The sequence below is a fragment of the Salvelinus alpinus genome, chromosome 20 (assembly GCF_045679555.1).
Source record: "Salvelinus alpinus chromosome 20, SLU_Salpinus.1, whole genome shotgun sequence".
NCBI lineage: Eukaryota > Metazoa > Chordata > Actinopteri > Salmoniformes > Salmonidae > Salvelinus > Salvelinus alpinus.
The window spans coordinates 20,663,292-20,735,380 of record NC_092105.1 but is presented as its reverse complement, the minus strand read 5'-3'; the positions used below and the strand labels follow the sequence as shown (position 1 = coordinate 20,735,380).

The 72,089-nt window shown below is 41.4% G+C and overlaps 1 protein-coding gene across 2 annotated transcripts; it reads left to right on the top strand.

Moving 5' to 3' along the window:
• The first annotated feature begins 45,256 nt into the window (after positions 1-45,256).
• Positions 45,257-69,965, top strand: LOC139546451 (nectin-3-like). 2 transcript variants are annotated; one of them, XR_011669236.1, is made up of 9 exons: positions 45,257-45,338; positions 49,180-49,527; positions 58,119-58,424; positions 64,493-64,595; positions 64,837-64,991; positions 65,444-65,646; positions 65,774-65,816; positions 66,216-66,284; positions 68,792-69,965. XR_011669236.1 is itself a non-coding variant. In XM_071354834.1 (9 exons), the coding sequence occupies exons 1-8, from the start codon at positions 45,284-45,286 to the stop codon at positions 66,249-66,251; spliced, it is 1,146 nt and encodes a 381-aa protein (XP_071210935.1). In that variant the 5' UTR covers positions 45,257-45,283; the 3' UTR covers positions 66,252-66,284; positions 68,792-69,965. The 2 variants fall into 2 exon arrangements, 1 of the variants encoding a protein (XP_071210935.1); XM_071354834.1 differs by having other exon boundaries at positions 65,547-65,646.
• The last annotated feature ends 2,124 nt before the right edge of the window (positions 69,966-72,089 follow it).

Here is a 72,089-nt window from a genome sequence, read left to right as displayed (position 1 = left end):
ATCTACACTTATTGAAGTTTATTTAAAACCTCTACAGGATCTGTGTGTCCCCCGCAGGACAGTGGAGCTGACGTACGCTAATGTGATTAGCATGAGGTTGTAAGTAACAAAAAAAGTTCCCTGGACATAGACATATCTGATATGGGCCGAAAGCTTAAATTCTTGTTAATCTAATTTAAATTCTTGTTAAAACTTCTTGCCACTATAGGGGGTGCTGTTTCGCATTAGCATAATTTGCTCAACAGATTAAACGGCTTCCTACTCAATTCTTGCTCGTACAATATGCATATTATTATTATTATTGGATAGAAAACACTCTCTAGTTTCTATAGCCGTTGGAATTTTGTCTCTGAGTGGTACAGAACTCAATCTACAGCACTTTTCATGATAGGGAGTCAGATTTCAGACATCTTGGCCCCTGATCTGGAGTCAGTTTAAAGGTCCCTGTAAATGCTATGGAGAAACAGACACTTCTTACGTCTTCCCCTGGATGTCAGTACGTGATGACGCTTTGAATGGAGTCGATTGCGCAATCAGGGGCTGCATAAAACAGCAAATACCGGAAGTAGCATCCCTTTGCTGCCTGCGCCTGGCGCACGAAGGACGTCGGACTCGCCTCCTTCCAAGCTTTTGTTTAGCCAGTAATATTTCTCTGGTCATGTTTTTACTCGTTAGAGGTGTTAAAAACATCATAAGGTAGTTAATTTAAACCGTTTTATAGCAATTTATATCCGTTTAGTGCGATTTTGAGGCATTTATTTCTGAGACACTTTGAACCGCTGGGCACGTTTCCAGTTCATGCCGAACGTTAGTGGGCATTTCCACATGGCAAGAGGACAGCTTTCGACCAAAAGACGATTAGACCCAAGAAAGGATTCTTTGCCCAAGATTCTGATGGAAGAACAGCTCACAGTAAGAACAATTTATGATGATAAATCGTGTTTCTGTCGAAAAATGTTAAACGCTTATGCCGCCATTTTGTTTTGTATAGCTTCGCTTGGCGCAACCTGTATTGAAAAGTAAGGATAATTAAAAAAATGTAAATCAGCGATTGCATTAAGAACTAATTTGTCTTTCGATTCCTGTCAACCCTGTATTTTTTAGTCAAGTATATGATTAGCTTTTGATTAAACTAGATCACTCAAATATGGCGACCGACATTTCCAGGCTTGTTTTGCTACTATTTTCATTGTATAACCACGTTTTTTTATGGCTAAATATGCACATTTTCGAACAAACTCTATATGTATGTTGTAAAATGATGTTACTGGAGTGTCATCGGAAGAATTCTGAGAAGGTTAGTGAAAAAATTAATATATTTTGGCGATGATAACGATATCGCTCTCTTTGGCTTGAATTCATGCTGGGGTAACGTTTGCATATGTGGTATGCTAATATAACGATTTATTGTGTTTTCGCCGTAAAACACTTAGAAAATCTGAAATGTTGTCTGAATTCACAAGATCTGTGTCTTTCCATTGCTATGTGCTGTGTATTTTTAAGAAATGTTTTATGATGAGTAAATTGGTAATACAAGTTGCTCTCTGTAGTAATTCTAGTCGCTTTGGTGAGATTTGTGATGGTGGCTGCAATGGCAAACTATGATTTATACCTGAAATATGCACATTTTTCTAACAAAACCTATCCTATACCATAAATATGTTATCAGACTGTCATCTGATGAGGTTTTTTCTTGGTTAGTGGCTATCAATATCTTAGTTTAGCCGAATTGGTGATAGCTACTGGTGGAGAGAAAAAATGGTGGACAAAGAAATTGTGTCTTTTGCTAACGTGTTTAGCTAATAGATTTACATATTGTGTCTTCCCTGTAAAACATTTTAAAAACCTGAAATGGTGGCTTTATTCACAAGATCTGTATCTTTCATTAGGTGTCTTGGACTTGTGATTTAATGATATTTAGATGCTACTATTTAATTGTGACGCTATGCTAGCGATGCTAATCAGTGTGGGGGGGGGGGGGTGGGGGGTGATCCCGGATCCGGGGTTGAGGCTCGTTAGAGGTTAATCTAACTGCGCTGTCCAATTTACAGTAGCTATTATAGTGAAAGAATACCATGCTATTGTTTGAGGAGAGTGCACAGTTATGAACTTGAAAATGTATTAATAAACCAATTAGGCACATTTGGGCAGTATTTGATAAAACATTTTGAACAGAAATGCAATGGTTCATTGGATCAGTCTAAAACTTTGCACATACACTGCTGCCATCTGGCAGCCAATATCGAAATTGCACCTAACCTGGAATAATGCATTGTGACCTTTCTCTTGCATATCAAAGATTATGAAAAATATATATATAAAATGCATGTTTTTTTCTTTGTATTATCTTTTACCAGATCTAATGTGTTATATTCTCCTACATGCATTTCACATTTCCACAACCTTCAAAGTGTTTCCTTACAAATGGTATCAAGAATATACATATCCTTGCTTCAGGTCCTGAGTTACAGGCAGTTAGATTTGGGTATGTCATTTTAAGGGAACATTTTTAAAAGGGCCCGATCCTTAGTGACATCAATAAGGGATCATATAGCTTTCACCTGGATTCAACTTGTCAGTCTATGTCATGGAAAGAGCAGGTGTTCCTGATTTTTGTACACTCAGCGTATGTCAAAAATGTAACTAGGCCACTCAGGAACATTACATTTCATCTTGGTAAGTAACTACGTTATATATTTTGCCTTGAGTTTTAGGTTACTCATGCTGAAAGGTGAATTTGTCTCCCAGTATCTGTTGGAATCAGATTTTACCAGGATTTCCTCAAGTATTGTGCCTGTGCTTAGCTCTATTCTGTTCATTTTTATCCCCCCCCAAAATACCCTTGTCCTTACCGATAACAAGCATACTCATAAAATGATGCATCCATCACTATGCTTGAAAATATGAATAGTGGTACTCAGTGATGTGCTGTGTTGGATGTGCCCCAAACATAACGCTGTGTATTCAGGACATAAAGTTAATTAATTTGCCTTTTTTTTTGCAGTTTTACTTAACTTTTTATGGCTGCAGGGGGAGTATTGAGTAACTTGGAAAAAGGTGCCCATTTCAAACGGCCTCGTACTCAATTCTTGCTCGTACAATATGCATATTATTATTACTATTGGATAGAAAACACTCTCTAGTTTCTAAAACCGTTTGAATTATTTCTCTGAGTGAAACAGAACTCATTCTGCAGCCCACTTCCTGACAGGAAGTGAGATTTCTGAAATCCGAGGTCTCTGTTCAAGGGCTTGCCTATAAATGGGCATGATACGTATTGGTATACATACACGTCATACACCTTCCCCTAGATGTCAAGAGGAAGTGAGAGAAGAAATGAATGGATTATCTTGGTCTGAAGTGGAATAAATCCTCTTGGAATGACGTGTCCGCCATTTCCTGTCTTTTCGAAAGCGCGAAGTTGAACCTGGAATCGACTTCTGGAAAGCTGTCGTTATAGGCGAATACTATCTCCGGCTTTGATTTTATTTGATACATGTTACAATATCATCGTAAAGTATGTTTTTTCAATATAGTTTTATTAGATTATTGAAATTTATTCGGGACGTTAGGCGTGTTGCGTTGTTTGACTTTGTTCACGAAGGAGAGCTTCGCTCCACTTGGCCAGTGCGCTTGCTAATTCAAGAGGAAAGAGGTCGTTCTAAATCCAAACAACGACTGTTCTGGACAAAGGACCCCTTGTACAACATTCTGATGGAAGACCACCAAAAGTAGGACCCATTTTGGGATGCTATTTCATATATCTGTCAAACTGTGCTATCGCTACCGTTTGCCTTGAATCAATGCTGTTGTGTGTTAGCTATTGTGCTAAGCTAATATAATGCTATATTGTGTTTTCGCTGTAAAACACTTAAAAAATCGGAAATATTGGCTGTATTCACAAGATCTTTCTCTTTCATTTGCTATACACCATATATTTTTCAGAAATGTTTTATGATGAGTATTTAGGTATTTGACGTTGGTGTCTGTAATTACTCTGGTTGCTTCGGTGCTATTTCTGACGGTAGCTGTGATGGTAGCATCAATGTAAAACTGATTTATACCTCAAATATGCACATTTTTCGAACAAAGCATAGATTTATTGTGTAACATGTTATAGGACTGTCATCTGATGAAGTTGTTTCTTGGTTAGTTTGGTTGGATCTTGGTTAGTTAGGTTGGCTTTGTGCATGCTACCTGTGCTGTGAAAAATGGCTCTCCTTTTTTGTATTTGGTGGTGAGCTAACATAAATATACGTGGTGTTTTCGCTGTAAACCATTTTAAAAATCGGACATGTTGGCTGGATTCACAAGATGTTTATCTTTCAAATGCTGTATTGGACTTGTTAATGTGTGAAAGTTAAATATTTCTAAAAAATATATTTTGAATTTCGCGCCCTGCACTTGAGCTGGATGTTGTCATAAGTGTACCGGTGTCGGGCTTGCAGCCTGAATAAGTTTTAAGTGCCTTGTTGCAAACAGGATACATATTTTGGAATATTTTTATTCTGTACAGGCTTCCTTTGTTTCACACTGTCATTTAGGTTAGCATTGTGGAGTTACTACAATGTTATTGATCCATCTTCACTTTTTTCCTATCACAGTCATTAATCTCTGCAACTGATTTAAAGTTACCATTGGCCTCATGGTTAAATCCCTGAGCAGTTTCCTTCCTCTCTGGCAACTGAGTTAGGAAAGACTCCTGTATCTTTGTAGTGACTGGGTGTATTGATACACCATCCAAAGTGTAATTAAGAACTTCACCATGCTCAAAGGGATATTCAGTGTCCGCTTTTTTTACCCGTCCACCAATAGGTGCCCTTCTTTGCGAGTCATTGGAAAACCTCCCTGATCTTTGTGGTTTAATCTGTGCTTAAAATTCACTGCCTGACTGAGGGACCTTATAGATACAGTGCCTTCAGAAAGTATTCACACCCCTTGACTTTTTTCACATTTTGTTGTGTTAGAAAGTGGGATTAGTTTCGCTGTCATTTTTGGTCAAAGATCTCCACCAAATTTTCTGTAATGTCAAAGTGGTATAAAAAGTTGCATAATATATTTTTTTAGGAATAATGAAAATAATAAGCCATAGAAACTAATGTACACACAGCCACAGCCACAGCTGCCTCTCCTTGTTGATAGGCTGGCGTGCAGACTAGGTTAATCTTTAAGCATGTTTCAGCTTGATAAGAGTTAATATATTTTGGGCGAGGAGGTTAGGAGGAAGTTGAGGCTGGAACTGTTCTGGAGGGAATCAATCTACAATCAAAGCCCCATGTGGTCTATAAGAGCTCCTCCCATAACATCAGTCAGGCAGACAGAGCATAACCACAAAGAGCTTTTCCCTGTGCGTTCCTAGTTCCAAGGCTGAAGTACAAGGACTTTCGTCTATCTATAGTGCACTAAACCAAAGCAAGGCCTTTCGTTAACTTTGTACAAGGCATGACAGAACAATGCATTATACCACAGCATTGTTGAATACTTGTTTCTGATTGGCTAGAAGGGCATTCTTGTCACGACTTCTGCCGAAGTCGATGCCTCTCCTTGTTCGGGCGGTGCTCGGCGGTCGATGTCACCGGTCTTCTAGCCATCATTGATCTATGTTTCATTTTCCATTGGTTTTGGCTTGTCTTCCTACACACCTGGTTCCTACCCCATTCATTAATTGTTGTGTATTTAACCCTCTGTTTCCCCTCATGTACTTGTCAGAGATTGTTTATTGTGATGTTCATGTTTTTTGGATTGGTGTGCGAGGGGTTCTTGTACCCACATTTATTTTTATTATGGACTTTGGTTTTGGAGTTTATATTTTAAGTTATTAAAATACTCCATTTATACCAAGTTTAATTCCCCTGCGCTTGACTTCCCTGCCACCTACATACAAGACGTGACAGAATCTCTGACCCTATATGAATTCAGCAGGAGAAAATACCCCGGACATGGAGGTGGAGGAACGCGTCCAGGAGCATACGGAGAGGCTTTACCATCTGAGCGTCGCCATGGATCGCGTTGTCCAGAATATGGAGCGCTGGGAGAGACAGGGAGTTCTTCCAGTGCCTCCACCAGCACATCCGGGGTCTATCCTGAGCGCCTCTCTCCCGCCTGAACCCAGTGGGATCCGTCTATCCATGCCACGGGGGTACGACGGAAGTGCTGCCAACTGCCAGGGTTTCCTCCTCCAATTAAACCTTTATCTGGCCACGGTCCAACCAACTCCACCGGACCATGAGAAGGTTTTTGCCCTCGTCTCGTGCCTCACCAGGAAAGCACTGGAGTGGGCCAGCGCCGTGTGTGGAGGGGAAGATGCGGCGTTGGACCATTTTGAGTAGTTCACCTTCCGTTTCCGGGGCAGTTTTCGACCACCCACCCGAGGGCAGAGCGGCGGGTGTGCGTCTCTATCATCTGAGGCAGTAGACGAGGCGCGTGCAGGACTTTGCTCTGGAGTTTAGGACCATGGCTGCCGGCGCAGGATGGAACAACAGGGCCCTGATCGACCATTACCAATGCAGTCTATGCGAGGACGTCCATCAAGAGCTGGCCTGCAGAGACACCACCCTCACCTTCGACCAGCTGGTGGACCTGTCCATCCGGCTGGACAACATGCTGGCTACTCGCGGACGTCAAGATCGGGGTCTAGTGGTTCCATCCTCCCTCAACCCCTTCCCGATATCATATGCAGTCTTCTTACACTGTCAAAAGTAGAAACAGTGCTGCAAAGAGTGAAGGAAGAGTTCTTACCTAGCACAGTCAGAAGTATCTCTGTATTGTATGCTCCACTGGGGAAAACACTGAAGATACATGTGAAGGTGCCTTCATCCAACAGTCTGACAGCTGTTATTTGAATAGATCCAAGGTTTACTGATGGGTTCCCAATAAACTGGACTATTTTGTTCAATCCATTTTTTGCAATAAACTTAGTAACCCCATTGGGATGAATCAGCCTAAAATTATGATTCTGTGTTTTTTCCAAAGTACTTTTCTGCCAGGTTATCTGTTCAAGCTCCTCGTCTGTCTCTATCAGTCTGCAGGATAAGTCCACAGTACCACAGTCCTCCATCCTCCAATCACACGTGTACCTGAAGAGAAAACATAAGCCAAAAAAACTGTCCAAAAGATACCTGTAGAATAAACACACAGATAAGACCATTATTAGTATTTAGCTGTGATTATGAACTATGATATCCTATTGACGCTGAAATGTGGCTATTGCAAAAACAACAAAAAAGCGGCAATTGCTCAATCTTTGACCCTAACCCCATTTGGGCAGCCATAGTAAGAGGAGATGGCTAAAGCACATACTGACCAGTCTAGTCTGAAACTACTTAATGAATATGTTATTAGAATAATAAGCCAAAAGACCTGACCATTTTCTTACACTTATTTATTTACTTTTATTTAACCTTTATTTAACTACGCAAGTCAGTTAACAAATTCTTATTTACAATGACGGCCTACCAAAAGGCAAAAGACCTCCCGTGGGGACGAGGGCTGGGATTCCAAAGAAAACAAAAAAAACATATAAATATAGGACAAAACACACATCATGACAAGAGAGACCTTAGACAACAACATAGCAAGGCAGCAACACATGACAACACAGCATGGTAGCAACACAACATGGTCGCAGCACAAAACATCGCACAAACATTATTGGGCACAGACAACAGCACAAAGGGCAATAATTATTCAAGAGTAAGATATTCAATACATTCCTAGATGATTGCGCACGCTCAGCATGTCACAAATCATACTGAATTAAAACCTCTTAGCACTAGGGGTCAGATTTTATTTATTTTTTCAAAATACGTACCCAACGTAAACGGATATTTTGTCTGGCCCAGATCATAGAATATATATATAATTTACAGATTAGGATAGAAAACACTGCAAAGTTTCCAAAACTGTCAAAATGTTGTCTGTGAGAAAAATAATATTTATTCTGCAAGCAAAATCGTAAGAAAAAGTAACCCGAAAGTGATATATATATTTTTTTTTACTTTGTTTCCTGGCTTGTCTAACCTCCATTTAAACGGGTATCAACCAGAATTTTTTTCCCAATGGCTTCCTCAGGCTGTGACCAGGCTTTAGAAATAGTTTCAGGCTTTTATTTAGAAAAATGAGCGAGGTGTTTCAAAAGAGGTCAGGTGTCCTCCGAATAATTCCTGCACACGAGAGAGGGGCTCTCCATTTTCTTTTTCTCTCTTATTGAATAGGTTATGCTCCGTTTGAAATATTATCGATTGTGTTTGTTAAAGACAACCTGAGGTTTGATTATAAAAAAACATTTGGAATGTTTCTACGACCATTTCGGATACTTTTGGGGATTTGTAGAACGGAACACGGCTTTTGTTTCCGCAAAATATTGCGCAAACCAAATGGCGGTGTTTTGTGATAAAAGTAAATTTATCGAACAAAAATAACATTTGTTGTGTAACTGGGAGTCTCGTGAGTGGAACCACCCGAAGATTATCAAAGGTAAGCGATTAATATGATTGCTTTTCTTACTTTCGTGACCAAGCTAGCCAAGCTAATATAAGGCTAAACTGTTATAGCATAGAAAGCTACACTCACAAAAGCTTGGATTTCTTTCGCTGTAAAATATATTTTCAAAATCTGACACGATAGGTGGATTAACAACAACCTAAACTGTGTTTTGGTATATTTCACTTGTGAATTGCATGATTATAAATATTTTTTGTAATATTTTTAAATCTGATACGTTTGGAAATTTCCGTCTTCCTTTCAGGACCGGAATGTGGCTGTCGTTTTTTTCATCATGACGCACAACCCAAATGGCGTTTTTTTATGATAAAAGTAATATTTATCGAACAAAAAGAAGATTTGTTGTGTAACTGGGAGTCTCGTGAGTGGAAACGTCCGAAGATTATCTAAGGTAAGGGATGAATGTTATTGTTTTTCACACTTTCGTGACTATGCTAATTTGGGGTTAGCTGATGTAGCATTGAAAACTACACTCACAAAAGCTTGGATTTCTTTCGCTGTAAAATATATTTTCAAAATCTGACACCATAGGTGGATTAACAACAAGCTAAACTGTGGTTTGGTATATTTCACTTGTAATTGCATGATTATAAATATTTTTAGTAATATTATTTGACTGTGGCGCTATGCTATTCAGCGTTGCTGATGACATTTATCCCGGTACCGGGATGGGTGGTTCAGAAAGGTTAAAAACATAGTAAACATACTTTTACGTGCCTCCTAATGGAGGGATGTGCAGGTATAAGGAGCAGGAGAGCAAGGAAATCCCAGTGGCGAAATAGTTTATTGAGCAGTCCCAACTCAACTACAACATGGGACTGAAACACGCCCAGGGAAATAAAGCTCTACACACAGAGTAGAAACCTCTACTCCTAAACTCAATACCAAACGGCACAACTGCCGTGAGAAAAGAAACCCTGTGGTGCAGACACGCACCCCTAAAAACGTAACCACAGAAAACAATCCCACACAAAGATTAGCAGGCAGTGGAGGTAAATATACCCACTGAAATCAACTAACAAGACACAGGTGTAAACAATACAGACAGACACAAACGAAAAGGAAAAATGGATCGGTGGCAGCTCGTAGGCCGGCGACGACGACAACCGAGCACCGCCCGAACAGGGAGAGGAGCCACCTTCGGTGGAAGTCGTGACAGTACCCACACCCACCCCCTGACGTGCGGCTCCCGCAGCGCACCGACGCCTGCCTCGAGGACGACCCGGAGGACGAGGCGCAGGGCGATCCGGATGGAGGCGGTGAAACTCACTCAGTAGAGATGGGTCCAAGACGTCCTCCACCGGCACCCAGCATCTCTCCTCCGTATCGTACCCCTCCCAATCCACGAGGTACTGCAGGCCCCTCAACCGACGCCTGGAATCCAGTATGGATCGCACTGTGTACGCCGGGGCCCCCTCAATGTCCAGGGGGGCGGAGGGACCTCCCGCACCTCAGCTCCTTGAAGCGGACCGGCTACCACCGGCCTGAGGAGAGACACATAAAACGAGGGGTTAATACGGTAATAAGGGGTAGCTGTAACCTATAGCACACCTCGCTCATTCCCCTCAGGACTTTAAATGGCCCCACAAACTGTGGACCCAGCTTACGGCAGGGAAGGCGGAGGGGCAGGTTTCGGGTCGAGAGCCAGACCCGGTCCCCCGGTGCAAACACCGGGGCCTCACTGCGGTGGCGGTCAGCGCTCGCTTTCTTCCGCCCTTCGACCCGTCTCAGGTTCCCATGGACGGCCTCCCAGATTTCCTTTGAGCGCTTCACCCACTCCTCCACCACAGGAGTCTCGGTCTGGCTCGGATGCCACGGTACCACGACCGGCTGATACCCCAACACGCACTGAAAGGGCGAAAGGTTAGTTGAGGAGTGACGGAGTGAGTTCTGGGCCATCTCTGCCCATGGAACGTACCTCGCCCACTCCCCTGGCCGGTCCTGGCACTACGACCGCAGAAACCTACCCACATCCTGGTTTACTCTCTCCTCCTGCCCATTACTCTCGGGGTGAAAACCAGAGGTCAGGCTGACCGAGACCCCCAGACGCTCCATGAACGCCCTCCAAACCTGGGACGTGAACTGGGGACCCCGATCAGAAACTATGTCCTCAGGCACAGCGTAGTGCTGGAAGACGTGAGTAAACAGGGCCTCCGCAGTCTGTAGGGCCGTAGGGAGACCGGGCAAAGGGAGGAGACGACAGGACTTAGAGAACCAATCCACAACGACCAGGATCGTGCTGTTACCCTGGGACGGAGGAGGATCGATCAGGAAGTCTACCGACAGGTGTGACCAAGGCCGCTGTGGAACGGGGAGGGGTTGTAACTTCCCTCTGGGCAGGTGTCTAGGAGCCTTGCACTGAGCACACACTGAACAGGAGGAGACATAGACCCTCACGTCCTTAGCTAAAGTGGGAACCCGGATGACCAGAGGAGGGTAACGTGTGCGCCCACCGAATCAACCTATCACGAACACCAAGCGGGACGCACCTCCGTCTAGCTGGACACTGAGGTGGAGTAGGCTCTGACCGAGATGCCCGCTCCATATCCGCGTCCACCTCCCACACCACCGGCGCCACCAGACAAGAGGCCGGAAATATGGCGGTGGGATCGATGTACCTCTTCTCTATATCATACAGACGGAACAGTGCGTCTGCCTTAGCGTTCTGGGAACCTGGTCTATACGATATCGTAAATCTAAATCTGGTGAAAAACATGGCCCACCTTGCCTGGCGAGGGTTCAGTCTCCTCGCCGCCCAGATGTGCTCCAGATTACGGTGGTCGGTCCAAATGAGGAAATTTCTCCACACCTTCAGGGCTTTTAAGACAGCCAGCAACTCCCGGTCCCCCACGTCATAGTTTCGCTCCGCCGGGCTGAGCTTCCTCGAAAAGAAAGCGCAGAGGCGGAGCTTCAGTGGCGCGCCCGAGAGCTGTGAGAGCAAGGCTCCAATCCCAGCCTCGGATGCGTCCACCTCCACTATGAATGGCAAAGAGGGATCTGGATGAGTCAACACGGGAGCCCCGGTAAACAGAGTCCTCAAGCGACAAAACGCTCTGTCTGCCTCAGCCGACCACCGCAGACGCACCGGTCCCCCCTTCAGCAGTGAGGTAATGGGAGCAGCCACCTGCCCAAACCCCCGGATAAACCTCCGGTAGTAATTGGCAAATCCTAAAAACCGCTGCACCTCCTTTACCGTGGTGGGGGTCGGCCAATTACGCACGACTGCAATGCGATCACACTCCATCCCCAACCCTGATGTGGAAATGCAATAACCCAGGAAGGAGAAGGCCTGTTGGGAGTACACGTATTTCTCAGCGTTGACGTACAGGTCATGCTCCAACAGACACCCAAGTACTCTGCATACCAGAGACACATGCGCGGCGCGTGTGGCGGAATATATCAGAATGTCATCGATATACGCCACCACACTCTGCCCCTGCAGGTCCCTGAGAATCTCATCTACGAAGGATTGGAAGATTGCTGGGGCATTCTTCAACCCATACGGCATGACGAGGTACTCACAATGGCCGGATGTGGTACTAAACGGTGTCTTCCACTCATCTCTCTCCCGGATACGCACCAAGTTATACGCGCTCCTGAGATCCAGTTTTGTGAAGAACCGTAATCCGTGAAATGACTCCGTTGCCGTAGCGATGAGAGGTAGCGGGTAACTGTACCCCACCGTGATAGAATTTAGACCTCTATAGTCAATGTACGGACGCAGACCTCCCTCCTTCACAAAATATAAACTCGAGGAGGCGGGTGACGTGGAGGGCCGAATGTACCCCTGCCTCAGAGATTCAGAGACATATGTTTCCATAGCCACCGTCTCCTCCTGTGACAGGGGATACACGTGACTCCTGGGAAGTGCGGCGTTTACCTGGAGGTTTATCGCACAATCCCCTCGTCGATGGGGTGGTAATTGGGTCGCCCTCTTTTTACAGAAGGCTATAGCCAAATCGGCATATTCGGGGACGGTGGAGCTTTGGTCTGGACTCTCCACCGTCGTTGCACCGATGGAAACTCCCACACACCTACCTGAGCATTCCTCTGACCACCCCTTTAGAGCCCTCTGTTGCCACGAAATAATGGGGTTGTGAAAGGCCAACCAGGGAATCCCCAGCACCACTGGAAACGCAGGTGAATCAATGAGGAAGAGACTAATGCTTTCCTTGTGACCCCCCTGCGTAGCCATGTCCAGTGGCCTCCCTGACCACCCCTGACCCTAATGATCGACTATCTACGGAGTGCACATGGAATGGTTTGTCCATCTGAACCAGGGGAATCCCTAACCTATGGGCGAAACCGCGGTCCATGAAATTCCCTGCTGCGCCTGAATCTACTAGCGCCTTATGCTGGGAATGGGGAAAAAACTCAGGGAAAGAGATTAACATATACATGTGACGAACAGGGGGATCTGGGTGAGCCTGGTGTTGACTCACCTGGGGTGCTCGAACAGTACTCGGCCTGCCGTCTCGACTCCCAGACGAGCTCCTCCAGCACCGGTCGGCAGTGTGCCCTCTCCGACCACACCCAGTGCAGGAGGAGGCTCCTCCTTCGATCGCCCTCGCTGCAGCACCCCCTAACTCCATGGGGGTTGGAGCAGAGGCGCTGGGGGGTGGAACCAACAGGACCCGATCCGGATGCCCGCGCGTAGCAGGCAAGTTGTCCAACCTGATGGACATGTCCACTAGCTGGTCCAGGGTGAGGGTAGCGTCTCTACATGCTAGCTCCCTGCGGACATCCTCACGTAGGCTGCACCCTGTCGTTCCACCCTGCGCCTTTGGCCAAGGGTCCTGAACTCCAGCGCGAAGTCTTGAGCGCTTCTCGTCTCCTGCCGTAGATGGAACAGAAGCTCACCCATCGCTCGACCCTCGGGTGGGTGGTCGACCACGGCCTGGAAGCGGCGAGTGAACTCTGGGTAGTGGTCCCTCGCCGAGTCTGGTCCATCCCAGACCACGTTGGCCCACTCCAGAGCTTTGCCTGACAGGCAGGAGACGAGGGCGTTCATGCTCTCACCTCCCGAAGGAGTTGGGTGCATGGTTGCCAGGTAAAGCAAAAAACCCTTGCACCCGGCAGCCGTCCCATCGTACTCCCTCGGGAGCGCGAGCCCGAATACCGCTAGGGCCGGATGGCGACGGAGAAGGTGGTGGTGCTGGTTGGAGTGTGGCCGGTGGAGGGGCAGGCAGCTACCTCTCTCCCATCTCTCCATCGTCACCATCACTTGATCCATAGCGGTCCCGAGACGATGGAGAACGGTGGTGGGGTGTTGCACGCGCTCCTCCATAGAAGTGGAGAGCGTGTCAGCTCCTGCTGATTCCATAGGGTGGTGCGGGATTCTGTTACATGCCTCCTAACGGAGGGAGGTGCAGGAATCAGGAGCAGGAGAGCGAGGAAATCCCAGTGGTGAAATAGTTTATTGAGCAGACCCAACTCAACTACAACACGGGATGGAAAATCGGCCAAACGAGGTTGCCACAAACACAGGGAAATAAAGCGCTACACATGGAGGAGAAACCTCTACTCCTAACTCAATACCAACTGCCATGAGAAAAGAAACCCCGTTAAAGCAGACATGCACCCCTAATAACGTAACCACAGAAAACAATCCCGAAAAAGACTAGCAAGCAGCGGAGGTAAATATACCCACAGAAATCAACTAATAAGACACAGGTGTAAACAATACAGACAGACACAAACGAAAAGGAAAAATGGATCGGTGGCAGCTCGTAGGCCGGCGACGACGACCGCCGAGCACCGCCCGAACAGGGAGAGGAGCCACCTTCGGTGGAAGTCGTGACACATACTGAGCGGAACCCCTCACCAACAGCCAATGAAATTGCAGGGCGCCAAATTCAATCAACAGAAATCTTATAATTCAAATTTCTCAAACATACAAGTATTAGACACCATTTTAAAGATTCAATTCTCGTTAACTTTTCTCGCCCCGGGGTTCCGCTAGCGGAACACCCACAACATTCCGCTGCCTTCGCAGAGCGCGAAATTCAAAAAATATTTTTTAGAAATATTTAACTTCCACACATTAACAAGTCCAATACAGCAAATGAAAGATAAACATCTTGTGAATCCAGCCAACATGTCCGATTTTTTAAATGTTTTACAGCGAAAACACAATATATATTTATGTTAGCTCACCACAATAGCCAAACACACAACGTTATTTATCCACCGCATAGGTAGCTTTCAAAAAACCGACAAAATATAGATATAATTAGTCACTAACCAAGAAACAACTTCATCAGATGACAGTCTTATAACATGTTACACAATACATTTATGTTTTGTTCGAAAAATGTGCATATTTGAGGTATAAATCATAGTTTTACATTGCAGCTACAATCACAAATAGCACCGAAGCAGCCAGACTAATTACAGAGAGCAACGTGAAATACCTAAATACTCATCATAAAACATTTATGAAAAATACATGGTGTACAGCAAATGAAAGATAAACATTTTGTGAATCCAGCCAATATTTCTGATTTTTTAAGTGTTTTACAGCGAAAACACAATATAGCATTATATTAGCTTACCACAATAGCCAAACACACAACCGCATTCATTCACCGCAAAGATAGCATTCGCAAAAACCAGCAATAAATATAAAATAAATCACTAACCTTGACCAACTTCATCAGATGACAGTCTTATAACATCATGTTATACAATACAATTATGTTTTGTTCGAAAATGTGCATATTTATAGCTACAAATCCTGGTTATACATTGTGAATACGTAGCATCGATTCACCAGAATCTCCGGAGATATTTTGGACACTCACCTAATCTGACCAAAGAACTCATCATAAACTTTACATAAAAATACTTGTTGTATGGCAAATGAAAGATACACTGGTTCTTAATGCAACCACTGTGTTAGATTTTTTAAAATAACTTTACCATAACATACATGAGACAGCGCTCACCAAAACAGCGGAGAATAGGAGTCAACATTTTACACAGAAATACGAAATAACATCATAAATGTTTTCTTACTTTTGCTGAGCTTCCATCAGAATGTTGTGCAAGGAGTCCTTGGTCCAGAATAAATCGTTATTTGGTTTTAGAATGTCCATTTCTTCTGTCGAATTCGCGCCGCAATGCTAGCCAAGGTTGCTAACATTCCCATCCTCTCTTGACGCAAAGAACGCAAAACTCCAAAAGTCCCAATAAACATTGAATAAACTGATAAAACTCAGTTGAAAAAACCTACTTTATGATGTTATTATCATATGTATCAAATAAAATCAGAGCCGGAGATATTCGCTGTGTAAACCGAACGCTTTTCAGAAGACAATGTCGAGCTCCGCCGCGCGCCTTCGAAGACAAAGAAAAAATTCCGGACCTGTCACTCCAAAAGCTCTTGTTCGGCCTCAGATCAAGCTAGACACCCCATTCCACCTTCCACTGCCTGTTGACATCTAGTGGAAGGCGTATGAAGTGCATGCATATCGATAAATAAAAGCCACTTTTCACTTCCTGTATGGAAGTTTGCTGCAAAATGAGTTCTGTTTTACTCACAGATATAATTCAAACAGTTTTAGAAACTTCTGAGTGTTTTCTATCCAATAGTAATAATAATATGCATATTGTATGATCTAGAAAAGAGTAGAGGCCGTTTCATTTGGGCACGATTTTTTCCAAAGTGAAAACAGCGCCCCCCTATTGACAAGAAGTTTTAATACATCAATTTAATATAGCCCACACCATCACAATACATCCATTATTTAATTTAGACAGGTCTAAAGAAACATGATATGAAGAAAATGTAGCCTATGTCAGCAGAACAAAATGTGCATATTTTGAGCTGAAAACCGTGGTTATACATTGTGAAAATGTAGCAACTTTTTCCCAGGATGTCCGGATATATTTCTGACACTCACCTAATCTGACCAAATAACTCATCATAAACTTTACTAAAAAATACATGTTGGATAGCAAATGAAAGATACACTAGTTCTTAATGCAACCGCCGTGTTAGATTTTTTAAATTAACTTTACCATAACAAACAGCTTACGTTATAGCGAGACAGCGCCCGCAAAAAGTGCGGAGAATAGGACTAAACATTTTCCACAGAAATACGAAATAACATCATAAATGGTTCTTACTTTTGCTGAGCTTCCATCAGAATCTTGTACAAGGAGTCCTTTGTCCAGAATAAATCGTTGTTTGGTTTTAGAATGTCCTTCTCTCCTGTCGAATTAGCAACCTTAGCTAGCCATGTGGCGCGAAGATGTCCATCTCCTCTCGACGCATAGAACAGAAAACTCCAAAAGACCCATTAAACGTTAAATAAACTGATGAAACTCGGTTGAAAAAACCTACTTTATGATGTTTTTCTAATATGTATCAAATAAAAACAAAGCCGTAGATGCTATACCGAACGCTTTTCAGAAGCCAATGCTGATGTCCTTCCCGCGCCTAGGTAGAGAAAGGATATTGTGGACACGTCATTCCAAGAGCTCTTGTTCGACCTCAGATCAAGCTAGACACCCCATTCCACCTTCCACTGCCTGTTGACATCTAGTGGAAGGCGTATGAAGTGCATGTATATCCATAGATTTCAAGCAGTTGAATAGGAAGGCCCTGGAACAGAGCCTCGATTTCAGATTTTTCACTTCCTGTCAGGAAGTTTGCTGCAAAATGAGTTCTGTTTTACTCACAGATATAATTCAAATGGTTTTAGAAACTTGAGAGTGTTTTCTATCCAATAGTAATAATAATATGCATATTGTACGATCTAGAATAGAGTACGAGGCCGTTTAAATTGGGCACAATTTTTTCCCAAAGTGAAAATAGCGCGCCCTACACACTAACAGGTTAACCTCTTAGCGCTAGGGGTCAGATAAAAAAAAATTAATAACATTCCCAACGTAAACGGACATTTTCTCTGGCCCAGATCGTAGAATATGCATATAATTTACAGATAAGGATAGAAAACACTCCAAAGTTTCCAAAACTGTCAAAATATTGTCTGTGAGTATAACAATAGTTATTCAGCAGGCGAAAACCTGAGAAAATCTAACCCGGAAGTGATATTAAAAAAAAATCTGTGTTTCCTGGACCGTTTATCTTCCATTTAAAGAGGTATCAACCAGATTCCTTTTCCAATGGCTTCCTCAGGCTGTGACCAGGCTTTAGACATAGTTTCAGGCTTTTATTTTGAAAAATGAGCGAGATGTTTCGAAAGAGGTCAGGTGTCCTCTGAAAAGTTCCTGCGGGCGAGAGAGGGGCTCCCCATTTTCCTTTTCTCTCTTAAAGAATAGGTTATGGTCCAGTTGAAATATTATTGATTTTGTTTGTTAAAAACAACCTGAGGATTGATTATAAAAAAACATTTGACATGTTTCTACGACCATTACGGATACTTTTTGGAATTTGTCGAACGGAACAAGGCTTTGGTTTTCTCAACATAATGCGCAACCCAAATGGCGTTTTTTTGTGATAAAAGTAATATTTATCGAACAAAAATAACATTTGTTGTGTAACTGGGAGTCTCGTGAGTGGAAACATCCGAAGATTATCAAAGGTAAGCGATTAATTTTATTGCTTTTCTGACATTCGTGACCAAGCTAACCAAGCTAATATAAGGCTAACTGTTCTAGCATTGATCGCTACACTCACAAAAGCTTGGATTTCTTTCACTGTGAAGTATATTTTCAAAATCTGACACGATAGGTGGATTAACAACAAGCTAAGCTGTGTTTTGGTATATTTCACTTGTGATTGCATGATTATAAATATTTTTAGTAATATCTTTTAATCTGATACGTTTGGGAATTTTCATCTTCCTTTCAGGACCGGAACGAGGCTGTGGTTTTCTCAGCATATCGCGCAACCCAAATGGCGTTTTTTTGTTATAAAAGTAATATTTATCGAACAAAAATAACATTTGTTGTGTAACTGGGAGTCTCGTGAGTGGAAACATATGAAGATTATCAAAGGTAAGCGATTAATTTTATTGCTTTTCTGACTTTCGTGACCATGCTAATTTGGGGCTAGCTGTTGTAGCATTGATTGATAGACTCACAAAAGCTTGGATTTCTTTCGCTGTAAAGTATATTTTCAAAATCTGACACGATAGGTGGATTAACAACAAGCTAAGCTGTGTTTTGGTATATTTCACTTGTGATTGCATGATTATAAATATTTTTAGTAATATTTATGCATTTGGCGCCCAGCAATTCTAGCGGTTGTTTAGGAAAGTGATCCCGTAAAAGGGATCCGTAGCGGAGAGAAGTTAAAGAAGAATGGTAGAAAGTGTAAGCAGAGTGAGCTGCACGCTGGCTCAAAGACAGGAGGAGAAATGGAAGTGAATGAGGGCGAAGTATCAGAGTTCGTAGGTGTGCTGAAGTTCTCAGAGCCTGAGGGTCAAGATAAAGAGTCTGTGACAGGAGTGACATTTTTGGAAAAAGTGGACCCTTTCCTTTTGGCTGATCCATTTGTGGTTTCAGGGAGGGTGATAACAAAGTTGGGTTCTGTGAAATCAGTGAAGGTAACCAGAAGTGGTCTTGTGATAATTGTTTGTGTTTCTGCTGGTCAGAGGGAGCAAGCACTCCGTGTTAAATGAATGGGGGCAAGAGATGTGAATCATTTTGCTCTCAAGAAAAGGGCACCATTGAAATGAGTGATTACTGGGGTAGTGCTAAATGTGAAAGTTGACCAACTGAAGGGGAAGATTCCCAGTGTTTGTGATGCTCATCATCTGCGACGCAATCGTTGTCTGTTATTTGGAGTTTTGATGTTGTCTTTGCCCGACAAAGTGATGTTAGAATATACAGTACAAGTTATTCTCAATAAGCTTTTGTGCCGAATACATTACATTGTTACAGGTGTCAAGCTTATGCGCATATGGCAGAAGTTTGTAGGAGGGAGGTTCCTAGGTATGAGAAGTGTGCAGAAGGGCATGAGACAAAGGAATGTGTAGCATTTGGGAAAGTAGTGGTATGTGTTAATTGTAGGGGTGCCCATCGGGCTGGGGAGCAGAAATGTCCGGTGCGAGAGAGGCAGGTTGAGGTTTCCAGGGTAGTGCAGAAGTTGTTAGATGCTGAAGCAGTGAAAACGTAGAGGAAGATGGGTCAAGGGGTAGTGATCCTGAGAGGAGTGGTGTGAGTAGTATATCTGTACCAGTACAGAGGGAAAGGCCAACAAGTGATATATGTTTAAGTAAGATTGGATTTATGCTGCAGAGATGCAAGGTAAGTCGCAATGTATGTTGTGGCAGCTGCAGAGAGGTATTTGGGTGTGTGAGACTTGATGTCAGAAGAGCTACAGGGTGTGTTAAGTGGTGGTGTCCCATGCTTTCAGGCTGTTGGCTTGTGGTAGGACAAAATATTTTTTTCAAGTGGAGAATGCTGGTGTTTTTAATTAATTTAATTTGTATTTAAGTGAGTGTAGGGTGAGATGGCAGGGTATTTGTCTATTTATATACATTTTTGTTCAAGCAAAGTATTAAGGAGTTATACTCCAGTCTAGTAGGTGGCGATAATGCACCATTTATTGGATGCTTAAACCCTCATCAAAGAAGAACTGTTTCGCTGGAAAGAATGCTGAAGCCTGTACTGAAGTGTTTCCCTACAGTAACAGCAGGACATTATTCTGGCAGGACAAACGGCAAAATAAATAATGTCTCTGTTACTTCAACAGAGGAACTTACATTCATCAAAGGTTTGTGGCCTATCACATTTACAGATGCATCTGTTTTGTTCCATTATTACTGACCAATGTAGGACTGTTTTGTTTATTTTTGCAATAAGGTGTAGGCTACTTTGCAAGATGTGCATAGTCTCCATCAAAGAGTAATGATTGCAGACCATTGCACAAATAATTTTCATTGCATTCAACATAATTTGACATTTGATATAGCTTAGCCTACATAACTGTCATACTTTAACAGTTAAAGTTAATAGGTCCTCATTATGAAACGGCAATCTCAAAATGTAGTACAATGCTATTATTACATTTCCCCTATGACCCTAGCAATGAGAAGAACAAAGCATGTTACGGAAGCCGTGCTGTGTGATTCTACTCATCATCCAGAGGGATACAGAAAGTAGGTTTCCAATTGTTTTATACTATTGAGCTCATGTTTTTTTGTTTTATTGACACAAGGCTAGGCAGTAACACCCACCTAACACACAATCCCACCATTAAATTGTAGTCCATGTCCTTTTAGGGTACATTAACACCAACATCAGCTCAGTATGTTTACTATGTTTTTAACTCAGTATGTTGACTATATTTTTTACTCGGTATGTTTACTATGTTTTTAACTTCTTGGAACTATAGGGGGTGCTGTTCCGCATTAGCATATTTGGGTCTCCAAATTAAACTGCCTCGTGCTAAATTCTTGATCGTACAATATGCATATTATTGTTATTATTGGATAGAAAACACTTTCTAGTTGCTATAGCCGTTGGAATTTTGTCTCTGAGTGGTACAGAACAATATCTACAGCACTTTTCATGACAGGGGTCAGATTTCAGAAATGTTTACCCCTGATCTGGAGTCTGTTTTTAAGGCGACAGTGAATGCTATGAAGAAACCGACACTGCCTACGTCTTCCTCTGGGTGTCTGTACGTCATCACGTTTTGAATGGAATCGATTGCACAATCACAGCCACTATAAAAGAACAAAACGTAGAGGTACCTCCCTTTCTCGTCGCGCGCCTGAAGCGTGAAGGACATCGGACTTGCCTCATTCCAAATCGTTGTTTAGCCAGCAATATTTCTCTGGTCATGTTTTTACTCGTTATAGTTGTTAAAAACATCATAATGTAGTTAATTTGAACCGTTTTATAGCAATTTATATCCGTTTAGTGCGATTCTGAGGAATTTCTTTGTCGTGCACTTTCTAGCTTTGGGAACGTTTCGGTGTCTCGGTCGTTGTTAGTGGACATTTCGAAGGACAGAGGACATCTATCGACCAAAAGAAGATTACAACATAGAAAGGATACATTGCCCAAGAATCTGATGGAAGAACAGCTCAAAGTAAGCAATATTTAATATGATAAATCGTTGTTCTGTCGAAATATTTTAAACGCATATTTCGCCATTTTGTTTGTTATCGCGTCACTTGGCGAACCCTGTATTGAAAAGTAAGGATAATTTAAAAAATGTAAGTCAGCGGTTGCATTAAGAACTAATTTGTCTTTCGATTCCTGTCAACCCTGTATTTTTTAGTCAAGTATATGATTAGCTTTCAATTAAACTAGATCACTCTGAAAGATGACGTCAGACATTTTGAGGCTTGATTTCCTAGTATTTTCATTGTGTAACCACGGTTTTGTATGGCTAAATATGCACATTTTCGAACAAACTGTATATGTATGTTGTAAAATGATGTTACAGGAGTGTCATCGGAAGAATTCTGAGAAGGTTAGTGAAAAAATTAATATATTTTGGCGGTGATTACGTTATAGCGCTCTTTGGCTGGAATCGATGCTCTGGTAACGTTTTCACATGTGGTATGCTAACTTATCGATTTATTGTGTTTTCGCTGTAAAACGCTTAGAAAATCTGAAATATTGTCTGGAATCACAAGATCTGGGTCTTTCCATTGCTATGCTTTGTCTATTCTTATGAAATGTTTTATTAAGAGTAAATTGGTCATACACGTTGCTCTCTATAGTAATTCTAGTCGTCTTGTGATGGTCGGTGCAATTGTAAACTGTGATTTCTACCTGAAATATGCACTTTTTTCTAACAAAACCTATCCTATACCATAAATATGTTATCAGACTGTCATCTGAAGAGGTTTTTTCTTGGTTAGTGGCTATCAATATCTTAGTTTAGCCGAATTGGTGATAGCACCTGAAGTAGTAAGAAACTGATGGAGTTAGAAAAGTGGTGTATTTTGCTAACGTGTTTAGCTAATAGATTTACATATTTTGTCTTCCCTGTAAAACATTTTAAAAATCTGAAATGGTGGCTTTATTCACAAGATCTGTATCTTTCATCTGGTGTCTTGGACTTGTGATTTAATGATATTTAGATGCTACTATCTACTTGTGAAGCTATGCTAGCTATGCTAATCAGTGTGTGGGGGGGTGGGGGGTGATCCCGGACCCGGGGTAGAGGCTCGTTAGAGGTTAACCTGTTTGGGCTAGGGAGCAGCATTTTCACGTTTGGATGAAAAGCGTGCCCAGAGTAAACTGCCTGCTACTCAGTCCCAGTTGCTATTATATTCATATTATTAGTTGATTTGGATAGAAAACACTCTGAAGTTTCTAAAACTGTTTGAATGATGTCTGTGAGTACAACATAACTCATATGGCAGGCGAAAACCTGAGAAGAAATCTAACCAGGAAGTGGGAAATCTGAGGTTGGTCGTTTTTCAACTCATTCCCTATTGAAGATACAGTGGGATATTGGTCATGTTGCACTTCCTAAGGCTTTCAACAGTCTTTAGAACCTTGTTTGATGCTTCTACTGTAAAGGAGGGGGGAATGAGAGGGTAATGAGTCAGAGGTCTGGCAGAGAGCCACGAGCTCGTGAAGCGCGTTCATGTGAAAGTTACCTCGCGTTCCAAAGGAATTCTCCGGTTGGAACATTATTGAAGATTTATGATAAAAACATCCTAAAGATTGATTCTATACATCGTTTGACATGTTTCTACGAACTGTAATATGACTTTTTGTCTGAACTTTTGCCTGGACCTGCCCGCGCGTCGTGAGTTTAGATTGCGAACTGAACACGCGAGCCAAAGAAGTTATTTTAACATAAATGATGGACTTATGGAACAAATCAAACATTTATTGTGGAACTGGGATTCCTGGGAGTGCATTCTTATGAAGATCATCAAAGGTAAGTGAATATTTATAATGCTATTTCTGACTTCTGTTGACTGCACAACATGGCGGATATATTTTTGGGTTGTGTTGGTCTCTGAGCGCCGTACTCAGATTATTGCATGGTTTGCTTTTTCCGTAAAGTTTTGTTGAAATCTGACACAGCGGTTGCATTAAGGAGAAGTATATCTATAATTCTGTGAATAACACTTGTATCTTTTATCAATGTTTATTATGAGTATTTCTGTAAATTGATGTGGCTCTGTGCAAATTCACGGGGTGTTTTGGAGGCAAAGCCAAATGTAAACAGAGGTTTTTGGATATAAATATGAACTTGATCGAACAAAACATACATGTATTGTGTAACATGTTGTCCCGGGAATGTGTTATCTGATGAAGAATATCAAAGGTTAGTGAAGACTTAAATGTTAGTGAATCATTTTATCTCTATTTCTGCTTTTTGTTACTCCTCTTTGGTTGGAAAATCGCTGAATGCTTTCTGTGACTAGTTGCTGACCTAAGATAATGATATGTTCTGCTTACGCCGAAAAGCTTTTTTGAAATCGGACACTGTGCTTGCATTAATCTGTTCGGGCACGCAACATTTTTTCTTTAGGCAAGCCAGAGTTGGTAGCCAAAGTCTACACACCTTTGTCGGTGATTGGGTAACAGTAGGGATTTGTCAATAAACTCTTTGTTGTCAATCAACGAGAGAAAACTTGTTTTCATGCAAAGTTTTTCATTGAGAAATGCTGCACCAAACATCTGCTGTGTGTTGCCTAATTTAGAGCCTCTACCACCATCTACTGGTGATGAAACCGTAGGTCTCAAAACAAACAGATGGGACAAAGTTCTTTCTTTTCTTTAAAGAAAAACACATTTATTAAAGACAACAGGCAAGAATCTGTATGAATTGGGACCTCTCTCTCTGATGATATTTAACCAATGCATTAAATACACTCCACTGTTGACAAGGGCAGAATATATTAAATTATTGCTTATATAATAAACAAATTGTGTTGAGAGATGACTGACTACTTGCGTTTCATCATTAACCCTTAATACAACACAATATAACACTGTTCTACACTTTCTTGACATGTAACACTACCAATGTGTGAAAGTGTTTAAATGCAAGGAAGTACAGTATATTGCATCACAATAAAGACAATGTTTATTTTAAATTCATTCTTAGTTTAATCTTATTGTCAGTTTGAGTGAATTTCATGGCCAAAGGAGAGAGTAGATTTACACCCATACTCCTCATTTACATCCATAAAGTAAGGTCTATATGAGGTAAGTGAATTCACAGGAAGGTTAGTCATTGCTGCAGTAGGTACCATCATTGTTATAATACTGTCAATCCCATTGAGTAACCCATTCAGTTCTGATAAGGCTCATTTCCATACAAGATGTTCCCTAGTGTTTGACCCAAAAGGCTCAGACTTTTTTTTCCAGTTGGGCCATGGCTCCCTGTAGACATGCTCTCACTTGTGGCCAAAGACAGGCCACTACCTTTCAGCTGTCATTTACATAACAATGGCTAACTGTGAACTTCAACACCTTCTCACAAAGTAACTGTTTTGATAATGTATAGGTTGTTGATTACGCTGTCAGTCCTCACTGTCAGCTCTTGCTATGGAAAGAAACACCATTTCACTAGTAAAACATAAGGATGTAGACCCTATACACCAGTCTATCACTGGTATTACAGTTGAAAAAGCAGCACTAGCAAACCTGGCTGTAAAGTCATCCAACAGACACAACCACAGACCATTTCTGAATCAAGGACATGCAATTATCCTTAATCCAGGAGAACAATCCTTCATCCAAGAGGACATGTTGTGTCAATCATATCTTTGTCTTCACGCAACCAAGATATAGTTAGTTTATTGGATATTCGTTTCTCTTGTCAATAGCTTAAACCAAGCTTGCCATCACTATTAAATGTTATCTTCTGAATCAGGGGAGGATGGAGAACAATCCACACCTTTTATTTCTTTGAAATGTTTGATATGGATTGTTTGGTTTAAGAGCTATTGAAGATTGAAATCTGAAACCTTACTTTTTTACATAAAATAAATAGAAGTGTGGATTTCTCAATCCTCCTCTGATTCCGAATATAAAATGTTCTTGGTCATGGCATACTTGTTTCAATAGCTATTAATGAGAGAAAAAACAAATATCCAATATAAAACTTTACCTAGTTCTTAAACCGCTATCAGGAAACCCTCTAGTTATCAACTGCAGAACTACAGTGACGTGTGGTGGTTCATTTCTTTACTATCAAATGAGGAGAGACAAACTTATCACACAAGTCAGAGTTATACTTAAACTAAATCTTTAATAGTGAGAGCTTTGCAGTAGCGATGGCTGATCGACGAATCACCCTCTCTGATGATCCGTTGAGAGCACCGAGACAAAAGCACCAAGGTCTTTTATAGCCAAGATACACCCCTTTCAACCTACATGACGAACAACAGATATATAGAATGGGTCACAACGTTAAGATCTGTATGAAAGATACCTATAATACATAGCAGACAGTATCTGCTGTGTCAACAGTTTTCATTGTATAGACCAGTGTCTGGTCCTCCGACTCCAAACTGGAACCATCTCTCCCTGGTATGGTATAGAACAGAAACATTAACTCGACCAATTGCATAAATGAATTGTCATCTCCAGATACTCCCATCTCAAGTAAAACCCCTTCTTGACCCCACTCCTGGACAAGCTCACGGAGGGTAGTGAGCCTCTAGGTCATACACTATCCCAGGATAAGTGCAACAGTGATGACATACAATGGTTCCAGACACTACCACACACATCCAATGCCAAAGGAGGGAGTGACTGGCGCACAGACATTGTGGAGACAAGTAATTGGTTCCCCATTAATCACGCCATCCCTTCACATGGTTTAAGAATAGGTAAAGACACATTCACATATGAAGACAAAGTTCCCTCCTGTCCTCTTCCCTTTCTGATATTCTGCATAGCACCAGGGACATGTGAAAGACAAGCCTGACCTCTCCCCTCTCTGGGCCCCAGGTGACTGAACCCGAGCTGAGGGAGGAAGTGCAACTGCCAACACCAGAGTCCGAAGGGATACATTCTAATAACAAGTATATCACATAAGCATATTATGCAGATAAGACATCTTAATTATCTATGTTACCCAACTAATTCAGATTCTTCCGCCACATTCCCCTCTCAAGGGACTCCGTCCTTCTGGAGAATCAGGACAATAACATGATACCGTACTAGCATTAGTTGCAGAGTATATGAATTATTTTAAAAAAAGAAATACATAATCAAATTTAAAAGAAAATAGAGAATCAAATCCCTTCAATGTCGAGTACCTTATTTCTGTAACGAACGTCGTCGGGAGAAGGAGAAGAGGACCAAAGTGCAGCGTGGTAAGTATTTATAATACTTTTAATAAATACGAACACTTGAACAAAACAACAAAGAGACAAACTAACAGTTCTGCAAGGTGCAATACACTAAACAGAAAAAAACTACCTAAGGTAGCCTGTGGGAACAGGCTACCTAAGTATGGTTCTCAATCAGAGACAACGATTGACAGCTGCCTCTGATTGGGAACCATACCAGGCCAAACACATAGAAAAGGACAACACAGAACAAAACATATAATGCCCACCCCAACTCACGCCCTGACCAAACCAAAATAGAGACATAAAAAGGATCTCTAAGGTCAGAGCGTGACAATTTCCATGTAAGCTTTCTCTCTTCGGAAACTGAGTTTACAACCTTTATTCCACAAGACAGACTTGCACAAGTTTAATCATACAGAATAATATGTTGTTGAGGAAAATACAGAAAAAAACAGAACATAGAAATGCTCCCTAAGTTACAGGAGAACCAGTGTCTAAACACAGGCCTTATCACAACAGATAGGACAGTCATCCCTCTGAGTCCCCACGCTCAGGATTGGGGTCCCCACCACCAGAGATGTAGTCAGGAATAGGGAATAGGTCAGGGAAATGATTCATATTCCAAATCCTAAAAACCCAATTAATTATCCAACCGAAATTTAGAATTACATTGCTCAGTGATTCAAATTGGTCCTATCACTCAAAGTAAAAAAAACTAAATGTAACACACATCATCATTGGCAGAATGTACATTTATATTAACATCCAGTATAATTATCCCATAATTCTACTATTAACTTTTTTTTTATCACGATTATAATACAGATCAGTATCTCAATGCATTCTTAATCTAAATTGCTATATATGTATGTGGTGTAGACCTCTACAATCAACATGATACACCAAAAGTCTAAATCAATTTTGGGCACAGTTGACCAACCCCCTCCTCAGGCTCTGATTCTTCTGGCGTCCTTTTCGTCTTCTTCAGATAGCTTACAGTTCAAAGTGGAGGGCCATGATAATGTCCAAATTTCAATGTCTCACCTGAGCCGCCATCACCTTTACCACCTATTATGTCTTGTCCATTCGTCAATCAGTATACCAGCAATATAAGAGACGTTTAGAACAGATTTCTCCCCATGCTCACTCCACGTGGACTCCTCTCACACTCCTGAGAAAAACATGATAGAAAAGCAGTTGGTAGCTTAGATTGGATGCTGTAGACCGGTTGCTGGCTCGGACAAATTTTTCTCAGTAGAAGTGGTGCGGACAGGGCCGTATTGAACGCCTTTTTCACTCTTCTTCAGCCAGTTCGGGGGAGTTTGAGGTACACATACTGTTCGGTCCAATTATCTCTTCCATGCATTAAGATACTGTCTGATGTCACTTTTCATGATTACCTCGAAGGGACAGATAAGAACAACAGTTTAGCTCAGTTCATTAACTATATGATAAATTATTACTTTTACCAATTATTCTTAATACAAATGTCTAAACATATGTCAAAGAGAATAACAACACATTCTATTGAAACTATTATTTCAAATTGGTGTATACTCCCCATCACACTGTCAACTTCATCGCAGAGCCACAGGATCAGGAAGATAGACCTATAACCCATCGGGAATAGAACAGAACAAACAACACAACAATACACTCCTTCACATATCACTCCATACACTGCTCAAGGTATGTAAACTTCAATCCAAAACCTCAAAGGACTGAATCGTCCCCCATTTTTAACACATAACTCTCCAAGAGAGTAATTTGTAAAAGAAAACACTACTACTGGTCAAAAAATAAAACGACATTTCAAATAACAAAATCAAATAAATATCACTACTCTTAATTAAGAACTCCATAAAGAAAAAGTATTGTACCCATATGGTCATAGGAAAACAGACTTCAGGCAGCCTACCTTTAGTCAAAGGCAACGCCCTTTCCTTCTTCACATTGGTCCAAATCATAAATATGGCTAAGAACCAGGAACTTCATCATAATTATCAATATTTCAAATTACCCTGAAATCAGTGTTACAAAGTACCTTAAATTGATTATCCAAATGGCTTTCCAATGAGGGTGATCAAACCACAATGGAAATCATGACAGAGGTCAGAGGTCATACAAACCCTTCAAAGAAGTGTTTCTTACTATATTAGACAAAGTAATGAAAAACAGACAAACATTTCATACTTCATACAATCAAGACAGCTAAATCTAGCTGCTTTCTAAGGTCTATCTCAGGCTCTTCTAGTGATCGGTATACATTTTGGAAAACAGTTCATGCACCGGAGCGTGGGAATTGCTCTCCTTCCCTGCCTAAGCAAGTCGTGTCAGACTGACATCATTACTGAGAAAAAATAGTTAAGTGATGCTTTTAATCAGCATTTTATCTCTGCAGGCTTTTTATTTGAAAGAAATGGTGGTTTAATTGACCATGGTCTGCCATGGAAGTTCTGTCAACTTCTAGTTAATCTTTGTTTTCGTTTCAACAACTTTCTACAATGAAGATAGCGGTGCTGAAGAGGGTATGCGACTTGACGGTTACAGCTTGACTTAGCTTTTTATTGGCAACAATTATAAAAAAAAAAATTATCAATGTAATATTTTGTTTAATTTCCAAACTCCCATACATTGTAAATATATGCATTGTTTTAAATATCTTTATTTATTAGCATATTTTCCTTCTTTATAATTTTCACCTAACCCTACCACCCCTCCCTAATTGGAGTAAACTAATGGACAACAATACTTAGGCGTCTCCTTCCAGCTTATACAGTGCATTTGGAAAGAATCCAGACCCCTTGAAAGTATTCAGACCCCTACCTCATCAATCTAAACACAATACCCCATAGTGACAAATCAAAAACAGGTTTTTAGAAATTTAAAAGAAAAAAATGTAATATAAAAATATGAGTATTCAAACCCTTAATTTGCCTAGATAAAAATAAAGGTTAAATTACTCAGTACATTGTTGAAGCACCTTTGGCAGATATTACGGCCTCGAGTCTTATTGGGTATGACGCTACAACCTTGGCACACCTGTATATGGGGAGTTTCTCCCAATCTTCTCTGCTGATCCTCTCAAACTCTGTCAAGTGGGATGTGGAGCTCAGTTTAGCCCTTCACCGTAAGCACCACCGTCAGACTATAGTACAGATGTGTATCTGTCTCTCATGCTCTGGTACAAATCACGTCCATATATTTCCATCACCTCAGCACTGTTGTTATCAGGTGGTCAATGCCTGAAATAGTAATGCTGTACATTCTCTCACCCACACCTCCACCCCGCGCCTCCCCTAACTCTCTCACCCACCGCTGTTCTCCTCCTGTTTACTCTGCCTCCTTTTCTCACAGTGCTGTGCAGCATCAATTGCTAGGCAATTTTTATAAATCACCTCATTGTATTCTTACTGCACCTGAGAAAACCAGTTCAACTGTTAGTCAAGGTTTTGCAGCTGAAGCTGTAAGACAGAAGACGATATGGGATAAGATAAGCAATGTTTGGGTTTTGCTAGCTGGCTATTTAGCTATATCGGGTGCCTTTTGCTGAAACAAGCGCTCGTCAATGTAACTTTTCGTGAACCGTATTGTCCGATTGGAATTAATATTATACTAGTGGTGTATAGTATACTATTATATGACATTATAGGTGTTATGCTGGTGAATGAGGACCCAAAAGCGACGTAATAGAAACAGAGTCTTTATTCCAGTCTTAAACAAACAATGATACTCCTGGATATTATCAAAGGTAAATCCAAAACAGGAAACTGAAATCCTCTCGTCAGTAGAGAGGAACGACTGGAGACGCGACCACAGACTGCAGGTCGCTTCAGGAAGGCACAGGCCGTAGCTGACATAGACACCTGCTCACACGCAGCATCTGAAGAAGGCAAAAAACACGACAGGGCGGAACAAGGACACAGAACAGCAAACATCAAACAAGAATCCGACAAGGACAGAAGCGGAAAACAGAGGGAGAAATAGGGACTCTAATCAGAGGGCAAAATAGGGGACAGGTGTGAAAGAGTAAATGAGGTAGTTAGGAGAATGAGAAACAGCTGGGAGCAGGAACGGAACGATAGAGAGAGAGAGCGAGAGAGGGAGAGAAGGAGGGGGAGAGAGAGGGATAGAAAGAGGGAAAGAACCTAATAAGACCAGCAGAGGGAAGCACAGGGACAAGACATGATGATCAATGACAAAACATGACAATAGGAATATACTGACATTATATAATTAATATATTCATATTAAACTAACATTATACTTTTTATTTAATATTATAATATTATTATACTAATTTATACTAATGACTTATCCAGGTTGAGGATAGTGCATCTGCAGTGGACAGATGTAGATTGATCCAGAGCCAAGATGCCACTGCCACCCCAATTTGTGATTATTTTAAGAGGCCGAAGTGAGGGGACCTAGATATGTTTTTTAGTTTCCACCCCCAACACAAGTGGGAAAAGTCTGTGGTGCAGAAGGTTTTCTTTTGTAAAGATGGGACCAACAGGAAGAGTCTGTCATACAGTGAAGAGAACCATGCTTTATTCTGCTTCCTTTGTATGGAATTTGCAAAGCCCACAGAGAACAGCCCTTTCATGAATGGAATGGCAGACTGGAAGCATATCCATCAGAAAGTGGAAGAGCATTATTCATAGAGGTTATGCTGAGGCCTACTTTCTAAGGCTTCCAAAGGTAACACTGAGAGCCTGTTCATCGGCAGTCAGATGTCTGCTCGTAGAGAGCAAGTGCGCAGAAGAAGGCAAGTGCTAGAGCGCATTATAGATGTTGTTAAAGGCAAGAGGGGTCTGAGCTACAGAGGCCTGCAGACTGAAGCAACTTATACGTTAGATGACAGCAGCATTGACCATGACAACTTTTTAGAGATGATCATTCTGCTGAGAAAGTATGACATGTGTATGAAAGAACATCTCACTGCCTGCATAGAGAAAAGCCGAAAACTGCATGAGTCTGGGTCAAGAGGGTGGTATGTTTTCAGTCCATATTGACACTACAACACAAGATCAATTCTCTGTCATAGTCAGCTATGTGACGACCATCATCCATGAGAGGCTTGTGGCTGTGGTGAAATGGGAGGCATCCACTGGACAATACTTTGTCCAGGTACTGAGGGAAGTACTGGAAAACATGAAGCTTGACATCAGCAAGTGCATTGTCAATTCCACTGATGGAGCCTCTGGCATGCAAGGCCAGCATAAAGGCTTTTTTTTTATTTTTTTTATTTTATTTAACCTTTATTTAACCAGGTAGGCAAATTGAGAACACGTTCTCATTTACAATTGCGACCTGGCCAAGATAAAGCAAAGCAGTTCGACACATACAACAACACATAGTTACACATGGAGTAAAACAAACATATAGTCAATAATACAGTGAAAAAAAAACAAGTCTATATACAATGTGAGCAAGTGAGGTGAGATAAGGGAGGTGAAGGCAAACAAATATATGTATAAATAAATAAAATAAATAAATAAAAATATAAAAGGCCATGGAGGTGAAGTGAATACAACACAGCAAGTAAAATAAAACAAAAAAAAACCCTGGAATGGTTGGTTTGCAGCGGAAGAAAGTGCAAAGTAGAGACAGAAAATAATGGGGTGCAAAGGAGCAAAATAAATTAATAAAATAAATACAGTAGGTAAAGAGGTAGTTGTTTGGGCTAAATTGTAGATGGGTTATGTACAGGTGCAGTAATCTATGAGCTGCTCTGACAGCTGGTGCTTAAAGCTAGTGAGGGAGATAGGTGTTTCCAATTTCAGAGATTTTTGTAGTTCGTTCCAGTCATTGGCAGCAGAGAACTGGAAGGAGAGGCGTCCAAAGGAAGAATTGGTTTTGGGGGTGACTAGAGAGATATACCTGCTGGAGCGCGTGCTACAGATAGGTGCTGCTATGGTGACCAGCGAGCAGAGATAAGGGGGGACTTTACCTAGCAGGGTCTTGTAGATGACCTGGAACCAGTGGGTTTGGCGACGAGTATGAAGCGAGGGCCAGCCAACGAGAGTGTACAGGTCGCAGTGGTGGGTAGTATATGGGGCTTTGGTGACAAAACGGATGGCACTGTGATAGACTGCATCCAATTTATTGAGTAGGGTTTTGGAGGCTATTTTGTAAATGACATCACCGAAGTCGAGGATTGGTAGGATGGTCAGTTTTACAAGGGTATGTTTGGCAGCATGAGTAAAGGATGCTTTGTTGCGGAATAGGAAGCCAATTCTAGATTTGACTTTGGATTGGAGATGTTTGATGTGAGTCTGGAAGGAGAGTTTACAGTCTAACCAGACACCTAGGTATTTGTAGTTGTCCACATATTCTAAGTCAGAACCGTCCAAAGTAGTGATGTTGGACAGGCGGGCAGGGGCAGGCAGCGATCGGTTGAAGAGCATGCATTTGGTTTTACTTGTATTTAAGAGCAGTTGGAGGCCACGGAAGGAGAGTTGTATGGCATTGAAGCTCGCCTGGAGAGTTGTTAACACAGTGTCAAAAGAAGGGCCAGAAGTATACAGAATAGTGTCGTCTGCGTAGAGGTGGATCAGAGAATCACCAGCAGCAAGAGCGACATCATTGATGTATACAGAGAAGAGAGTCGGTCCAAGAATTGAACCCTGTGGCACCCCCATAGAGACTGCCAGAGGCCCGGACAACAGACCCTCCGATTTGACACACTGAACTCGATCAGAGAAGTAGTTGGTGAACCAGGCGAGGCAATCATTAGAGAAACCAAGGCTGTCGAGTCTGCCAATGAGGATGTGGTGATTGACAGAGTCAAAAGCCTTGGCCAGGTCAATGAATACGGCTGCACAGTATTGTTTCCTATCGATGGCGGTTACGATGTCGTTTATGACCTTGAGCGTGGCTGAGGTGCACCCATGACCAGCTCTGAAACCAGATTGCATAGCGGAGAAGGTGTGGTGGGATTCGAAATGGTCGGTAATCTGTTTGTTGACTTGGCTTTCGAAGACCTTAGAAAGGCAGGGTAGGATAGATATAGGTCTGTAGCAGTTAGGGTCAAGGGTGTCCCCCCCTTTGAAGAGGGGGATAACCGCAGCTGCTTTCCAATCTTTGGGGATCTCGGACGACACGAAAGAGAGGTTGAAGAGGCTAGTAATAGGGGTGGCAACAATTTCAGCAGATAGTTTTAGAAAGAAAGGGTCCAGATTATCTAGCCCGGCTGATTTGTAAGGGTCCAGATTTTGCAGCTCATTTAGGACATCAGCTGACTGTATTTGGGAGAAAGAGAAATGGGGGAAGCTTGGGCGAGTAGCAGAGGGGAGGGCAGTGCTGTTGTCCGGGGTAGGGGCAGCCAGATGGAAAGCATGGCCAGCCGTGGAAAAATGCTTATTGAAATTCTCAATTATAGTGGATTTGTCGGTGGTGACAGTGTTTCCTATCTTCAGAGCGGTTGGAAGCTGGGAGGAGGTGTTCTTATTCTCCATGGACTTTACGGTGTCCCAGAACTTTTTTGAATTTGTGTTGCAGGAAGCAAATTTCTGCTTGAAAAAGCTAGCCTTGGCTGTTCTAACTGCCTGTGTATATTGGTTTCTGGCTTCCCTGAAAAGTTGCATATCACGGGGGCTGTTCGATGCTAATGCAGAACGCCATAGGATGTTTTTCTGTTGGTTAAGGGCAGTCAGGTCAGGAGAGAACCAAGGGCTATATCTGTTCCTGGTTCTAAATTTCTTGAATGGGGCATGCTTATTCAAGATGGTGAGGAAGGCATTTTAAAAAAATGACCAGGCATCCTCTACTGACGGGATGAGATCGATATCCTTCCAGGATACCCCGGCCAGGTCGATTAGAAAGGCCTGCTCGCTGAAGTGTTTCAGGGAGCGTTTGACAGTGATGAGTGGAGGTCGTTTGACCGCTGACCCATTACGGATACAGGCAATGAGGCAGTGATCGCTGAGATCTTGGTTGAAAACAGCAGAGGTGTATTTGGAGGGCAAGTTTGTTAGGATGATATCTATGAGGGTACCCGAGTTTACGGAATTGGGGTGGTACCTGGTAGGTTCATTGATAATTTGTGTGAGATTGAGGGCATCAAGCTTAGATTGTAGGGTGGCTGGGGTTTTGAGCATGTTCAAATTTAGGTCGCCTAGCAGCACGAACTCTGAAGATAGATGGGGGGCAATCAGTTCACATATAGTGTCCAGAGCACAGCTGGGGGCAGAGGGTGGTCTATAGCAGGCGGCAACGGTGAGAGACTTGTTTTTAGAGAGGTGGATTTTTAAAAGTAGAAGTTCAAATTGTTTGGGAACAGACCTGGATAGTAAGACAGAACTCTGCAGGCAGTCTTTGCAGTAGATTGCAACACCGCCCCCTTTGGCTGTTCTATCTTGTCTGAAAATCTTGTAATTGGGGATGAAAATATCTGAGTTTTTGGTGGTCTTTCTAAGCCAGGATTCAGACACGGCTAAAACATCCGGGTTGGCAGAGTGTGCTAAAGCAGTGAACAAAACAAACTTAGGGAGGAGGCTTCTAATGTTAACATGCATGAAGCCAAGGCTATTACGGTTACAGAAGTCATCAAAAGAGAGCGCCTGGGGAATAGGAGTGGAGCCAGGTACTGCAGGGCCTGGATTCACCTCTACATCACCAGAGGAACAGAGGAGGAGTAGGATAAGGGTACGGCTAAAAGCTATGAGAATTGGTCGCCTAGAGCTACTGGAGCAGAGAGTAAGAGGAGGTTTCTGGGGGCGATAAAATAGTTTAAAGGAATAATGTACAGACAAAGGTATGGTAGGATGTGAATACAGTGGAGGTAGACCTAGGTATTGAGTGATGATGAGAGAGATATTGTCTCTAGAAACATCATTGAAACCAGGTGATGTCATCGCATATGTGGGTGGTGGAACTGAGAGGTTGGATATGGTATAGTGAACAGGGCTAGAATCTCTACAGTGAAATAAGCCAATAAACATTAACCAGAACAGCAATGGACAAGGCATATTTACATTAAGGAGAGGCATGCTTAATCGGGTGATCAATAAGGGTCCAGTGAGTAGAGGTTGGTTGGGGTCGTGGCGATCCAGACAGCTGGCCGGGTATGTGGCTGTCGGTAAAGGCTTCTCTGCCCTGCTCTCTGCAAAGTCCACCAATCAAGTGCATGTGTGGTGCTATGCACACATTTTGAACCTTGTTTTGGCAGACACAACAGAAAGTGAGTCACTATATTCTCTCATTAACAACATAGCTGTGTTCTTCCGTGAATCCTACCAGAGGATGAACATTTGGGAGAAGGAGAGCAAGGACCCAAGACACAGACATCTTGCTCCAATTGGAGAGACACGCTGGTGGGCTAAAGACAGTGCCTTAAAGGTCTTTTAGAGCTTTTGGAAATCCAGATGAGGGTCTGTATGTTGATGTCCTCACTCTTTCAACCATATAAGATCAGAAAAACATCAACACTACTGCACGGGTCAGGGCACAAGGATACATTAAGGGGTTGCTGAAGTATGAAACAATACTTACAGCTCAGATATTCCTCAGAATATTTCAGGTAACCTCACCAGTCTCAAAATATCTTCAAACAAGTAGAATGGACATTCTGTCTGCTCATTGTATGGTTGTGTCTACAGAGGAGCAGCTGAAAGGAACGGCAAGAGATTTTGAAAAAGTCAAGGCAGCTGCAGACACATTTGTTCAGTGGGCCAACAGGAAGTGGCAGGAACGAGATGAGGAAACAGAGCTGGAGTTAGAGATCACTCTGCCAATGAAAGAAGAAAACCATGCCTGGAGAGATGGCACAAGATGAGACTTTTACTGGGGAAGAGAGTGCATACAGGATTGGTGTCCACAATCAAATTCTGGATATAGTTATAGATAGCATCCATCTGCGATTTCTGAGTAATGGCACTTTGTATGCCGACATGGCTCTTCTGGACCCTAAACACTTTAGTCAGCTAACATCCAGTGCCAGTGGCCTTCCACAGACAGCACCTTCAAGAACTAAGCAAATGTTTGCATAGCAACGGTGGCCAATTTACAGAGTAAGCTCATGAGACTGGCAGAACAGTGGACTAAACAATCCGGATTTGAAGAATACACAACCAGGACTATGGAGGATCATGGACATGAAGGATATTAAGACGAGGTGGAGATTGTGAACAAGAGCTGTTCATCTTACATAGATATTTGATACCATTCCACTGATTCCGCTCCAGTCATTACCACGAGCCCGTTCTCCTCAATTAAGGTGCCACCAACCTCCTGTGACACATGCACACACATATCAGAATAAGACAATGTCCTCTATAACATCCTCTGCTGGGAGGTTATAATAAGACTCTCTCTGTCCCTCCCCTCTGTTTCTTTCTCCTCACATCTTTTCCATATCTGTCTCTTTCTCTCTCTTTCTCTCTTACTCTTACTGTCAATAAAAATACATTTACAAGTGAATCTCAAAACAAAATGTGCAGTCCCTCTTCAAAATGCACAAATGTATTTGTATCCAAAATGTAGTTGCAAAAAATAACAGGATAGATCTCACCAGGTTTGGGAATCAAGGGGAATCCAGCCTTGTAGAGATGACCTCAGACAGTTCAATGTTCATGGAATCCTCAAAACCAAAAAGGGTGAGTAAAGTACACAATAATTAGCAATATACAGTTGAAGTTTACATACAATTAGGATGGAGTCATTAAAACAAATTTTACAACACTCCACACATTTCTTGCTAACAAACTATAGTTTGGGCAAGTCGGTTAGGACATCTACTTCGTGCATGACACAAGTCATTTTTCCAACAATTGTTTAGAGACAGATTATTTCACTTATAATTCACTGTATCACAATTCCAGTGGGTCAGAAGTTAACATACACTAAGTTGACTGTGCCTTTAAACGGCTTGGAAAATTCCAGAAAACGGTGTAATGGATTTATCAACAGCACCTGCAGGCTTTTATGCTCATGGCTACTAGGTGAGATGTTTTAATGGCGTGATACCTCACATCTCAAAATAGGGCTATTTAATGTTAGATCCCTCACTTCTAAGGCAGTTATAGTCAATGAACTAATCACTGATCATAATCTTGATGTGAATGGCCTGACTTAAACATGACTTAAGCCTGATGAATTTACTGTGTTAAATGAGGCCTCACCTCCTGGTTACACTAGTGACTATATCCCCGCGGAGGTGTTGCTAACATTTACGATAGCAAATTTCAATTTACATAAAACCCCCCGATGTTTTCGTATTTTGAGCTTCTAGTCATGAAATCTATGCAGCCTACTCAATCCCTTTTATAGCTACTGTTTACAGGCCTCCTGGGCCATATACAGCGTTCCTCACTGAGTTCCCTGAATTCCTATCGGACCTTGTAGTCATAGCAGATAGTATTCACATTTCTGGTGACTTTAATATTCACATGGAAAAGTCCACAGACCCACTCCAAAAGGCTTTCGGAGCCATCATCGACTCAGTGGGTTTTGTCCAACATGTCTCCGGACCCACTCACTGCCACAGTCATACTCTGGAGCTAGTTTTGTCTCATGGAATAAATGTTGTTGATCTTAATGTTTTTCCTCATAGTCCTGGACTATCGGACCACCATTTTATTACGTTTTTAAACAGAGAGGCTTGTTCTAGGTCCCAAGAAACAAAGAGATCTTCTGTTGAATCTGACAAATAATGTTGATGGTTGCACAGTCGTCTCAAATAAAATTGTGAAGGACCTCGGCATTACTCTGGACCCTGATCTCTCTTTTGACGAACATATCAAGACTCTTTCAAGGACAGATTTTTCCATTTACGTAACATTGCAAAGATCAGAAATGTAATGTCCAAAAATTATGCAGAAAAATTAATCCATGCTTTTGTTACTTCTAGGTTAGACTACTGCTATGCTCTACTTTCCGGCTACCCGGATAAAGCACTAATAAACTAATAGTGCTTAATTTAATACGGCTGCTAGAATCCTGACTAGAACAAAAATATATATATATATATATTACTCCAGTGCTAGCCTCCCTACACTGGCTTCCTGTTAAGGCAAAGGCTGATTTCAAGGTTTTACTGCTAACCTACAAAGCATTACATGGGCTTGCTCCTACCGATCTTTCCGATTTGGTCCTGCCGTACATACCTACACGTACACTACGATCACAAGACGCAGGCCTCCTAATTGTCCCTAGAATTTCTAAGCAAACTGCTAGAGGCAGGGCTTTCTCCTATAGAGCTCCATTTTTATGGAATGGTCTGCCTACCCATGTGAGAGACGCAGACTCGGTCTCAACCTTTAAGTCTTTACTGAAGACTCATCTCTTCAGTGGGTCATATGATTGAGTATAGTCTGGCCCAGGAGTGTGAAGGTGAACGGAAAGGCTCTGGAGCAACGAACCGCCCTTGCTGTCTCTGCCTGGCCGGTTCCCCTCTCCACTGGGATTCTCTGCCTCTAACCCTATTACAGGGGTTGATTCACTGACGTGGTCTTCCTGTCTTGGGTTGTGCCGTGGCGGAGATCTTTGTGGGCTATACTCGGCCTTGTCTCAGGATGGTAAGTTGGTGGTTAAAGATATCCCTCTAGTGGTGTGGGGGCTGTGCTTTGGCAAAGTGGGTGGGGTTATTTCCTGCCTGTTTGGCCCTGTCCGGGGTTATCATCAGATGGGGAAACAGTGTCTCCTGACCCCTGTTTGGGGTTTTAGGCATGGTTTCTGTACAGCACTTTGATATATCAGCTGATGTAAGAAGGGCTATATAAATACATTTGATTTATGATAGGCTTCTGATAGGCTAATTGACATAATTTGAGTCAATTGGACATGTACCTGTGGATGTATTTCAAGGCCTACCTTCAAACTATTGCCTCTGCTTGACATCATGGGAAAATCAAAAGAAATCAGCCAAGACCTCAGAAAAAAAAGTGTAGACCTCCACAAGTCTGGTTTGTCCTTGGGAGCAATTTCCAGATGCCTGAAAGTACCACGTTCATCTGTACAAACAATAGTACGCAAGTATAAACACCATGGGACCACGCAGCCGTCACACCGCTCAGGAAGGAGACACGTTCTGTCACCTAGAGATGAACGTACTTTGGTGTGAAAAGTGCAAATCAATCCCAGAACAACAGCAAAGGACCTTGTGAAGATGCTGGAGGAAACAGGTACAAAAGTATCTATATCCACAGTAAAACGAGTCCTATATCGACATAACCTGAAAGGCCGCTCAGCAAGGAAGAAACCACTGCAACAAAACCTCGCCATAAAAAAGCCAGACTACGGTTTGCAACTGCACATGGGGACCAAGATCATACTTTTTGGAGAAATGTCACCCAACTTATTGTGGGACGCTCGTGAAAGGCTACACAAAATGTTTGACCCAAGTTAAACTATTTAAAGGCAATGCTACCAAATACTAATTGAGTGTATGTAAACTTCTGATCCACTGGGAATGCGATGAAAGAAATAAAAGCTGAAATAAATCATTCTATCTACAATTATTCTGACATTTCACATTCTTAAAATAAAGATGTGATCCTAACTGACCTAAAAAAGGGATTTTTTACTAGGATTAAATGTCAGGAATTGTGAAAAACTGAGTTTAAATATATTTGGCTAAGGTATGTAAACATCCAACTTTAACTGTATATATATTAACTTAAAGGCTATTTCTAGGCTGCTAAAGGATTCCTTAAGCAACACATTCAAACCTTAGTCACAGGTACTGACTATATATTGAAAGACACATAGAAAGGTTTCACCTTGCAAGGGTTTTATAACTTTAAACCAGTCAAATGTATGTGTATTTCTCTCTCTCTCTGTCCTTTCCATCTCCTTCTCTCCCCCCTCCCCAATTTCTCTCTCTCCGTCCTTTCAATCTCCTTTCTTTCTCCCCCTCTTTCTCCTGTAATAGAGATCTGTAGTACAGATAGTTAGTGGTTAGCCAACATTAAAGCAGATAAACATGTTTGATGCTAGAGTCAAAACCAATATCTGTATGTGATGATAGAACTATGATGCATAGGTGGAGAATTTGATTTGAATCACAAAAAGTTGACATTGCTCTACTTATATAGTATATTTGAACCCTGTGTGTGTGTGTGTGTGTGTGTGTGTGTGTGTGTGTGTGTGTGTGTGTGTGTGTGTGTGTGTGTGTGTGTGTGTGTGTGTGTGTGGATGGATGGAGAGAAATAGTGAAAAGTTTTATGTATTAAGGAAATTAAAATAATATGAAACTAACAGTGGTCAATGCTAGAATAGGGAGACATATAGAGCTGTAGTGGCCTTCACAGAGCTTGAATCATTTTTAAAAGAAAAACATTGTACAATCCAGATGTACAAACGTCTTTGAGACTTACCCAGAAATATTTAGAAGCTGTAATCGAATCCAAAGGTGATTCTAACATGTTTTGACTCCAGTGGAGACTCATCAGAGGAGAATCCTCAGTGAATTTCATAAAAATAGTGAACAAATTTAAAATATATATTTTTTAGATAAAACTATACAAAATATATTCACGTCACCAAATAATTGATTAAAAAACATTGTTTTGCAATGAAGATCTACAGTAGCCTCAACAACACTCTGTAGGGTAGCACCATGGTGTAGCCGGAGGACAGCGAGCTTCCGTCCTTGACTTCAATACAAAACCTAGGTGGCTCATGATTCTCACCTACTTCCATAGACAAGCAGTCATTATGACAGCCTCCAACCTATCAGAGATCTTGCAGCCTGAACTGACATGTTGTCCACCCAATCAAATGATCAGATAATTAACCTAGTACTGAAAGCATAAACTACGCCTAGCTAGCACAGCAGTGCATAAAATGTGGTTAGTAGTTAACTCAAAGAGAGAAAATGACAATAGATTAACAGTTTTCTTCAAAAATTAAGGAGGAGCAAGAGAGAGTGAGATAGAGAGAGAGGAGAGAGAATTAAGTATATATTTAAAAAGAAGCTTAACTTTCACTTTCCCTTACTTAGCTATGTAATGCAGCTAGGTAGTTTAGCCTACTCAAACACCCGGCTCAAACAGAGGATGCTATGTTAGCTAGCTGGCTATGACTATCCAACACCGGAACTCTTCCAACTCAAGGAAGCTTTTGGTTTTACAATTTTTTATGCCAACATGTCCCGCCGGTGTAACTGCTAAACTGCTTGCTGACTGTATACTGTTTTGCATGATTGTAGCGGGTTTACTAACGCGATAGTTCTATTAGCTATGTTGACTATGACGTTACTTTAGCTGATATGGTGACAAAGATGTAGGCTGTGTGTAGCGGTTATGATATGATGGTTTTGCTTTGAAAAATATGGTTTGTCTGGTCACAGGCAGCTGATGTGTTGTGAAAGTCCACAAGTGAAGAGAAAAGGTTAGAGGAGGAGTGTGAGTAGATGTGAGAAGGAATACAACAAGCTGTTTGTATGTGGCTATGAAAGTGAACAGTTTGCGTGTTCTCAGGGATGAATGTATTCATTCTGTAAATTCTGTTGCAAAAGGTTTCTTAAACGGAAGCAAAATGGGGAAAAAACGGGAATAAGCATACCTGCATTTGTCCAACAGAAACTCTCGTTTGCAATTGTTGGACTAATGATTACACCCTAGATCAGCTAGATGCAGGCAAGAGTGTTCAAGCAGGTATTGAATGTATCACTGTCTGTCCATGTGTCACTATGTGTCACCTCAAATCTTTCTCTCAGCATGTGTGCATCTACGTTGTAAGCTTTAATTCATAGGATAGGTTGTACCAACCTCATGATGGGTATAGGGAAAATGTGAGTATCATGTAGTAGCCTAAACCAATCAATGTTACATTTAACTGGGTGAATGGAATATGAATGGCAGTCATCCAATATGCTTTAATAGAAATAAGTCTGAAAAAAAATGATCATTCAAATAAGTCTGAAAAAAAATGATCATTCTCCCTCATCTTAAACACCACCTACCACCACTGATTGACTCAGGGGTGTGAATACTTATGTACCTTAGATATTTATGTATTTCATTTTCTAAACATTTGTCAGATGTTTTCCTTTGTAATTATGGGTATTGTATGTAGATGGGTGAGAATTTCTTTTGATTTAAGCCATTTTGAATTCAGGCTGTGACACAACAAAATGTTGAATAAGTCAAGGGGTATAAATACTTTATGAAGGCACTGTATGTCAGATATTCCAGTGAGTTCACATCATTAGAATACATGTTTTCTCCTCTTTTCTACTGTAGGTATATCATAAAAAAAAGTTTATTCTGTTTTTGCTAGCAATATTCATAAAAACATTGAACAAAAATATATACCGGACCCCCTGCGTACCTAGGGGTCCCACTGCTGTACTGACACCACCATGTAGTTCATATGGAGTCCACTAGAGGTCCTATTCTCACAGGTTAGGATCAACTATTCTAGGATCTGGGGTCCATTTCAGTGGATTTGTGTAGCTTCCTCTCCCATTCTTCTGCTTTGGTCTAAGAACATATGACAGATAAATGCAATATGCCAAATGGGAGTGTTCTTACCCCTGTCCTACAGTATAACAAATTAATTCCCCAGTCTGCTCCCAGTCTGCTTTTTATGTTCTATCTCTCCATAATGTCATTCACTTTTGTTGTTTTCTGAGCCGCAGCAGGAATGTAATGATTTATAAAAACTGTCTAGCAACGGATGCTGCACAACACTGTTAATATGGACCCACAACACAGAGAAAAGGAGGCAGAGAAAACAGGAGGAGAACAGAGAATGCGACTGAGGGGTGGAGGTTTGGACAAGAGAATGTTCAGCATTTCTATTTCAGGCATTGACCACCTGATAACAACAGTGCTGAGGTGATGGAAATATATGGACGTGATTTGTACCAGAGCATGAGAGACAGATATCCCTCTGTACTCTATAGCCAGAAGGTGGTGCTTATGGTTAAGTACTGGCCTGCTGGAGGTCATTTTGCAGGGCTCTGGCAGTGCCCCTCCTTGCACAAAGGCGGAGGTAGCGGTCCTGCTGCTGGGTTGTTGCCCTCCTACGGCCTCCTCCACGTCTCCTGATGTACTGGCCTGTCTCCTGGTAGCGCCTCCATGCTCTGGACACTACGCTGACAGACACAGCAAACCTTCTTGCCACAGCTCGCATTGATGTGCCATCCTGCATGAGCTGCACTACCTGAGTCACTTGTGTGGGTTGTAGACTCCGTCTCATGCTACCACTAGAGTGAGAGCACCGCCAGCATTCAAAAGTGACCAAAACATCAGCCAGGAAGCATAGGAACTGAGAAGTGGTCTGTGGTCACCACCTGCAGAATCACTCCTTTATTGGGGGTGTCTTGCTAATTGCCTATAATTTCCACCTTTTGTCTATTCCATTTGCACAACAGCATGTGCAATTTATTGTCAATCAGTGTTGCTTCCTATGTGGACAGTTTGATTTCACAGAAGTGTGATTGACTTGGAGTTACATTGTGTTGTTTAAGTGTTCCCTTTATTTTTTGGAGCAGTGTATATAATTCAATGTGTATAACTTGTATTATCATCTATATTTATGATGAGTATTTCTGTTGAAACGATGTGGCTATGCAAAGTCACTTGATGTTTTTGCATTTAGTGATTCTTGTAGCCTCAATGTAAACTCAGATGTTTTGATATAAATATGAATTCAATCAAACAAAACACACATGTATTGTGTAACATGAAGTCCTATGAGTGTCATCTGATGAAAATAATCGAAGGTTAGTGATTCGTTTTATCTCTATTCTGGTTTTTGTGAAGCTATCATTAGCTGGGAAAAATGCCTATGATTATTTGTAGTTTTGTGGTGACCTAACATAATCGTTTGTAGTGCTTTCGCTGAAAAGCCTATTTGAAATCGGACAGTTTGGTGGGATTAACAACACGATTACCTTTAAAATGATATAAGACACATGTATGTTTGAGGAATTTTAATTATGAGATTTATGGTTTTTGAATTTGGCGACCTGCACTTGGACTGGCTGTTGTCATATTGATCCCGACTTAGGGCTTGCAGCCATAAAAGGTTTTAACTTTGTTTTTCTAAAATAAAATAAATAATTTTGTCCCATCATTCTTGTTTGTTTGTAATGAGGCCTATGGGTATGTTTAATAACCAGTAGATGGTGGTACGGGCTTTCAAGGACGTAGTACACAGCCTATGAGAAGCCAGGAGTCTGCGAGTGGGGTGGAGACTAAACTGTCTCAACCAATGTCCACCCATTGTGCTATAGCTACTGTGGCTTACTGAGGACATTTTTCTGTCAGCACAAACGTCAAAAAACACATTTCTCGGCTATTCCAGCAGAGGAACTTCCATTCATCAAAGGTTAGTGGTCTATTACATTTACAGATACAAATGTTTAGATCCATTATTACTGACCAATGTAGGACTGTTTGTTAATTTCTGTTAAAATGTTTGGTCTTCATTGAAAGATGTGCATAGTTTCCATCAAAGATGGATGATTGCATTCAACATTATTTTACATATAGCTTAGCCTACATAAATGTATTGCATGAACAATTAATAGGTCGTCATTATTACAAAACGGCAATTTCAAATAGAAATATAATTATATTATTACATTTCCCCTATGACCCTTGCAATGAGAAGAGCAAAGCATGTTACGTAAGCTGTGCTGTGTGATTCTACTCATCATCCAGAGGGATACAGAAAGTAGGTTTCCAATTGATGTTATAAAATGTATACTATTGAGATCATGTTTTTGTCTCTTTTCTCTTATTGACACAAGGCAAGACAATAACACCAAACACACAATCCCACCATTCAACTGTAGTCCTTGTCCTTTTAGGGTACAATAAGTCACACACATCAGCTCAGTATGTTTACTATGTTTTTAACTCAGTATGTTTACTATGTTTTTAACTCGGTATGTTTACTATGTTTTTAACTCAGTATGTTTACTATGTTTTTAACTCAGTATGTTTACTATGTTTTTAATTCAGTGTGTTTACTATGTTTTTAACTCAGTATGTTTACTATGTTTTTAATTCAGTATGTTTACTATGTTTTTAACTCAGTAAGTTTTGAGACATGCTGAGCATGCACAAGTATCTGGGAATGTATTGAATATCTTACTCTTGATTAAGTGTTAGAAAAGAGTCAGGGCTTTTGACTTAGTATTCTAATAACATATTCACTAAGTAGCTTCAGCCTAGACCAGTGGTTCCCAAACGTTTTATTGTCCTGTACCCCTTTAAACATTCAACCTCCAGCTGCGCACCAGGGTTAGCGCACTCAAATGTTGTTTTTTGCCACCATTGTAAGCCTGCCCCACACACACTATACGATACATTTATTAAACATAAAAGTGTGAGTTTATGAGTGTGAGTTTTTGTCACAACCCGGCTCGTGGGAAGTGACAAAGAGCTCTTATAGGACCAGGGCACAAATAATAATACAATAATAATCAATAATCAATAATTTTGCTCTTTATTTAGCCATGTTACATATTAAACCTTATTTGTTCATCAACAAGTGTGAATAACTCACCACAGGTTAATGAGAAATGTGTGCTTGAAAGGATACACATAACTCTGCAATGTAGGGTTGTATTGGAGAGTCTCAGTCTTAAATCATTTTCCACACACAGTCTGTGCCTATATTTAGTTTTCATGCTAGTGAGGGCCGATAATCCACTCTCACATAGGTACGTGGTTGCAAATGGCATAAGTGTCTTACCAGCGCAATTTTGCCAAGGAAAGATACTCCGAGCACAGCCCTATCCAGAAATCTGTCAGTGGCTTCTGATTAAATTATATTTTCACAGAACCGCTTGTTGCAAGAGGCTCTCTTGTTCAGATATTGGTAAGTGGACTGGAGGCAGGGCATGAAAGGAATAACAAATCCAGTTGTTTGTGCCGTCCGTTTCGGGAAAGATCCTGCGTAATTGCCAGCTCATTCATGTGCTGTGTGTTCTCCTTGTTAATGCAGACAGAGAGGAGCTCCAACTTATGAATCATAGCCTCATTTTTGTCCCAAACATTGAATATAGTTGCAGAGAAAATAAAGTAGCAGTACTACCAGTGAGCTGGTATGTGTCTCTATGGACGCAGGCCTGACTTTTTTATCCATTTTCGATCTAATGGAATGAGCAGCAACTACGTTTGGCTACATACGTACCGTTAGAGGAATTCCCGCAAGAGAGTAATGGTTAATGTGATTGGATGTGAATTACTTTACTAGGCTACCTGTATTTGACATTGTGTTGTTATTTCACTGAACACTAGATGGTTTAACCTCTAACGAGCCTCTACCCCGGGTCCGGGATCACCCCCCCCCCCCCCCCCCCCCACACACTGATTAGCATAGCTAGCATAGCTTCACAAGTAGATAGTAGCATCTAAATATCATTAAATCACAAGTCCAAGACACCAGATGAAAGATACAGATCTTGTGAATAAACCCATCATTTCTGTTTTCTAAAATGTTTTACAGGGAAGACACAATATGTAAATCTATTAGCTAACCACGTTAGCAAAATACACCATCTTTCTTTGTCCACCATTTTCTCTCTCCACCACTAGCTATCACCAATTCGGCTAAACTAAGATATTGATAGCCACAAACCAAGAAAAAAACTCATCAGATGACAGTCTGATAACATATTTATGGTATAGGATAGGTGTTGTTAGAAAAAAGTGCATATTTCAGGTAGAAATCACAGTTTACAATTGCACCGACCATCACAAATCGACTAGAATTACTAGATAGAGCAACGTGTATGACCAATTTACTCATCATAAAACATTTCATAAAAATAGACAAAGCATAGCAATGGAAAGACACAGTTCTTGTGATTTCAGACCATATTTCAGATTTTCTAAGCGTTTTTCAGCGAAAACACAATAAATCGATAAGTTAGCATACCACATGTGCAAACGTTACCAGAGCATCGATTCCAGCCAAAGAGCGCTATAACGTAATCACCGCCAAAATATATTAATTTTTTCACTAACCTTCTCAGAATTCTTCCGATGACACTCCTGTAACATCATTTTACAACATACATATACAGTTTGTTCGAAAATGTGCATATTTAGCCATACAAAACCGTGGTTACACAATGAAAATACTAGGAAATCAAGCCTCAAAATGTCTGACGTCATCTTTCAGAGTGATCTAGTTTAATTGAAAGCTAATCATATACTTGACTAAAAAATACAGGGTTGACAGGAATCGAAAGACAAATTAGTTCTTAATGCAACCGCTGACTTACATTTTTAAAATTATCCTTACTTTTCAATACAGGGTTCGCCAAGTGACGCGATAACAAACAAAATGGCGAAATATGCGTTTAAAATATTTCGACAGAACAACGATTTATCATATTAAATATTGCTTACTTTGAGCTGTTCTTCCATCAGATTCTTGGGCAATGTATCCTTTCTATGTTGTAATCTTCTTTTGGTCGATAGATGTCCTCTGTCCTTCGAAATATCCACTAACGATCGAACGGGACCCCAAAACGTGTCCAAAGTTTCAGAGTGCACAACAAACAAATTCCTCAAAATCGCACTAAACGGATATAAATTGCTATAAAACGGTTCAAATTAACTACATTATGATGTTTTTAACAACTATAACGACTAAAAACATGACCGGAAAAATATTACTCTCTAAACAACGATTTGGAAGGAGGCAGGTCCGATGTCCATGTTGCGCACGACGCATGCAGGAAGAGAGCGGTACTTGCACGTTTTCGTGTTTTATAGTGGCTGTGATTGTGCAATAGATTCCATTCAAAACGTGATGACGTAGAGACACCCAGAGGAAGACGTAGGCAGTGTCGGTTTCTTCATAGCATTCACTGTCGCCTTAAAAACAGACTCCAGATCAGGGGTAAAAATTTCTGAAATCTGACCCCTGTCATGAAAAGTGCTGTAGATATTGTTCTGTACCACTCAGAGACAAAATTCCAACGGCTATAGAAACTAGAAAGTGTTTTCTATCCAATAATAACAATAATATGCATATTGTACGATCAAGAATTTAGCACGAGGCAGTTTAATTTGGAGACCCAAATATGCTAATGCGGAACAGCACCCCCTATAGTTCCAAGAAGTTAATTTAAATTTTAGTAGTGAAACGAGGCTACTCAGGCGAGAAAAAATATCACCCAAATGTATAGCCCCGTTGGAAAATCTAAATTGGACTGTTTGAAAATGTGAATCACATTTTTATTTGGCATACCCCCCAAAGGCATTGCGCGTACCCCTGGGGCGTAGACTGAACCCAGATCAGTATGTGCTTTAGCCATCTCCTCTGACTATGGCTGCAAAACAGGAATAGGGTCAAATATTGAGCAATTGGCACATTTGTTGTTGCAATAGCTACATTTCAGCATCAATAGGATATCATAGTTGATAAGCACAGCTAAATACTAATAATGGTCTTGTCTGTGTGTTTAGGTAACATCTCTGTTTATTAGAGTTCATAAACATCTATTCTACAGGTATCTTTTGGATTGTATTTTTGGCTTGTGTTTTCTCTTCAGGTACACGTGTGATTGGAGGATGGAGGACTGTGGTACAGGGGGAGGATGTGGACTTATACTGCAGACTGATAGAGACAACCGAGGACCTCAAACAGATAACATGGCAGAAAAGTACTGCGGAAGAAACACAGAACCATAATTTGATGCTGATTTATCCCAATGGGGTTACTAAGTTTATTGCACAGAATGGTTTGGCAGGTAGAGTTCAGTTTATTGGGAACCCATCAGAGAACCTTGGATCTATTCGAATAACAGCTGTCAGACTGTTGGATGAAGGCACCTTCACATGTATCTTCACTGTTTTCCCCAGTGGAGCATACATTACAGAGATACTTCTGACTGTGCTTGGTAAGAACTCTTCCTTCACTCTTTGTAGCACTGTTTCTACTTTTGACAGTGTAGAATGACTGCATGTGAAAATCAACACTAGAAATCCCCAAAGTTGGTAGTTTCATTATTCAAGTGAAGCAAGAGCAGAGCCCTCATCTACAGGATTTGCTTTTTCTACACTTAGAAAAAAGGGTGCCAAATGGGTTCTATCCAGAGGGATATGATTCGACCTATAACCTTTCTTTACCCTGAGATCCTTTTTTGGAAGAAATTGTTATTTGATGATTACTTGAAATGCAAGAAGGTTTCTACATAGAAACTCTTCTGAATTTGAATAAGAATTTTTATTATAATTTTTTTCTTACTTTGACATAGTGCCTGAGCATTAGTGTTTTTCTAATTATTTAAACTTTAACATCAGGAGTTCCAGTAATCTGAAAAATGTTTAAAGATGTTTTAAACTGTACCTATAGTGTAAGGAAATATTTGTGCAAATGATTTGTGCAATGATTCCCTTAATCATTTAACATATACAATACTGACATAGTTTATATTTTTGCCATGATTTTTGTGTTTCAAACTAGTATTTTCTTTCATTGTATTGAGCAGAGAGTGGGAGAATAGAAGGAAGTCTGAGTGAACCAAATCAAATCAAATTTTATTAGTCACATACACATGGTTAGCAGATGTTAATGCGAGTGTAGCGAAATGCTTGTGCTTCTAGTTCCGACAATGCAGTAATAACCAACAGTAATCTAACCTAACAATTCCACACTACTACCTTACACACACACACAAGTGTAAAGGGATAAAGAATATGTACATAAAGATATATGAATGAGTGGTGGTACAGAACGGCATGGCAGATGCAGTAGATGGTATAGAGTACGGTATATACGTATGAGATGAGTACTGTAGGGTATGTAAACATAAAGTGGCATAGTTTAAAGTGGCTAGTGGTACATGTATTGCATAAAGATGGCAAGATGCAGTAGATGATATAGAGTACAGTATATACATATGAGATGGGTAATGTAGGGTATGTAAACATTGTATTAAGTGGCATTGCTTAAAGTGGCTAGTGGTACATTTTTACATAATTTCCATCAATTCCCATTTTTAAAGTGGCTGGAGTTGAGTCAGTATGTTGGCAGCGGCCGCTAAATGTTAGTGGTGGCTGTTTAACAGTCTGATGGCCTTGAGATAGAAGCTGTTTTTCAGTCTCTCGGTCCCTGCTTTGATGCACCTGTACTGACCTCGCCTTCTGGATGATAGCGGGGTGAACAGGCAGTGGCTTGGGTGGTTGTTGTCCTTGATGATCTTTATGGCCTTCCTGTGACATCGGGTGGTGTAGGTGTCCTGGAGGGCAGGTAGTTTGCCCCTGGTGATGCGTTCTGCAGACCTCACTACCCTCTGGAGAGCCTTACGGTTGTGGGCGGAGCAGTTGCCGTACCAGGCGGTGATACAGCCCGACAGGATGCTCTCGATTGTGCATCTGTAGAAGTTTGTGAGTGCTTTTGGTGACAAGCCGAATTTCTTCAGCCTCCTGAGGTTGAAGAGGCGCTGCTGCGCCTTCTTCACAACGCTGTCTGTGTGGGTGGACCAATTCAGTTTGTCCGTGATGTGTACACCGAGGAACTTAAAACTTTCCACCTTCTCCACTACTGACCCGTCGATGTGGATAGGGGGGTGCTCCCTCTGCTGTTTCCTGAAGTCCACAATCATCTCCTTTGTTTTGTTGACGTTGAGTATGAGGTTATTTTCCTGACACCACACTCCGAGGGCCCTCACCTCCTCCCTGTAGGCCGTCTCGTCGTTGTTGGTAATCAAGCCTACCACTGTAGTGTCATCCGCAAACTTGATGATTGAGTTGGAGGCGTGCATGGCCACGCAGTCGTGGGTGAACAGGGAGTACAGGAGAGGGCTCAGAACGCACCCTTGTGGGGCCCCAGTGTTGAGGATCAGCGGGGTGGAGATGTTGTTACCTACTCTCACCACCTGGGGGCGGCCCGTCAGGAAGTCCAGGACCCAGTTGCACAGGGCGGGGTCGAGACCCAGGGTCTCGAGCTTGATGACGAGTTTGGAGGGTACTATGGTGTTAAATGCTGAGCTGTAATCGATGAACAGCATTCTCACATGGGTATTCCTCTTGTCCAGATGGGTTAGGGCAGTGTGCAGTGTGGTTGCGATTGCGTCGTCTGTGGACCTATTGGGTCGGTAAGCAAATTGGAGTGGGTCTAGGGTGTCCGGTAGGGTGGAGGTGATATGGTCCTTGACTAGTCTCTCAAAGCACTTCATGATGACGGAAGTGAGTGCTACGGGGCGGTAGTCGTTTAGCTCAGTTACCTTAGCTTTCTTGGGAACAGGAACAATGGTGGCCCTCTTGAAGCATGTGGGAACAGCAGACTGGGATAAGGATTGATTGAATATGTCCGTAAACACACCAGCCAGCTGGTCTGCGCATGCTCTGAGGACGCGGCTGGGAATGCCGTCTGGGCCTGCAGCCTTGCGAGGGTTAACACGTTTAAATGTTTTACTCACCTCGGCTGCAGTGAAGGAGAGCCCGCAGGTTTTGGTAGGGGGCCGTGTCAGTGGCACTGTATTGTCCTCAAAGCGGGCAAAAAAGTTGTTTAGCCTGTCTGGGAGCAAGACATCCTGGTCCTCGACGGGGCTGGTTTTCTTTTTGTAATCCGTGATTGACTGTAGACCCTGCCACATACCTCTTGTGCCTGAGCTGTTGAATTTCGACTCGATTTTGTCTCTGTACTGAGACTTAGCCTGTTTGATTGCCTTGCGGAGAGAATAGCTACACTGTTTGTATTCGGTCATGCTTCCGGTCACCTTGCCCTGGTTAAAAGCAGTGGTTCGCGCTTTCAGTTTCACGCGAATGCTGCCGTCAATCCACGGTTTCTGGTTTGGGAATGTTTTTATCGTTGCTGTGGGTACGACATCGTCAATGCACTTCCTAATGAACTCGCTCACCGAATCAGCATATTCGTCAATATTGTTGTTGGACGCGATGCGGAACATATTCCAATCCGCGTGATCGAAGCAGTCTTGAAGCGTGGATTCAGATTGGTCGGACCAGCGTTGAACAGACCTGAGCGCGGGAGCTTGTTGTTTGAGTTTCTGTTTGTAGGCTGGAATCAACAAAATGGAGTCGTGGTCAGCTTTTCCGAAAGGGGGGAGGGGGAGGGCCTTATAAGCGTCGCGGAAATTAGTATAACAATGGTCTAGTGTTTTTCCAGCCCTGGTAGCACAATCGATATGCTGATAGAATTTAGGGAGTTTTGTTTTTAGATTAGCCTTGTTAAAATCCCCAGCTACGATGAATGCAGCCTCAGGGTGTGTGGTTTCCAGTTTACAAAGAGTCAGATAAAGTTCGTTCAGGGCCATCGATGTGTCTGCTTGGGGGGGAATGTATACGGCTGTGATTATGATTGACGAGAATTCCCTTGGTAGATAATGCGGTCGACATTTGATTGTGAGGAGTTCTAGATCAGGTGAACAGAACGACTTGAGTTCTTGTGTGTTGTTATGATGATCACACCACTTCTCGTTAATCATAAGGCATACCCCCCCGCCCCTCTTCTTACCGGAAAGATGTTTGTTTCTGTCGGCGCGATGCATGAAGAAACCAGCTGGCTGCACCGACTCCGTTAGCGTCCCTTGAGTTAGCCATGTTTCCGTGAAGCAGAGCACGTTGCAATCCCTGATGTCTCTCTGGAATGCTACCCGTGCTCGGATTTCATCAACCTTATTGTCAAGAGACTGGACATTGGCGAGTAGTATGCTATGGAGTGGAGCGCGATGTGCCCGTCTCCGAAGCCTGACCACGAGACCGCCACGTTTTCCCCTTTTTCGGCGTCGCACAGGGTCGCCGGCTGGGATCAGATCCATTGTATTGGGTGGAAAGCAAAACACTGGATCCGTTTCGGGAAAGTCATATTCCTGGTAGGAACGATGATGAGTTGACGTTAATCGTATATTCAGTAGTTCCTCCCGACTGTATGTAATGAAACCTAAGATTACCCGGGGTACCGATGTAAGAAATAACACGTAAAAAAACAAAATACTGCATATTTTCCAAGGAACACGAAGCGAGGCGGCCATCTCTTTTCGGCGCCGGAAGATCAAGCAACCAGCAATGTATTGTATGGTACACAGAATATTTTACAGTTTTACCTAGGGTTGATTTTTAGTGTTGATTCAGGAGTTGGTGTTAATAACCATTAATTATTTTGTGTAGAGCAGGGATGGCCAACTTTGTGAGGGTGGGGGTAGGGCTGTGGCAGTCATGACATTTTGTCACCTGGTTATTGTCAAGCAAAAACAGACTTCCGGTCTCACGGTAATTGACCGTTAAAAACGTCTTATGGCTGAAGGGGCAGTATTGAGTAGCTTGGATGAAAGGTGCCCATATCAAACGGCCTGCTCCTCAGTCATAGTTCCTAATATTTGCATATTATTAGTAGTATTGGATAGAAAACACTCTAAAGTTTCTAAAACTGTTTGAATTATGTCTGTGAGATTAACAGAACTCATATTGGCAGGCAAAATCCTGAGTTGAAATCTAAACAGGAAGTCAGAAATCTGAGCTTGTGTGTATTCACCAGAGTCCCTAAAGAAATCCACTTGAGCTATTAATGATGTTGCACTGCCTAGGGGTTCCACTAGATGTCAACCATCAATAGAAATTTCAATGAGACTTCTATGATGTTGTGGGAGAGAATGAGAGCAGAATCAGTCAGGTGTCCATCAAGCAGCCATTTCCTGATCATGCTTTTTCTTCATGGAAGCCACTGACGTTCCATTGCTCACGAAGAGAACAAAGAATACTCCGGTTGGAACTTTATTGAAGCTATATGTTAAAAACATCCTAATGATTGATTCAGTACTTAGTTTCGAATGTTTCTTCGACCGGTAATATCACATTTTGTCCGATATAAAGCTGACCAGAATTAGCGTTTGGACATGTTTACCAAACGCGCTAACAATTGGACATAAATAACAGATTTTTTCGAACAAAACAAACATTTATTGTGGACCTGGGATTCTTGGTGTGCTTTCTGATGTAGATCATCAAAGGTAATGGAATATTTATCATGTATTTTTGTGTTTATGGTGACGCCATCTTTGCAGCTGTGGTATGCTATTTTTGAGCGCCGTCTCAGATTATAGCGTGCATTTCTTTTTCCGTAAAGTTTTTTTGAAATCTGACACAGCGGTTGCATTAAGGAGAGGTATATCTATAATTCAATGTGTATAACTTGTATTATCATCTATATTTATGATGAGTATTTCTGTTGAAACGATGGGCTATGCAAAGTCACTTGATGTTTTTGCATGGGATTAACAACAAGATTACCTTTAAAATGATATAAGACAGATGAATGTCTGAGGAATTTTAATTATGAGATTTCTGTTGTTTTGAATTTGGCGCCCTGCACTTGGACTGGCTGTTGTCATATCGGTCCCGTTACCGGGACTGCAGCCATAAGAAGTTTTAATTAACATAAAAACGTTTAGCATCTCCAGGCCTCCAGCATACAAGCCGCTGATTTGCGCCTTTGGAACATCTACATAAAAAAATTATAATAAACCATTTAATATACAACATCACAAATCCATTATTTATTTTAGTCAGGTCTAAAGAAACATTATGATATGAAGAAAATGTATTTCAGAAAATCAGAATATGAGTTGGCCTACTGTATGTTATCTGGCTATGCTCCGTGCCATTTAGCTGACAAGATAAAATTATAAGTCCTGTGCCATTATTTTATTTTATATGATTTTATATTATGAAGAATATAATTGAACTTAGCTGAAAAAAATGTAAAGGAATTTTTTATTGAAACAGGTCCTATATGTTAGATTTAGAGTTTAGTCGTGAATCATACCAACGTTAAATATGTCTTAGAAATCAAAACATATATGGGCTGCATGGTGCGACTCTAGGCTATTGATGATTTGAGAAAGAGGCAAAAAAAGCGTGCGCTCTGTTCCTTTTCTCGGGTGCACTGCTGTTCTCTCACCAGGTGATTTTCACCCATCAGACTATTCTCAATTTAATCTTGTCTTTACTAATATGTAACATTTGTTTCGGTTTAGAATGGCTCATTATCAGATGGGCAGTAACAGGGGCAGGGGAAAAAAATACATGTCATTTGTATGCACTCGAATAGGGAATGGAGGCGCCTAGCTTTCCCGCTGGTCTGTGTTTGTACTTAAGTACTTTACACCACTGGTCTAGCCTATAGAAAGCTGATGGGATCCTCCCTCTTTTTAATAGAGGCCATCAAAACTCTGTTTTCTCATGCAATTTTATAGCCTATAGAAATGCTGCGCAATATGAGCTCATGGGCTCTCATTAAGTGTGTAAGTAGATTTTCGATTACCTTTGCAATGATGTCAGAGGTATTAGAAGGACAATAGTGTGCAGAGTACCAAGCAGTAAGCACGTTTGTTAGGCTACTAATGACCATCAGCAGCATCAGAGCTTGGAGAAGCCTAATCCCCCCCAATTCTACACATTTTGCCATGAAAGCAAGTTTGCTGCAATTCCACAACTAGTTGCCCATCCTGGTGTGATAGTAAAACACTCAAACCACGCCCATCATTATCTTATTTCCCAGCATGCTCTATTTTTAGGTAGATTTGTTTGTTTCAATATGTGTTTTTGTATGCACATGTATTAGTTGATTAACCTTATGCTACACAATGATAAATAGCATACAATTTTCTCATTTAATCCAATTGTTAACTGTGTTGGAATTGAACCCGTTACTGAGATAGTTTCGATGACTTACGTAGATCACTTATCAATCTTTCTTAACCTGGCAGTTATTCTAAAATGTAGGTTGCAGGTGATTTAAAAATTCAAATGGTTGGATATGTGTAAAAGGTCTGGGTGTAGCTGGTGCAGAGGAGTCAGGCGCAGGACAGCAGAGATGAGTAATAAACGTAACGTTACTCAAAATTACCAAATACATGTGGTAATGCCAAGCCCACACAAAAGGACCAAAATACATAAAACAAACGCGAACAAAAACCATGGGGAAAACAGAAGGTTAAATAATGAACATGTAATTGGGGAATTGAAACTAGGTGTGTAAAACAAAGACAAAACAAATGGAAAATGAAAAGTGGATCGGCGATGGCTAGAAGGCCGGTGACGTCACCCGCCGAATGCCGCCCGAACAAAGAGAGGGACCGACTTCGGTGGAAGTCGTGACAATATGCTCACTCTGGCTGAGCAAGGCACTTAACTGTCATGCTGTACATAAGGTTTGGAGACAGGCGCAGGAATACGTAATAGGGAGTTTATTTTCTCCACCCAAACAAAGCACGCATATATATATATATATATTAACACAGGGTTGAAACCCAAACATTAGAGCGAGGTGTAAACATCAACATAACCATGAGACGAGACCCGTAATACAAGTGCACGTAGCACAAAAGCCGATACATTGCACAGGTACTCACAGAACCAACGGACATGGTAACAATAATCAACAAGGACAACGGGGAACAGAGGGCACATATGTAACATAATAATCAGGGGAAATGGGAACCAGGTGTGCGTAATGAGACAAGACAGTCCGGTGTTGGTGGTAAGGAATCCAATTCAATGATGCCTAGAAAGCCGGTGATGTAGACCTCCGGAGCTGGTGCACGGAATGAGTGGCAGTACCGGGGTATCCGTGACATTAACCCTCATTTGCTCCAGCGATGCTGTACTACTTTGGCTGATGCTGTAAAACAACACATTTCACTGCAATTATCTGGTGTATGTGACAATAAAACATTTTAAAATGTATTATTAAAAAATATATATGTATTATTAGAGGGTTCTAGGCAGAACCATTTACAGGGGGATCTATGAAGAACCCATAGAGATCCTATTCTAATTCCTAATTATTATTCTAGGTAGAACCCTCTGCAAAGGGTTCTATCCAGCACCAAAAAGGGATCCTGTATGGCGACAAACCAAAGAACCCTATGTGGTTGTACTTAGCAACTTCCTTCCGAAGAGTGTATCCTCTTACTCAAGCTGTTACCAGGAGAGTACAGGCATCAATAGTTTCCCCAATGGTGGAACAGATGTTGGAATATACAGAATACACCACTATATCCTGCATTCCTTAACGGCATAATCACTGGGCTGTGAATGCTTTTCAGTGGAACTGGTGAAGCTGAAAACAGATTTTGTGATGTGTGTGAAACTAAATACCTCAGGTGCAAGTACCTCTCATCAGGATGATCTAAAACCTGTTAAAACTTGATTGCCCATACCTCCAATACAGTACATGTGTAGCTATTAATGATGTATATTGCAATTGGCCAGATAGAGAACATTAAAGGGTTTATTTAAAGTTTGTTGGTCATGTGACATGAGCATTTGGGTAAGTTTCACATGACGGGCTGTGTGTGTTCTGGTTGTTCTTTCATGTATAGTTCCACATTCATCTTGGCCAGGTCGCAGTTGTCAATGCGAACTTGTTTTCAACTGGCCTACATGGTTAAATAAAGGTGAAATAAAATAAAAAAATAATAAGGAGTGACTTGTTCATGTTTTCTGTTTGTTTGTTTTCTGGTCATAGTTCCTCCAGTAGTCAGTGTGACAGTTGATGTTCCTCCTGTCATTGGGGAGAATGAGGTTATCTTAGCAATCTGTGTGGCTGCTGGTGCCAAGCCACAGGCAGATGTAAAGTGGAAGACTGGTACATTTGGGAGTTTGTTGAAGACAGTGACTAACTCCACCCAGCACGCCAACGGCACCACCACAGTACTCAGCCACCTGCTCGGGGTGCCAACCAGAGCAGCCAATCAGCAACAGGTCCAGTGTGTGGTCAACCAGTCTGCCCTGGTAACAGAAAGGAGCTACAACTACACCATAGACATCCACTGTAAGTATATACTCCACTACTACTTTCCAACACATAGACAGACAATGTAAATATATTCTACTACCACTCTCCTACACTATCGGCATCCACTGTAAATGTATACTCCACTATCACTATCACTGTCATAGACCATAGACATCCACTGTATGTATATAGTGTCACTGTCTTCACTGGCTGTAGCCTAGTAGCCCCTCTAATCAGTCCATATCTGTCTATACACTCTTCGAAAATAAGGTGCTATCCTAGAACCAAAAATGTTTTTTTGGCAGGCCCCATAGGAGAACCCTTTGAATAACCCCTATTAGTTCCAAGTAGAACCCTTTAGGGTTCCATGTAAAATCCTTTCAACAGAAGAAAGCCTTTGATTTGGCCTGTAACAACTGTTGTTGTCTTAAGCTTAAACATAGTTCTGAGGCACAGAGTGATATGGACCTTGACAAGGCTTCCATTGCACTGCTCCTCTAGTACAAGTAATCTATCAAACAGAAATGAAAGTAGACCAGGTTGACAAATAACAGAATTCTTTGAATTTTGCCTCATATGTGGATGAAAGTTCCATCCCTTCCCACTGCTCAGAGACTGTACTGTCATTGTTATAGGAGTAATATATCTTTCTTGGTATGGGTGTGTGAGTGTAGGCTATTTATATTCTATACCTGCAGTAACTGTAACCACCTCTCTCTCTCTCTTTCAATCGCTCTCACTCAATGTCTCTCTCTCTCTCTAATCAAATAGAATGTTGCTTATCACATGCGCCTATCACAACTGGTGTAGACTTTACAGTCAAATGCTTGCTTAGGATCCTTTTCCAACGATGCTGAGATTTTTTTTTAAATGAAATAATAACTAACAAAAGAGGAATAAAATAAAATACACAATAATGGAGCTGTATACAAGGAGTACCAGTACCAGATCAATGTGCAGAGGTACGAGGTACAGGTAGATATGTACATGAAGGCAATGTCAAGTGACTAGGCATCCGGATGATAAATAATAAGAAGAGTAAAATAAAGGATAGAGCAAAAAATCTAATCAAAGTCTATTTGTCATGTGCGCCGAATACAATGTATGCACCTTACAGTGAAATGCTTACTTACGAGCCCCTAACCAACAGTGCAGTTTCAAAAATACAGGGGGGTGCCGATACAGAGTCAATGTGCGGGGGAACCGGTTAGTTGAGGTAGTATGTACATGTAGGTAGAGTTATTAAAGTGACTATGCATAGATGACAACAGAGAGTGGCAGTGGTGTTGATGGGGGAGGTGGGGCAAATAGTCTGTGTAGCCATTTGACTAGATGTTCAGGAGTATTATGGCTTGGGGATAGAAGCTGTTTAGAAGCCTCTTGGACCTAGACTTGGCGCTCCGGTACCTCTTGCCGTGCGGTAGCAGAGAGAACAGTCTATGATTAGGGTGGCTGGAGTCTTTGACAATTTTTAAGGCCTTCCTCTGACACCACCTGGTGTAGAGGTCCTGGATGGGAGGCAGCTTAGCCCCAGTGATGTACTGGGCCGTACGCACTACCCTCTGTAGTGTCTTGCGGTCGGAGGCCGAGCAGTTGCCGTACCAGGCAGTGATGCAACCAGTCAGGATGCTCTCGATGGTGCATCTGTAGAACCTTTTGAGGATCTGAGGACCCATGCCAAATCTTTTTAGTTTCCTGAGGGGGGAATAGGCTTTGTGTTTCCCTCTTCAGGACTGTCTTGGTGTGTTTGGACCATTCTAGTTTGTTGGTGATGTGGACACCAAAGAACTTGAAGCTCTCAACCTTCTCCACTGCAGCCCCATCGTCGAGAATGGGGGCGTGCTCGGTCCTCCTTTTCCTGTAGTCATCAATCATCTCTTTTGCCTTGATTATGTTGAGTGATAGGTTGTTATTCTGGCACCACCCGGCCAGGTCTCTGACCTCCTCCCTATATGCTGTCTCGTTGTTGTCGGTGATCAGGCCCACCACTGTTGTGTCATCTGCAAACTTAATGATGTTGTTGGAGTCATGCCTGGCCACACAGTCATGGGTGAACATGGAGTACAGGAGGGGACTGAGCACGCACCCCTGAGGGGCTCCAGTGTTGAGCAGCAGCAAATGATGTGTTAAAGTGTGTGTAAGTATGTTAGTGTGTGAGTGTCTGTGTGTGTTTGTGTGTTTGTGTTGTGTCAGTATGCATTTGTGTTATGTGTGTTTGTGTGCGTATGTAGTGTTTGAATGTGTGAGGGATTTGTGTGGGAGTGACAGTGTAGTGTTGGTGTGTGAGTGAGTGTGTATATGGTGTGAATATAAAGTCTAGTTAGTGTGGGCAGGGTCAGTGCAAGATGGAGTCAGTGCAGATAGTTTAGGTACCATAAATTATTATTTAGCAGTCTTATGGCTTATGGATAGAAGCTGTCTCTGAGCCTGTTGGCCCTAGAGCCGATGCTCCGGTACCGTTGTCCGGACGGTGGCAGAGTGAACAGTCTATGGTGTGGGTGGCTGGAGTCTTTGGCAATTTTTCGGGCCTTCCTCTGGAACCACTTGATATAGAGATGGCATGGAGCTTGGTCCCTGTGATGTACAGTACTGGGCTGTCCACACAATCCTTTGTAGTGCTTTGTGGTCAAGGGCGGTGCAATTGCCATACCAAGCGGTGATGCAGTCAGTAAAGATGTTCTCGAGAGTGCAGCTGTATAATTTCTTGAAGATCTAACGGCCCGTTCTCTTCAGGATTGTGGGAGTGAGTGTGGACCATGTTAATTCCTCACTAATGTGGACGCCAAAGAACTTAAAGATCTCGACCCGCTCCACAACATCCAGGCTGATGTGGATGGAAGTTCTCTCCCCTCTTTCTCCGAAAGTCCACAAACAACTCCTTGGTTGTATTGACGTTGAGGGAGAGGTTGTACTGGCACCACACTGTTAAGTCACTGACTTCCTCCCTGTAGGCTGACTCCTCTCTCTCTCTCTCTCTCTCTCTCTCTCTCTCTCTCTCTCTCTCTCTCTCTCTCTCTCTCTCTCTCTCTCTCTCTCTCTCTCTCTCTCTCTCTCTCTCTCTCTCTCTCTCTCTCTCTCTCTCTCTCTCTCTCTCTCTCAATTCAATTCAATTCAATTCAATTTGCTTTATTGGCATGACGTAACAATGTACATATTGCCAAAGCTTGTTTACAATGTAAAAATGAGAATCAAAATTGTCAACGGGACAACAGTAACAACAATAACCAAGGGTCAAAATAACCATACATTCAACAATAACAATAAACATACAGTAAAGGACATGTGCAGGTTGATTGGTTTGTCAGACACTGTCCCTCAACTTATGGCAGGCAGCAATGTAGTGCGCTGCCAACCCACAGCTCTCTGCGTCCTCCCCCAACAGGACGGGTAGCCTATCCTCATCAGAGAGGTCTTTGAAACCTTGAATAAGAGTTTCAAATTTGGGGAAATGACACTCTCTAATTGTTTTATATTTTTGACATTTTGTCAGGAAATGCAGCTCCGTCTCAGGTTCTGCTATTGTGCAGTGGTTGCACAGCCTTTCCTCTACAGGGAGCCAGGTTTTCCTGTGTCTACCCTTCTCAATGGCAAGGCTGTGCTCACTGAGCCTGTACTTTGTCAAGGTTTTTCTAAAGTTTTGATCAGTAACCATGGTCAAATATTTAGCCAGGGTGTACTGTCGATTTAGGGCCAGATAGCACTGCATTTTGCTCTGTGCTTGTGCTTGTGTTTCCCAATAAGCAATATAGTTTTGTTTTGACTGTGTTGTAATTTGGTTTATCCTGATTGATTGGATGTTCTGGTCCTGAGGCTTCAGTGTGTTAGTAGAACAGGTTTGTGAACTCAGCCCCAGGACCAGCTGGATGAGGGGACTCTTTTCTTTGTTCAGCTCTTGGTATTGCAGGGCTTGGTAATGATATGAGAGGGGGTCACTGTATTTTAGATGTTTCCAAAACTTAATTGCTCTTTTTTGAGTTTTTATTATTAGTGGATATTTGCCTAATTCTGCCCTGCATGCATTGTTTGTAGTTTTCCTCTGGACATGTAGGAGAATCTTACAGAACTCTGCATGCAGGGTTTCAATGGGATGTTTGTCCCATTTGATGAAATCTTGTTTTGCAAGTGGACCCCACACCTCGCTGCCATAAAGTGCAATTGGTTCAATGACATATTCAATTAGTTTTAGCCAAATTTTAATAGGTATTTCAATTTGAATTTGCTTTTTAATTGCGTAGAATGCCCTGCGTGCTTTCTCTCTCAGTTCATTCACTGCTTCATTAAGGTGTCCAGTTGAGCTTATTTTTAAACCTAAGTAATTGTAGTGTGTGCAGTGCTCTATATATTTTGTACCAATTGAGAACTTTGGTCTAATTCCCTGAGATCTGGATCTTCTCTGGAAAATCATTATTTTAGTATTTTTGGGGTTTACTGCCAGGGCCCAGGTCTGGCAGTACTGCTCTAGCAGGTCCAGGCTCTGCTGTAGGCCATGTGCTGTGGGTGACAGCAGGCATAGGTCATCGGCGAAGAGTAGGCATTTAACCTCTGAATTATGGAGACTAACACCAGGGGCTGAGGATCTTTCTAGAATAGTGGCCAATTCGTTGATGTAAATATTGAAGAGTGCTGGGCTCAGATTACAACCCTGACGAAGGCCCCGCCCCTGGTTAAAGAATTCTGTTCTTTTCTTGCCAATTTTAATGCTGCACGTATTGCCAGTATACATTGATTTAATTATGTCATATGTTTTACCCCCTACACCACTTTCAATAACTTTGTAGAACAGTCCTGTGTGCCAAATAGAATCAAATGCTTTTTGGAAGTCGATAAAGCAAGCGTATATTTTGGTATTATTTTGGTGGACATGTTTATCTATCAGGGTGTGTAGGGTGTAAATATGATCGGTCGTGCGATGTTTTGGTATAAATCCAATTTGGCTTTTACTCAAGACATTGTGCTTATTAAGGAAGTTTAGAACTCTTACATTTATAATACTACAGAAAACCTTCCCCAGGTTACTGTTCACACAAATGCCTCTGTAATTGTTAGGGTCAAATTTGTCTCCGTTTTTAAAGATTGGGGTTATGAGTCCTTGATTCCAGATGTCAGGGAAATAACCTACACTCAGGATCAAATTAAACAGTTTTAATATAGCCAATTGAAATTTTGCACTAGTGAGTTTGAGCATCTCATTTAGGATGCCATCAGGTCCGCATGCCTTTTTAAATTTGAGAGCCTGAAGTTTCTTATAGAGCTCCTGGTCAGTAATTGGGGAGTCCAGTGGATTTTGATTGTCCTTTATAGCTCTTTCTAATCCATTCAACTTCTCATGAATTTGGCGTTGTTCTGCATTTGTGTCAATTTGAACGGTGTTGTAGAGTGTTTTAAAATGGGTTGTCCAAATGTCACCATTTTGTATTGCTAATTCCTCTTGTTTAGATTTTTCTTTTTTTTTTCAATTTTGCCAGAAGTTGTTTGTGTTTATGGACTCCTCAATTAGCGTCAGCTGCTTTCTGTTGTACTGTGCTTTTTTGGTTCTGAGTGTACGTTTATAGAGTTTTAAAGTCTCACAGTAATGAAGGCGTAATTCACCATTATTTGGGTCTCTGTGCTTTTGGTTGGATAGTGTTCTAAGTTTTTTCCTTATAATTTTACAATCTGCATCAAACCAGTTGTCATCTGTGATCTTTTTTGTTTTGTTTTTTATCAATTTCAATTGTGCTTCTTTTGCCGTTTGCCTGAATATATAGTTGATGTTTTGTACTGCTAGATTGATGCCTTCTTTACTGTGAGTGAATGTGGTATCCAGAAAGTTATCTAAGAGTGTTTGGATATTTTGGTTCCAGGTTGCTTTCTGGTATTCTTCTGTGCTGTTTTGGGCCCATCTGTATGAATGTCTGATGTTGTACAGCTTACTGGGCTGACTCTCTCTCTCTCTCTCTCTCTCTCTCTCTCTCTCTCTCTCTCTCTCTCTCTCTCTCTCTCTCTCTCTCTCTCTCTCTCTCTCTCTCTCTCTCTCTCGCTCTCTCTCTCTCTCTCTCTCTCTCTCTCTCTCTCTCTCTCTCTCTCTCTCTCTCTCTCTCTCTCTCTCTCTCTCTCTCTCATAGATCCATCTCAGACAGTGAACATTACACTTAGTGAGACCTCTAAAGCCACAGTCTTACTATGTGTAGCAGATGGTACCCCACAACCCAACTACACCTGGAGCAGGTACTCACTCCTATGTAAACTAGTTAAGTTCAGTTAAATGTAAATGTTATCTGCACTTGTTAAGACATGAGATCTAAATTAGCTATAAGATTCAGAATTTTCATATCTAAAGGACAGTTGTTGAATTATGCTGGCAGTCAAATTATGCCTTTGTCTTTCACACACGCACACGCACACACGCACACAATCACACAATCACACACATACATTCAGCCCCTCTCCTCCTCTCTCTCTCTCCCAGAGTGGCCCAGCCATGGCCTGGGTCTTCAGTGAGAGCAGAAGGAGACACACTGCACCTCCTCAGTCTCAGCTCTGAGCTGAATGGTCTCTATGTCTGTGAGGCCTCCAACCCTTATGGACGAGCAACTGGCTCCCTCTATGTACACACATCCTCTGGTGAGAAGCACCTTAGACAAACACACACACATGCATACATACTGGTTGCTTATACTGCTTTATAAATTGCTTCTAATTGTTATGTGATTTATTGATTGATTGGTTCGTTGATTGATTGCCTGATTTATTGAATAGTTTATTGTACCATAGGGAAATTTGTCTGGTAACAATACAGCCATTCCTGTTATACACATAAAACACATATATGAGGTTATGAGAAGTGTGATGTAGCATGGATAAAAGTTGAGCCAGATGCTCACTTATATTTCACAGCATGTGTTAGTATCAGTGTTAGTATCAATGCATGTTTTAGTATCAGACTTATGGCCTCATTCCCCTTCCTATAGGAAGTTACTGTATAACCACTAACTAAGATGGTCATGACACACACTTATCTCTTACTGCATATGTACATGTTTTTTAACCCAGTATTATCTCTTTGCTTTCTACAGGAAAATGTTTGCATCAGCGCCACGATGGTTGTTATGGCAACAAAATGATATGTAATTGTAAATACAGACTGTTTCTTATTAACTGTATCCCCACTCCTCACAGAGACCTCTGCTGTCTGTTGGGTTCTACTTTTTGCCATTCCGTGTCTGATTGTTGCTGCTGCACTTGTATGGTACTGGTGCAAAAACAGACAATTTACTTGGTAATATCAACTACTGTAATATTATGAACAGAATTTTGCATTATGAAAAAACTTTTTTTTTCATGAGATGATCATATATTGATTTGGCTCAAATTAATATCATATTTTTTTCTGGACGATATCCCAGGAATACAATCATTGCCAATCACCAGTTCCAGGCACCACCACAGGTATGTGACTATGTGTAATGATGTGTGCTGAGAGTCAGGAAGCAAGTTCAAGGAGTGAGTGTTTTAATAAATAAACGCAACATAAAACAAAACAAGAAACACAAACAACGCACAGACTTAACACTGAAACAGAAACAATAACGCCTGGGGAAGTAACCAAAGGGTGTGACATATATAGGGAAAGTTATCAGGGAGGTGATGGAGACCAGGTGAGTCTGATAATGAGCAGGTGCTCGTAACGATGATGACGGGTGTGCGCCATAACGAGTAGCCTGGTGACCGAGAGGCCGGAGAGAGAGCACACGTGACACTATGTTAAAGTCCATTGTTGTGTGATCAACTTATCACATCAGCCACTTTTTGCAATGTAATGATACTGTTATAATGTCTGATGACAAGGTTGAGGAAGATGAACCTGGGACATCTGGGTTCTAACACTCCAAACCAGGAAGGAGGAAGTATCATGATGTAAGGAACACACATTATGATTAAAAAATATATATATATATATATATATATACACTACCGTTCAAAAGTTTGGGGGCAATTAGAAATGTCATTGTTTTTGAAAGAAAATTTTAAAAATGTCAAATTGCCAAGAAACTGAAGATCTCGTACAACGCTGTGTACTACTCCCTTCACAGAACAGCGCAAACTGGCTCTAACCAGAATAGAAGAGGAGCGGGAGGCCACGGTGCCGTTTCCAGCTACAATAGTCATTTACAACATTAAGAATGTCTACACTCTATTTCTGATCAATTTGATGTTATTTTAATGGACAAAAAATGTGCTTTTCTCTCAAAAACAAGGACATTTCTAAGTGACCCCAAACTTTTGAACAGTAGTGTATATTATAAAACATATATTTTATTTGAGCTATTGTCTATTCATGAGGTACAGTCATGTGAAAAAGTAAGTACACCCCCTAGAAAGTTGTAATTTGTTTTACATATTTGGACAGATGGATATGTAATCTTCACTTCAACACTATTGACAGATAAAGGTAACCTCATTTAACAAATGACACTGAAAGATTAAACTTTGCAATCATTTATTCATCAAAAATCTACAGAAATGCAATTCCATAGTGCAGAAAAATATGTACACCCCTAGCTTCTATAGCTTGTGTTGCCCCCTTTTGCATAAACAACTTCATGTAGACATTGCTTGTAACTGTCTATCAGTCTCTTACGTAGACTGGTGAACATTTTTGCCCCCTCTTCCTTACAGTACTGCTTCAACTGTGTCATGTTCGAGGGCTTTCTTGCATGCACAGCCTGCTTCAAGTCCCCACACAGCATTTCGATAGGATTGAGATCTGTGCTTTCACTCGGTCATTCCATAACCCTTATAATCAATCCTCAGGTTGTTTTTAACATACATAATCGATAATATTTCAAACGGACGGTAAACTATTCAATACTACAGAGAAAGAAAATGTCGAGGTACAGCATGAACTAATCAAAGGACACCTGACGCGTTTTGATAAATCTCGCTGATTTTTCAAAATAAAAGCCTGAAACTATGTCTAAAGCCTGGTCACAGCCTGAGGAAGCCATTGGAAAGGGAATCTGGTTGATACCCCTTTTAAATGGAGGAGGGGCAGGCAATGAAACAGGGATTTTTCAAAATAAAAGGCACTTCCGGGTTGGATTCCCTCAGGTTTTCGCCTGCAAAATCAGTTCTGTTATACTCACAGACAATATTTTGACAGTTTTGGAAACTTTGGAGTGTTTTCTATTCTAATCTGTAAATGATATGCATATTCTACGATCTGGGCCTGAGAAATAGTCTGTTTACCTTGGGAACGTTATTTTTCCAAACATAAAAATAGTGCCCCCTAGCTGAAAGAAGTTAAATGTAAGTATAACTAAATCCATGCTCTTCAACCGATCGATGCCCTCACCTGCCCGACCGTCCAGCATCACTACTATGGACAGTTCTGACTTAGAATATGTGGACAACTACAAATACCTAGGTGTCTGGTTAGACTGTTAACTCTCCTTCCAGACTCACAGTAAACATCTACAATCAAAATGAAATCTAGAATGGGCTTCATATTTCGCAAACAAAGCCTCCTTCACTCATGCTGCCAAACATACCCTCGTGAAACTGACTATCCTACCGATCCTTGACTTCGGCGATGTCATTTACAAAATAGCCTCCAACACTCTACTCAGCAGTGTTTTCTATCCTAATCTGTAAATTATATGCACGTTCTACAATCTGGGCCTGAGAAATAGTCGGTTTACCTTGGGAACGTTATTTTTCCAAACATAAAAATTCTGCCCCCTAGCTGAAAGAAGATAACCTTCAATTTCTTCTTCTTTAGCCATTCTGTTGTAGCTTTGCTTTTGTGTTTTGGATCATTGTCATGTTGCAGATCCATGTTCGGTTCAGCTTCAGCTTTTTGACAGATGGCCTCACATTCTTCTCAATAATTCTCTGGTACAATATAGAATTCATGCTTGACTCAATGATGGCAGGATGGCCAGGCCCATGCTTTACTGTTGGTAGAGGCTCTTCTGTTCAAAGGCAGTGTTTCGTTTTCGCCAAATATGGCGTCTGGCATTGCGGCCAAACAATTCCACCTTTGACTTATCTGTCCAGAGCACATTTTTCCAGTAGTTTTGGTCTTTACCCAGGTGTTGACCCTCCTCAGTTTCTCTATAATTATTTCCTAATAGTTTGCACCTGTTTTGGTGTACCTGATTCTAATTTTAGCCATTTTATTTGATGGGAAAGTTAGGGTTGTACTAACTTTTCCTGCATAAATTTGTATATTTTAATTGCATAACATTTTTTAATAATTAATTTTTTTTGTGCCATTTGTTAAGTTGGGTTACCTTTATCAATGAATGTGGTGGGAATTTAGCTCAAATATCCATGTGTCCAAATATGTTTAAAAAAAAGACCACTTTCCAGGGGGTGTGCTTACTTTTTCACGACTGTATATTTATTGTGCTATTTTATAGACATCACAGGACAAGCTGATAGCGGATGCCAGAAGAATCTCAGACATGCACTGGGTGTGGGAAGATTTCCAGTCTGCACATTCTCCAATGTTCTAACCATTAGCAAAGAACAGGCCAATTCTCCAACCATCTAATGAACAGAGACCCTATGCAGTATTCACTGTGACATTAGAAACCTTGGCTCGGCCACTCCTCCACCACAGCTTTACACAGTACTGTCCCTCGTTTCAGTTTTTTGTTCCCCTCTCGTGGACTCCGCCTTGCCGTGGTGGAGGGGCGTTGTGACTTCAGCGGGAACAACAACTCTCCTGTATGTAATGTATGTATGTATGTATGTATGTATGTATGTATGTATGTATGTATGTATGTATGTATGTATGTATGTATGTACGTATGTAGTATGTTGAAGCCAACTAAAGGGAGGCCAAGTATAATCTAAATAACATGTACAAATGGAGAATCTTGTCAGTAATGACTAGCCAAACCCTGGCTGGTGGTGGTACTCTTTAGAACAGGAGTACAGCCTACCTGGCTGGCATGAAAATAAACCACAGAAAAAGCGTCCCCCATTCGCTATTTAAGCGCATAGATAACATGTTATTTTTTCCCCTGCCCGTTTCAAGACAGGTTCATGATAATAGTTCATTCAAAATCAAAACAAGTTTCAAGTTTGGGGATGATAATTTTCACCCTAAAAATGCATCTTTATAATAAAAGCAATACATGCATAATCGCATTTGCTGTTGATAATAGTGTTTCCCGCTAATTGAACATTTGCGCTTATAGCCTACTGCCGTGTATACATTGCGTCACTTATAATGTAAAGAAATAGCTGTTACGGGATTTTGTGTTTAATGACTAAAATATGTATACATCTGACTTAGAATTATAACTCATAAATGTTGAATGTTATGTGTTCCTTGTTAGAAAGAATGGGTTTATCTTCAGACAGGCTAGAATGATGTCTCTACCCAGGGAGGGGAAAGACCTTGGGTTGGTTGTAGATAGTTTAACAGGTGGCAGACAGTAATGAGAACTCGAACTGTATTGCCATTGTATCCGAGAGGAGGTTGGACATTAAAACCTATGACATCATCTTTATTATATAACCTGATGTAAAATGTACTATGATCAGTACTCTCGAGAATAAACGCTATTGATTGATTGATTTTAAGCCTGGTTTCTGTCCATTTAATGCTGATAATTATCTTACAAATTCTTATTTATGGGCAGAGTGTTTTAATTGAATTGGTTGATAAACAGGAATTAAAATTCCTTTAACAATTTGGTCCTTAGAGTCGGAACTCAAGATCTGCCTCTGTCGTTCCAAGAAACTGCTGAAAACCGTGCATGGGCGGATCCAGGATCCGTAAGACAAAGACCTGACCTCTGAATTGAGGGTTTATTTCAGGCCAGTGGTGAACTGGTACACGACAGAGGTGGTGACGAGATCCAATGAACATTGCTTTTCCCAGTCAGCGACAAGGTCAGTAGCCTATATTCTCGATTCTGGGGGGAATGATTTAAGTTATCCTTGATTTAATGTTCTAAAATGTTTAGAATTGATCAATAATAGGACCTTTGCTATTCCAAACAGATCCAAGGGGTTTTGTATGACCAATATACAGGTATCGATAAGGGGGCAGGTCTGAAATTGACCTGAGGTAAGGTGCACTACCGTTAAATAAAAATAACTTAATAGATCCGGGTGCCTTAGGAGCCAGAGGGGTTATTAAGATGAGATACTAGGACAGGTGTTGACAGGTGCAGTCGTGTTGTGCAAATAGGACAGCCATTAAGTCAAAAGACATATGTACACTAAAGTTCTAACCTAATCAGTCTATCTGTATATGGGAAGTAGTCTGACTATGAAACGGAGCGGTAGATATATTAAAATAGGTGAGGATATAAACTAGGCTTTGTGAGGAGGAAGGGTGGTCCTGTTCGGGCAAGGTGACTGCACTTATTCAATACTGAAAGAAGTATCAAAAAAGGTGGAGAGGGAAACCGAAATCTATAAATCTGAGATAAAAGCCAGATCTATAGACAAGAGGTTCCACGAGAGAGGGAAACCTAATATAGCGGAGTAAGATACGAGATATTAACTTTAAAAGTCCTATGACACAAAATAATAGGTTATTAACTGGGACTTTACGCCCCGGGGAAATACTTATATTTGTACGGGTAAGATTTAATGTCCAACAAATGCAACGCTATAGATAAAGTTTCCAAACGGGAGAACAACCAAAATAACTAGGTAAAAACTAACGGTAAAAACAACACATACATAAATCATAGAAAATTATAATAATAGGACCATAGCTACTAGGAGCGGCAAGGATTTATTAAACATGGGTAGTAAATTCTCCAAGGAGGTCCCGGAATGGACGGGAGTTTGCGACTACAGAAAATTGTAATAATATGCTTGTTGGTGGGGAAACTCAATTATTCCAAAAGTGATGGTGGTTCAGGGGTTAAATAGCTGCCTTCCAAGCTTGAGACCTGACTTCGATTCACGGTATATGCTCTGACTAAAATCTGAGTCTTTAATTGTAATTAAACCATTTGTATGTTTTGCCTGAGATAATATGGTCGTTAGTGTCGGTATAGGATATAAATTTAGCGAAGTATATGGTACGTTTACATATTGGAGTAGAGAAAGTTGATTTGAAGTTGATTTTACTTTTACGATAGTCTTGGTGCAAAACTCAGTTGGAGTAAGTAGATGTTTTTGCCTAGAGGCAGGAATAAGAGTTAGTTTTGGTATTGTATTGGCTAATAATTTTCAGGGTGCGTTGCTAGAGGCAGGTTGATTTGTTGTGAAATGACGTAAAACAACGTCATTAGGTGGGATACACAATAACGTTACACAAATGGATTTGGCCATTGTTCAGGTACACTCTTTTCTGTACTTCTGGCAGTATAATTTTGATTGAGAGATGTTGATTGATGTTGTAAATTCTATTCAAGATCCAACCTTTGTGATGAATTGGTTTTGGTTTATCGAACCCGTACTATTGCCTGTTGCAGTTAGTCAACGATGATTTACAGTTCGTTGAGAGTTGCTGCGTTCTGAACACGGGTTGAGCGCTAGTTGTTGACATAACTCACGATGCACTTTTGCAACCAGGCAATGATGTTGTGACTGATTAATTTGAATACATATTTGATAAGAATTCTTATATTAGGGATTGTTAATTCCATTTAGTAATAAATACTATAGTTGAGGAGTTTTTAATTAAAGAGAGCAACAGTGTGAATGTATATGTAAACGCATATCCTGATTTGAACTATACTA

Coding starts and splice junctions, on each gene's coding strand:
- LOC139546451 (XM_071354834.1), top strand. CDS start 45,284: ATGTTACGTAAGCTGTGCTGTGTGATTCTACTCATCATCCAGAGGGAT. Junction 65,647..65,773: donor AAAAACAGACAATTTACTTG/GTAATATCAACT, acceptor ACGATATCCCAG/GAATACAATCATTGCCAATC. Junction 65,817..66,215: donor AGTTCCAGGCACCACCACAG/GTATGTGACTAT, acceptor TCTGATGACAAG/GTTGAGGAAGATGAACCTGG.